Source organism: Vicia villosa, linkage group LG7, assembly GCF_029867415.1.
Source record: "Vicia villosa cultivar HV-30 ecotype Madison, WI linkage group LG7, Vvil1.0, whole genome shotgun sequence".
Lineage (NCBI taxonomy): Eukaryota > Viridiplantae > Streptophyta > Magnoliopsida > Fabales > Fabaceae > Vicia > Vicia villosa.
This window is the reverse complement of record NC_081186.1, coordinates 10,698,759-10,770,847: the sequence shown is the minus strand read 5'-3', so window position 1 is coordinate 10,770,847 and position 72,089 is coordinate 10,698,759. Positions and strand designations below refer to the sequence as shown.

General features: G+C 37.2%; 1 protein-coding gene and 1 pseudogene across 1 annotated transcript; both read left to right on the top strand.

Annotated features, from left to right (window-relative positions):
* Positions 1–31,867: 31,867 nt before the first annotated feature.
* Positions 31,868–66,598, top strand: LOC131620311 (guanine nucleotide exchange factor SPIKE 1). The gene is made up of 30 exons (XM_058891343.1): positions 31,868–32,208; positions 32,291–32,453; positions 32,668–32,789; positions 32,916–33,019; positions 33,131–33,186; positions 33,335–33,432; positions 33,552–33,689; positions 34,725–35,036; positions 35,542–35,829; positions 36,609–36,776; positions 36,854–37,051; positions 37,158–37,201; positions 37,890–37,959; positions 38,460–38,621; positions 41,801–41,908; positions 42,084–42,121; positions 42,908–43,052; positions 43,895–44,021; positions 44,200–44,393; positions 51,264–51,394; positions 52,068–52,143; positions 52,259–52,369; positions 53,122–53,304; positions 53,621–53,764; positions 53,898–54,071; positions 54,402–54,749; positions 54,852–55,184; positions 56,281–56,466; positions 64,852–65,826; positions 66,017–66,598. The coding sequence occupies exons 1-30, from the start codon at positions 32,149–32,151 to the stop codon at positions 66,269–66,271; spliced, it is 5,511 nt and encodes a 1,836-aa protein (XP_058747326.1). The 5' UTR covers positions 31,868–32,148; the 3' UTR covers positions 66,272–66,598.
* A 2,419-nt stretch (positions 66,599–69,017) lies between these two features.
* Positions 69,018–70,631, top strand: LOC131618657 (uncharacterized; annotated as a pseudogene).
* The last annotated feature ends 1,458 nt before the right edge of the window (positions 70,632–72,089 follow it).

The following is a 72,089-nucleotide window of genomic DNA, read 5'->3' as shown; positions in this document are numbered from 1 at the left end:
TCGGTAGAGACGATCATATAAGCTTCTGTCTTTAGAGAATTCATAGCTTCTGACTTCTGCTTCCATTGGACAGCTTCAGAACTAGAATTTCCTTAGATTCCTAGAACACTCACAGCTTCTGATTCCTGCTTCCATCTAGGACAGCTTCAGAACTTGAATTTCTTTGATCTTCTGAACATTCACAGCTTCTGACTTCTGCTTCCATCTAGGACAGCTTCAGAACTTGAATTTCTTTGATCTTCTGAACATTCACAGCTTCTGATTTCTGCTTCCATTTAGGACAGCTTCAGAACTTGAGTTTTCTGGATCTTTAGAACATTCACAGCTTCTGATTTCTGCTTCCCTCGGATAGCTTCAGAGCTTTGAATTTCTACCAACATCACATCATGCTAGATTTGTATCAGAACATTGTTGAATGTACCAGAGCATCATCTGAGCATCTCTACATCCTGAAATGTTACAGAACAAAAACTAAACGACAAAAATCAGCATGAGCGAGTCAGAACATAAAATGTATATTTGAACACATTATATGTATCAGAGCCATATAGGCTAAAATAATGTATCAGAGCAAATAGAATTTTGTCAGAACAAATAGACAAATATGGATCAAATTCTATTATCAGTGCTTCTGATTCCTGAAGCTTGACAGCACTCAGCTTGCTTCAATTTCCATGATGGTTTTGCTTCTAGTGTTTGCTTTGAAGATTATCTTCACTTCTTTATACCTGCAAAACACTTAAACCATATAGAACTTGCAGTTCTTGTTAGTAAATGTGTGGGAGCTTTACCCAGCAACTGATAGATTAATCAAATCATTTATCATTTATCTTTCTCCCCCTTTTTGTCATATCATCAAAAAGCAAAAAAGATTCAGAGATAAACAAACGAAACACACGGAGGAAGGAGATGATTTCATTGAAGTTTAAACAACAGGTATGGAAATACATGAAGACAAGAAAGATCAGATGCACAAAGACAGATGCAACAAAAAAGAAAGAAACAACACAGACTCAATCTAAGATGGCCCTAGTCTTGACAAGATCTTGGTCAGCATCTCTTGAACCATATTGTTGTGTCCTTCTTGCCTCACCATGAAAGCGCTATACTCAGCATTGAGTGAGCTTTGCTCATCCTGTCTTTTCTGAATTTCTTCCAGAGTCCTATGGTCGGCGTCCCTTCAACTGCACGCGCGCTTATCCATGAACAGTAACGACAGGTTTACCATCCCGAGATAAAACGTTACAGCTGTTTTGCTTTAACAGAGGTTCTGAATCAACTTAGACAATGAAACGTTAGTAATAACCGAATCATAATTTCTAAAAGATTTCAATCAAAACTTCTGATTAAAAAAATAGTCCATTTTCATTTCAAAAGATACTCATACATCAGAACTTCTCATCTTCTCATTCTGGGCATAAATCCATACTGATGTTCTTCAGAATGAACTTAAACCTATCTTCAGCCAGGGGTTTTGTAAAAATATCAGCCCATTGATGGTCTGTATCAACAAAGTTTAAAGATATAACACCCTTCTGAACATAGTCCCTTATGAAATGATGTTTAATCTCAATATGTTTAGCTTTTGAATGAAGAATAGGATTCTTAGATAAACATATAGCAGAAGTATTATCACAGAATATAGGAATGTTACTCTCAAATATCTGATAATCTTCTAACTGACTCTTCATCCAGAGCATCTGTGTACTACAACCAGCAGCAGCGACATATTCTGCTTCTGTTGTTGATAGAGCAATAGTTGCTTGCTTCTTGCTATACCAGGAGATCAAATGACTTCCAAGAAATTGACAACTTCCTGAAGTACTCTTTCTTTCAATTCTGTCTCCAGCATAGTCAGCATCACAGAATCCTACTAAGTTGTATTCTTTAGATTTTCTGTAAACTAAGCCAACATTAGTAGTACCTTTCAGATACCTTAGAATTCTCTTAACAGCAGTTAAATGAGATTCTCTAGGATCTGATTGGAATCTAGCACACAAACAAACACTGAACAGAATGTCAGGTCTAGAAGCAGTCAGATATAGAAGAGATCCAATCATACCTCTGTATAACTTCTGATCTACCTTCTTACTTACCTCATCCTTACCTAGGATGCATGTTGGATGCATAGGAGTTTTGGCTTCTTTGCAGTCTAGAAGATTAAACTTCTTCAGAAGTTCCTTCACATACTTGGTTTGGTGAACATACGTTCCTTCTGATGTTTGATTTATTTGTATTCCAAGGAAATACTTGAGTTCTCCCATCATGCTCATTTCAAACTCAGCCTGCATAGACTCAGCAAACTCCTTTCCAAGTGTAGCATTAGATGTTCCAAAAATAATATCATCTACATATATTTGACAAATTAAAATATCCCTTTTAAAGGTTTTACAAAAGAGAGTAGTGTCCACTTTTCCTCTAGTGAAACCATTATCCAGAAGGAAAGAACTTAAGCGTTCATACCAAGCTCTGGGAGCCTGTTTCAATCCATACAATGATTTCTTTAGTTTAAAAACATGATTAGGAGACATAGAGTCTTCAAAACCAGGAGGTTGATGGACATAAACTTCTTCATCTATATAACCATTTAAGAAGGCACTCTTAACATCCATCTGATAGAGAGTGATGTTATGTTGAGTGGCAAATGAAATTAATAGACGAATAGATTCTAACCTGGCCACTGGTGCAAAGGTTTCTGTATAGTCAATCCCTTCTTGCTGACTATAACCCTGAGCCACCAGTCTGGCTTTGTTCCTTACCACTTCACCTTTCTCACTGAGCTTGTTTCTGAAGACCCATTTTGTACTGATTATATTGAATCCATCTGGTCTAGGAACAAGATCCCAAACATCATTCCTTGTAAACTGATTCAGTTCTTCTTGCATAGCAATTATCCAGTCTGGATCTTCTAGAGCATGATCAACAGAAGTTGGCTCGATCAAAGATACAAGACCTAGTTGACAATCTGCATTGTTCTTAAGGAATGCTCTTGTTCTGATTGGATCATCCTTCTTTCCAAGAATGACATCTTCTGAATGACCAGAGATGAGTCTGGATGATCTTCTGACAGATGGTTCTTCAGATATGCTTAGATTCTCCAGAGAAGCTGATACTTGATCTTCCGATTCTTTGCTTCTGAGAAGCTCTGCTTCTGATGCGTTGCTTCTTGGCTCAACAACTTCTGATATATCAATATCACAATCTGCAAAATTATCAAACTGCTTTGGTTTTTCAGAACCAAGCTTATCATCAAACCTGATATTGATTGATTCTTCTACAATCAATGTTTCAGTATTGTATACTCTGTAGCCTTTTGAGCGTTCAGAATATCCAAGAAGGAAACACTTTTGTGCTTTGGAATCAAACTTACCAAGATGATCTTTAGTGTTCAGAATAAAGCATACACATCCAAAAGGATGGAAATATGAAATGTTGGGCTTTCTATTCTTCCACAATTCATAAGGAGTCTTATTAAGAATAGGTCTGATAGAGATTTTATTCTGAATATAGCATGCAGTGTTTATTGCTTCTGCCCAGAAATGCTTAGCCATATTGGTTTCATTGATCATGGTTCTGGCCATTTCTTGCAGAGTCCTATTCTTTCGTTCTACAACTCCATTTTGCTGTGGAGTTCTAGGACAAGAGAAATCATGGGCAATACCATTTTCTTTGAAGAATTCTTCAAAGGATCTGTTCTCAAATTCACCACCATGATCACTTCTGACCTTTATGATTTTACACTCTTTTTCAGATTGAATCTGAATGCAGAAATCAAAGAACACTGAATGAGTCTCATCCTTGTGTTTCAAGAATTTTACCCATGTCCAGCGGCTATAATCATCCACGATGACTAATCCATATTTCTTCCCTCTGACAGATGCTGTTTTGACTGGGCCAAACAGATCAATGTGCAAGAGTTCTAATGGCCTTGAGGTAGAAACAACATTCTTGGACTTGAATGCAGGTTTGGAGAACTTGCCCTTCTGACATGCTTCACAAAGAGCATCTGATTTGAATTTCAGATTAGGGAGTCCTCTGACAAGATTCAGTTTGTTAATCTGAGAAATCTTTCTCAAACTAGCATGACCTAATCTTCTGTGCCAGACCCACTGCTCTTCAGAAACAGACATAAGACAAGTCACCTTCTGACTCATAAGATCTTGCAGATCTGTCTTATAAATGTTGTTCTTCCTCTTGCCTGTAAATAGGATTGAGCCATCCTTCTGATTTACAGCCTTGCAAGACTCTTGATTAAAGATTATATCATAACCATTGTCGCTCAATTGACTGATAGATAAGAGGTTATGTGTTAATCCTTCTACAAGAAGTACATTAGAAATGGAAGGAGAGTTACCAGACTTTATAGTTCCAGAGCCAATTATCTTGCCCTTCTGATCTCCTCCAAACTTGACTTCTCCTCCAGACTTAAGCACCAGGTCTTGGAACATAGACCTTCTTCCTGTCATGTGTCGTGAGCATCCAGAGTCCAGGTACCATGACATGTTGTGCTTTGTCCTTTTTGCAGTCAAGGATATCTGCAATAGGAATAATCTTATCCTTAGGTACCCACATCTTTTTGGGTCCTTTCTTGTTAGTTCTCCTCAAGTTCTGATTGAACTTGGGTTTAACATTGTAAGCAATAGGAGGAACAGCATGATAATTTTTAATGTGAGTTTCATGATATTTCCTAGGTTGTGTCACATGCTTTTTGGTGTGTGTTATGTGAAAACTTTGAGCATGTGAAGTGTGCCTAATACCATGGGAGTGGCCATACTTGAACTGATCATACAATGGCTTGTATGTGAATTTCATTTCATCAACAGGTTCAAGTTTGTATGGGGTTTCACCCTTAAAACCAATGCCAACTCTTTTGTTTCCAGACACAGCATATATCATAGAAGCTAGCTGACTTCTGCCAATACTTCTAGATAAGAACTTCCTGAAACTTAAATCATATTCTTTCAGAATATGGTTTAGACTAGGAGTGGATTTTTCTGAATCAGAAGGAGATCCAACATTATTGGATAATTTTAAAAGTTTTTCTTTTAATTCAGAATTCTCCATCTCAAGCTTCTTTGTTTCAAATTCAAATAGCTTTTTCAGCTTTTTTGTATTTGAGACTGATTTGAGACTTGAGTTCCAGAAGTTCAGTTAGACCGGAAACTAACTCATCTCTAGTAAGTTCAGAAAATACCTCTTCAGAATCTGATTCTGATGTAGATTCTGATCCGTCATCTTCTGTCGCCATCAGCGCACAGTTAGCCTGCTCATCTTCAGAGTCTGAATCATCTTCTGACTCATCCCAGGTTGCCATAAGACCTTTCTTCTTATGAAACTTCTTCTTGGGATTTTCCTTCTGAAGATTTGGACATTCATTCTTGAAGTGTCCAGGCTCATTGCATTCATAGCACATGACCTTCTTCTTGTCAAATCTTCTGTCATCAGAAGATTCTCCACGTTCAAATTTCTTTGAACTTCTGAAGCCTCTGAACTTCCTTTGCTTGGTCTTCCAGAGTTGATTTAGCCTTCTGGAGATCAAGGACAGTTCATCTTCTTCTTCAGATTCTGATTCTTCAGGATCTTCTTCTCTAGCCTGAAAAGCGTTAGTGCATTTCTTGATATTGGATTTTAATGCAATAGACTTACCTTTCTTTTGAGGCTCATTTGCGTCCAGCTCTATTTCATGACTTCTCAAGGCACTGATAAGCTCTTCCAGAGAAACTTCATTCAGATTCTTTGCAATCTTGAATGCAGTCACCATAGGACCCCATCTTCTGGGTAAGCTTCTGATGATCTTCTTTACGTGATCAGCCTTGGTGTATCCCTTGTCAAGAACTCTCAATCCAGCAGTAAGAGTTTGAAATCTTGAAAACATCTTTTCAATGTCTTCATCATCCTCCATCTTGAAGGCTTCATACTTCTGGATTAAAGCTAGAGCTTTAGTCTCCTTGACTTGAGCATTTCCTTCATGAGTCATTTTCAAAGACTCATATATGTCATAGGCCGTTTCCCTGTTAGATATCTTCTCATACTCAGCATGAGAGATAGCATTCAGCAAAACAGTTCTGCATTTATGATGATTCCTGAAAAGCTTTTTCTGATCATCATTCATTTCTTGCCTTGTCAGCTTTACGCCTCTGGCATTTACTGGATGTTTGTAACCATCCATCAGAAGATCCCATAGATCACCATCTAGACCAAGAAAGTAACTTTCCAGTTTATCTTTCCAGTATTCAAAGTTTTCACCATCAAATACCGGCGGTCTAGTATAACCATTGTTACCGTTGTATTGCTCAGCAGAGCCAGATGTAGATGCAGGTGTAAATTTTTCACTTTCATCAACCATCTTTTACTGAAGCGTTTTTCTCTTCCTGAATCTTTTCTAAACACGGTTAAGTGCTTGCACCTTAGAACCGGTGCTCTGATACCAATTGAAGGATAGAAAAACACTTAGAAAGGGGGGGGGTTTGAATAAGTGTAGCTTTAAAAACTTGACAGATAAAAATAAATTGCACAGTTATTTTTATCCTGGTTCGTTGTTAACTAAACTACTCCAGTCCACCCCCGCAGAGATGATTAACCTCAACTGAGGATTTAATCCACTAATCGCACGGATTACAATGGTTTTCCACTTAGTCAGCAACTAAGTCTTCCAGAGTCTTCTGATCACACACTGATCACTCCAGGAACAACTGTTTAGATACCCTCTAAGACTTTTCTAGAGTCTACTGATCCACACGATCACTCTAGTTACAACCTGCTTAGATAACCTCTAAGACTTCCTAGAGTATTCTGATCCACACGATCACTCTAGTTCCTTACAACTTAATGTAATCAATTCTAAGAGTATTACAAATGCTTCTTAAAAGCGATAATCACAACTGTGATATTTCTCTTAACGTTTAAGCTTAATCTCACTAATATATTACAACAGCAATGTAGTGAGCTTTGATGAAGATGAAGATTCTGAGCTTTGATTTGAACAGCGTTTCAGCAAGTTGATATTCACAGAATAGATGTAGAATTCGTTAACCTTGCTTCTCATCAGAACTTCATATTTATAGGCGTTGGAGAAGATGACCGTTGAGTGCATTTAATGCTTTGCGTGTTCCGTACAGCATCGCATTTAATGTTATACGCTTTTGTCAACTACCTCGAGCCTTGTTCACGCTGTGTCTACTGACGTAGCCTTTAGTAGCTTTTAACGTTCCTTTTGTCAGTCAGCGTAGCTTGCCACTTGTACTTTCTTCTGATCTGATGTTTGTGAATACAACGTTTGAATATCATCAGAGTCAAACAGCTTGGTGCAAAGCATCTTCTGATCTTCTGACCTTGAAGTGCTTCTGAGCGTGATACCATCAGTACTTCAGTACTTCTGTTCTCTTGTTCTTCTGATGCTTCCATAGACCCATGTTCTGATTCTGCTTCGACCATCTTCTGATGTCTTGCCAGACCATGTTCTGATGTTGCATGCTGAACCCTTTGAGACAAAGCTTCTGAGCGCTGAATTATGCGTACTCTTTATATATTTCCTGAAAAGGAAATTGCATTGGATTAGAGTACCATATTATCTTAAGCAAAATTCATATTATTGTTATCATCAAAACTAAGATAATTGATCAGAACAAATCTTGTTCTAACACCAATATGTATCTTCGTATTTATGGAACACCCTTCACTAATCAGGTGATAACTTTTCGCTCGTAACTCCGATGGAGACGATTCTGGACTTTTCGGAAAGCTTGCGAAATTCCCTACACTTTTCATATAAACTTTGTCTGCTACATGTTTTCGACGAGGGAGAAAGATGTGTTTGAAGTTTTGGGTCTGATGCTGAATTTAGTACAGACTGGTATACGGGATTCCTTGACCAGCCATGTTATACAAGTGATAACTTTGTACTCGTAACTCGGATTTAAGCGATTCTTGAATTTCTGGAATCTACATGAAATTCCCTTCAGTTTAGTATATCATTTTGTATCAGGAAGGTCTGTATCGAGGGAGATATTTGTGTTGGCAGTTGAGCGCTTTTTGTTAGAATTTTAAAAGGCTGCGATGTTTCAGCGGTGCTGGTGAATTGCGAAGTTGTCAGTGGAATTTTATTGCTCGTGACGTCGACGTTTGGATGATGATGTAAAGATGAGTTGTTACAGGTTTTGTTGTTGGATCATATAAGTGGATTGCAGAGTCACTAGAAGAAAATTTTGGAAGTTTTATCGCTAACCGAATTATGAGATGACGATGTTGAGATCGTGATTAGAATACGATAAAATGCGAGATTGTGGAGATCAGTGAAGTTATAAGACTAAGGATTTATTGACATTGCTTAAGTTCTCTACTTGAATAAATTTTCGTGGAGCAAAGTGATTTGGATTATACTTGGTATAGTGACGTTGCTGTATTAGAAGATATTTAAGAATTGTGTTGTGCTGCGTGCGTCGAGGAAACTATGGAGTGAATTCTTGGACGTTATGCTCAGGTGACTTGAGCCAAGTGATAAAGTGCGCTATTATAGTTTAGTAATGATGGGTTATACTTCATCATGATTGTCGGCTAACTATTGACAAATTGAGGAACTGATCACCCTTAATCTCTTGTTAATAGTAGACGGAATTGTATTGGATGTTATGTACTTATCTTACTATCTTAATGGTGTGTAAAGTGATGGATGTGAATGAAACTTGGTCGAAGCTTGTGAATCATATAAGTTGGCAGGAACTTTAATGAGGACAGTTGTCGCTACCGCGAAAAATGGAATCAGAGTCGCCACTAATATATTCATCCCATCGCGGGAAAGGAATACCAGATAACCTAACTCGGAACAAGAACAAGGTCTTTCGACCAGAGAACAGGGCACGGGAGTCGGTTACGCAAGGGGAAGGTGCTAGCACCCCTCACGCCCATCGTACTCGATGGTATCCACCTATGTTTGTTTCTATTTAAAGGGTGTATCTATGTCTAAACCTAAATGCGAATGCATGCAAAAGAAAAAACGGGGAAAAGAAGGAATTATTTACAAGTGTGTTCGCTTAGGCCCCGCGACCCAATGCCTACGTATCCTTTTCAGGAATCAGAACGACCGTAGTTCGGCTCCATAGTTTCCATTTGTTTTGTGTTTTTTAGTTGAACAGCGGTTAAGGTCACAATCCACGATGCTCGACCTTTGGAGACTTATACGCCTATTTTTGGAAAGGACTTAACTTGTTCTTAAGCGCCTAACAAGGCAAAAGAAAATGAACTTGGGTTTGTGTTTTTTATGTAACTACATGATGAACAAAACCCAATACAAGGTTTCGCACCACTTCGTCACTTTGTTTTAATTTGAGCCTTTATTAAGTGTTTTAGATGTTTTTGGTTGGGTATTTTTTAAGGGAATTTACTTTGCGATTAGAATCACATAACAATGTATAATGATCGAGAAGCAGATTAGGGAATGAATCCCACTCACTTCTATCCCATTATATAATGTTCAAGAAACAGATTAGGGAATGAATCCCACTCATTTCTCTCCCATTAATTAATGTTCGAGAAACAGATTAGGGAATGAATCCCACTCATTTCTCTCCCATTAAGTAGTGACCGAGAAACAGATTAGGGAATAAATCCCACTCATTTCTATGCCACTAAGTGATTGAGAAACAGATTAGGGAATGAATCCCACTCATTTCTCTATCACTTTCTTAATGTGATTCGCCTCTTTATTTATTAGTGTTTTAAAGTTGAAAAGAAAAAAGAATGAACAAGGGGAACTAACCTATTTCTCTAGCCTAATTGTTATTCTAAGTCTAATTCTAAAGGGAGCATTAAAATGGTATTAACGAAGTAGGCCAAAAATATGGCCAAAAGCTAAGCAACAAAATCACATGACAATTACACAAAAATGACATGGAAATAGTACAAAAGCAATTCAAGCATTAGTGCGAAATTAAACTAAAAAAAATACTACTATTTTTATGGGTTTTTGTGAAGGAATTTAAATGTCAAAATTAACCTAAAAAATCTACTATTTTTATGAGCTTTTTATTGGAGAGTTCGAATTACAAATCAAGTAAAAGCCTAAAACAACTAGCCTAAAACTAATATTTTTAATGCACATTTTTTATGTCAACGGTTACCTAAAAATCTAACAAAATTTTAATGGTTTTTTATCTTTATTACTAAGAAAAACTATGTCAAAAACTAAATTCTAACAATAATAAAAAAAACAAGTGATCAGGGGGTTTAAAGTTGAAAATGATGGTGAAGTCAGTAGAAACAAAGGCGCACAGGCCCAGAGGAAATGGCCCAGCATGGTTTTTTATTGGTGATTCATATTTGTTACAAATTTTGTTAAGCCTTTTGGCCAAGAAACGGTGTAATGGGCCTCCTGGGGTGTAGGGAGCATTTCGTGATGGCCCATGGGATTAACCGTGACTAATTTCCAGATTCTTGCTCTATTTCTATTATCAGACTTAATTAACAAAATAAAATAAAATAAATTAAATTAGGAAAGAAGAAAGGGGATTTAGGGCTTTACTTACGTGACGATTGAACTCCTTCGGCGAATCTCACCCTTTCCTCCAACGCACGCGCTAGCGGCGGTGACGGCTTCTCCCTTTCTTCTCCGATTAGCTCGCTCCGTTCTGCTCTCCGACCACGTCTCTCATATCCTCTACTTATCACGTCTCTCCGTATCAAATTTGTTTCATTCTCGAATCGATCGGTGAACGCGCTCAAACTTTCTCCCTTTTTTTGATTTCCCGGTGAACTCTGCGTGTTGTTGTTGTCGTTGTTGATCGTGCGCAGAGATTGCTGAAGGATGATGAAGAATTGTTCAGTCGCAAATTGATGAGGTTGACTGAAGTTGACGATGATGAAGATGAAGACTCGTCTGGTTGTTGATTCTTGGAGATTCAAGATTGGCGAAGTGTTGATGATAAGGATGAAGAGGAATCAGTACCTCCTTGATTTCTGTTTCGAGGTGAGTTCCGATTCGGTTACATTGACTCCTCTTGCTGTTATCTGCTTTTTTCGCTCTCAATCAGTTGAGAATTCTCCATCTCCTTTATGATGTTGCTTCAATGTTTCTGATTCTTAACCGTTTGTTCTTCTATGTAGATTCAGAGTTGATGAAGATGATGATTTGTAGAGAAGATTCAGAGTAGAAGGAGCGAAAAATGGTGGATATTGAAGATGATATTGAAGGTTGGTGATGAAGATTGAATGGTGAAATATGGTGGAGGAATTTAGAGAGTGAGCTTGAATCTGAGAAGTGCAGATGAATATATAGAGAGAGTTGATTGAAGTGTTATGGAGATGATGAGAGTTGAGAGGTGAGAAAATGGTGAAAAAAAATGGAAGTGAAGAATGGTGGTTGAGGTTATATAGAGGTGAAGATTGTTATGAATGAATGGAGGAGTGAAGTGAAGATGAAGGAAAAAATGGAGAAATGGAGAAGATTGAAGGCGTGAAGGGTGAAGAGATGGTGGAGAAGATTGAAGCTGTGAAGAAGTGAATGAAGTTGAAGATGAATGAAGAATCTGAGAGAAGATTGAAGGTGGGAGAAGAATGAAGAGAGAATCCAGAAAAAATGCTGAATGGAGAGGGCGCTCTGTTATATAGAGGTTGAAGGAGGTTTGAGGTTAGTTCATCTCTGATTTTTCAGTTTGTTATTTCTGTTACATCTGTTTCTCCATTCTGTTATATTCTGTTAGTTTAGTAACTGAATCGGTTAGTTGCTGTTAGGTTTCTGTTACTTCTGTTTGGTAGTTATGGAGTTAGTTAGAAGACTTAGAAAGTTAGGCTGTTAGTTAAATCTGTTAAAAACTGTTAGGATTGAGGTTGTTTGTTGTAAATCAGTTAGGAATGTAAGGTTAGTTGGTTATAGGTAGTTAGAACAGGTTAGGGGTCTGAACTAATTAGTGTGAAACTAGGAGGTTATGGGGCTGATTCTGAGTTTTGGACTGCTATATCCTTGTACTGAAATGTTTATATGATTTTCTCTGACTTTATTTCTTGTTTTTCTGAACTGAATCGATGCGGGGCTGCTAGTATATCGGGACTGTTTATGGGCTGATATGTATAGGTGTAACTGTTTTGATTTTTTTGGATGAAGATGTATGTTCTAATTTGGTTTTCTTGATTTGTATGCAGAGCTTTGGTTTGGACTGGTTTAAATTATGCTGAGTGATGTTTAGTAGTGAATCTGAACTGTTTTTGTAGAATTGCTTTGTTAATTAGTTTGGAAGTTTTGGACTGTTCTACCTTCTGTCGGCTGAACCGTGTTTAACATGAAATGCCCTTGAAATGCCTTCCTTTGTATTGAACTGAATGGTTTTTTTCTCTTTGTATTTACTGTGTGCAGGCTGCAGGTATTGGTTTTGAATAGTGAATGTATGGATTTTGGTTTAGAACTAATGGTGAAATTTTGTAATGTATGCATGGCCTTGGAAGCTGGCTGATTTTTTTTTGTATGATTCAGAACTGGTTTTGCAAGTGGGGCTGACTTTGGTTTTGTTTATTGATGTAGGTCTTTGGCATGATTTTGAAGTCTGAAGACATACGGGAACACATGGTCTTCTTCAATTTCTTGCAGAAACATTAAACCAAAGCCATGTCGGAATTCTTTTATGGAATGTACTGGATTTTGGACTTGCAATCGATGGACTTTGTTGAATTGGAATGTAATAGCATGATTTTTTTCGCAATGACTTTTGTATTAATGACTTGTACTTTTGCAAAGAGACCTTGAATGTTGTGATGATATTGTATGAATACTTGAACATTTGATTTGATAAATGGTGAACTTGACTTGATGAATGAAATCGGTGAAAGACCTTGAATGACTTTGTATTCTCGTCTTAATTCTCAAATGAGTGTGAATTCAATTTCCAAACAATTCACCTTGTATTGCAATCAACAAATCAATGAGGGAAATGATAAAGCTTTGATCACAAGCAATCCACGACCTTATTTCTTGCATCATGAATCTAGTATCTTAGCTTGAATTAAATTCTCAATGAACAAAATTCCTTTAACAAAGTTTGAATAATAAGGCCAATTAAATCATCAAATTCATCCTCAAATCATCGCGACCTTAATTCAATCTCAATCCCTCAATTCAAACCAAACCAACAACCAATTACGCACAGCTGCGCCTTGAACACAATGGACCCATAAGTCTAATTCTCACACCATGATATGCATTATACTTCAATCTGACATAATAACAATTCTTTGAGGAATTCTTGAGGAAGATAAGAATTGGAGCACATAAGAACATCTCGACCCTTGATGAATCTTCATAGAGAAAAACCTCGTAGCTTTAGGAGAAAGAAGTCCATCTTGAATGACCATACAAAAACCCTAGCTTCCAAGATCCTTGATCCAATGAAAATTTATTTGATTAATGATGCATGATGTTATGTTGATGCCCTAATGGAGGGATGCATATGAAATGTGAAGCTTAAACCAATTAGGAATAAATAGGTGGGCAAATTTTGGGGTGCAACAGCTGCCCCTATTTAATCGTCTTAAACCTGAAGGTGAGATTGGCGTTAGCCTTTCGAACATTCAAGGTAGAAGAAGATTAAATATTAAAGTACCAGAAAATTTGCGCTCAGAGGTGACAGATGTTTGTATCATTTCTTTTTTTTCTTTTTGGATGCCTCCACTTAACAAGCTTCAGCAAGTAACTGTAATATTCCCGTAGGATTTCCTCGAAGGAAAGAAAAAGCCTTGTAATGCCTATAATAGGCAGGTGCAAAATATTAGTTTGCCAGAACACTTTTTGGGGAGTATACGACAAACGTCCACAACTCGAAGGTTAGGACACTCACGACTAAAAGTCGGAAACTCAGAACTCACAACTCAAAGATTGAAAGACTCACGACTCGAGGTCGGAAACCCCAAAACTCACAACTCAACGGTTGGAATCTCAGAACTCTCAAATCAACGGTTGGACAACAAAGGACTCACAACTCGACGGTTGGAATCTTCACGACAAAAAGTCGGAAACTCACGACTCGAGGTCGGAAAACAAAGGACTCACAACTCGATGGCTGGAATCTTCATGACGAAAAGTCAGAAACTCACGACTCTAGGTCGGAAAACAAGGGACTCACAACTCGATGGTTGGAATCTCATTAGATCTGAAGGGGTATGCCGATAACCACCGGACTTGAACGGGGAGGACTAAACAATATTAGACCTGACCGAAGGATGCCCATAACCACGGGACTTGAAAGGGATGCCAATAATCATTGGACTTGACTGCAAGAAGACTAGTAATGACCAAACTCTTATTGGAGATGTTATCAAACACTGTATTTGCAAGGAAACATTGACGCTTGCGAAGCATAAGAATTACATGGATCCCTCAGGCCAAAGGCGGGTGTAATTCTACAAAAGTGACAATCACTTGAATTGCCACACACAAAGTATGGTTTATCCAAATGATTGATCTCTGCAAATGGGAAATAACCAATGAAACAATGATCTTGATGAAGAAAGACTTTGTATTCAATCCACACTGGAGAGAGAAAATGAGACTTCTTCTGGGGATATATTATATTGTGCCCTTGGAGCGTACACAAACTGGCTTATGCATTGATGCATGTTTGAATTTTTCTTTAGCGTAATGCTCCATTTTCATGGAAATGCTACGCATTTTTGTAGATGCAATGTGAATGCAATGATTACTATATGCAAGGCGCCAGATAAAGGCAATAGTGTGATAGAGAAGCAAAATCATTGGGGTCCCTTCGGGGAGTATTCCATTGAATTTCATCTTTGACCTCGGGAGAGGTAAACACCAGGGAGAATCCCCTTAGTGTTAAGAATTCTGTGGGGGTGCCAATAAACATTGGACTTTGACTTGCGGGATACACTTCTGATTGTTGACTTGAAGAAAATTTTGATTTCTCACCATGTGCCATAGCTCGAAGAATTTTTAGCTTGAGGAGATTCCCTCAATTCACCATGTTGGGGATGAGAAATATTGATGAGGAACCCTTGTTGGGAGGATTGGGACAACTCGAGGAGAAATAAACTCCTATGCTTGAAAAATGGAACAAAATCTCAGGAGAAATCAACTCCTATGCTTGGGGAGGAACAAAGTCTCAGGAGAAATAAACTCCTATGCTTGGGGGAGAGTAACTTGCTGGGGAATCATTATGATACTTCTTCATTATGTGATGGTCACATTACAAGTGAATGATGATTCCCAAAAGATTGTGCCCCAGGTTGACTGGATTTTGAGAGAGATTCCTCGATTGGATTGCCCCAGATTAAGTGGATTGGAGAGATCACACTTCGACTTGATTGCCCCTGATTGGTTGAATTTGAGAGGTTAAACCTCGAATTAATTGCCCCAGATAGGCTGAACTCACGAGAGAGATTCCTCGTCGTGATTGCCCCTGATTATATTCATCTTATCAGACTCCTTAAGTTTACTTCCCTTAAGATCCCACAAATCATGGAAGTAACTTTACCATACTCAGAAGAGTATTCAAAACTTTTAGGGTAATCAAACAAATAGAGTATCCACTGCTCCTGCTCAACGGAGTATTCAACCAACTTGCTTTGATCTCTGAAGTGATAGCTTTTTACTTTACGGAATTCTCAAGTCTCTTTTACTTTGACATGATCAAACTCTTTATGGATTCTCATCATGGAAACTTCCTTGATGTTTAAGCAAATGTTTTGTATGCAAAAGAATGTTAATTCTAAGAATGACAATTCTAATACAAAGCCTATGATAGTCTTGAAGTTTAAAACTTTTTATGAAATGAGGTTACAACCTCTTGTGAATGGAATGCAAAGCGGGCATACAATACCAACATACATGTGTTACGCTTCATTGAGAGTCAGTAAACACTATCTCATTGGAGTGTGTTTTCGAAATAAACCCTACTTCAATTAGGACTTTTAAGGGTTGTAACTTGGCCGGGTTCATGGTTTTTTGAAACAAAGGATTTTTAGGCTCAAAATTATTTAGTGCCCACCCCCTTCGTGATGTTCTCCACTCCTAAGTTCAATTAACTCAACATGAGTGCTCATCCCTCACCAGGAATTTTTTTTGAAATGGTTGAGGAATCAATGAGATATTTCGGACATGGCAGTCGCTCACCTTTTATTCTTTAGATTTGTCGTCACACGATTTTGTTCTTGCTTTATTTTCACCATTATTTTTCTTTTTATGGCTATATCTTTCTTTCATCATTTTTCTTTTCATTCATTTTTTTTTTGCTTGCCTTTTTTTTTTGAACAAGTCGTGTGACCTCACATTGTCTTTGATTCATTGGAAGTGATTTCGACTGCCTCATTCCATGGTTGATGAAGGATTACCATTGTGGTATCGTCATCTTTTGTCATCTTGATAGATGAAGGATAACCATCACGATTTTTGATTTTCCTCAACCTTTGGAAGGACAACCATTGTTGTATCCTTGAATGTATATCATTTGGTGAGTTTTGAACACTCGATCAAGTTAAATGAACACTACCCTGCCCCAGGGTTAAAAATAAGGTTTTTTCTAATCAAAAAAGAAACTCCTACTTCAAGGCTCAAAGGGGTTGACGAGGGTCTATCTCCCTTATATCTCCGGTGTTTGGGGATTTGAAACAATGCCTGTACATCATCAGTAGGGTTTTATTCAAAAACACACAATTAGGGATTTTGCATTTTTTTCTTTCATCATTCTCCCTCCGCTCGTTGCCTAAGCAAGATATAAGTAAAGTTGGTATCGTAATGCCAAAACACCTTTTTTTTTGAGTGAAAACGAATGGATTACTTCAAGACGAACATGAACAATGTATTATGATTTTCATTCAAAAATTAACAAGTTTTTACATACTAGCAATGCTTAAACAAACAAAGAAAGATTACAAATGAAAATGCAATAGAGAACTAAATGAATGCCATTGTTGAGGAGACTTGACTCCGTATGGACTTATTGCTTCAGAAGATCCACTGAGTCAAAGGAGAACTTCAAATTTGGCCCTCAGGTGTGAAAGCGATAGCCTTGGAATCAATCAGGTCTTGAACCTTGTCTTTGAATGGCTGACAGTCTTCAATCGAATGACCAGGTGCCCCAGCATGGTAGTCGCAACTAACATTAGGGTCAAATCCCACATGATACGGGAAATGAACAGGCTTTGGTTGCTTGGGTTGCTTTGGTTCTACCAAGGAAAGATTGATCAAGTGAGAAAGCAGCTTATCACGAGTCATAGGAATGGGATCGTACACTCTTTTTGGCCTTCTATGCCTCTGTCTACCTTGTGGGTGACGATTGTGTTGATAATTCCGCCTTTGTGGCACATACTGACCTGATTGATCCTTTGGGATAAGCTTCTGTTGAACAAACTGAGTGGGAGGCTGATTGAGAGTTGCAACACAAATTTGTGGGTCATCCTGAACAAGAGTTACTGCTACTGCTTCATGACAAGAGATATGATCAGGAGAATAATCAGGAGATTCCTCTTCATAATCAGAAACTGCATTGGTCTCTTCATTCATTTGCTTATGGAATTCAGAAGGAGTACCAAAAACTTGGACATTACCATTCCTAATACCATGCTCCATTCGTTCTCCGACGAGAACTAATTCTGCAAAATCAGAGGCTTTACATGCAGCCAAACATTGGTAGTACGGACTTTCCATCACATCCTTGAACATATCCATGAGCTCTTTCTCTAAGAGTGGAGGTTGAACTTTAGCAGCTAATTCTCTCCATCTTCGGGCATATTCTCTGAACGATTCGTCAGTTTTCTGAGTCAAAGCTTGGAGTTGCATTCTGGTCGGAGCCATGTTACTGTTGTGCTTGTAACGCTTGACAAAGGCTTCTGCTAGTTCTTTCCAAGTTCGGATATCGGTTCTTTCGAGTTGGTTATACCACTCAAGAGATGTACCACTGAGGCTATCTTGAAAGAAATGCATTAACAACTTGTCATTCTCAGCATAAGGAGCCATTTTGTTGCAAAATGCCTTGACATGAGCTATCGGACACGTGATACCCTTGTACTTCTCGAAGTTGGGAGCTTTGAACTTAGCAGGAATCTTAATACCAGGCACTAGGCACAAACCAACAGCGTCTAAATCAATAGAGCCACGACCTTCCATGGCTTTCAACCTTTCATCCAAGAGGTGGAACCTTTTGTCAAACTCGTCAATCGGGAACCTGAAGGCTTCAAGTTCAGAATTATTCTCATGATGCGAAGTCTCCTTAGCAGGAATTGGAATCTCAACAGTATTTCTAACATTCTGATTTACAAGACCTTCTCCTGGGTTGAGATTAACATCTACATTCGGCCTCGGAAGAACCTGTCGCAACTCTTCATGTCTAAAAGCAAGGGCTTGAATGGCCTCCATACACTGATTCAGGTTAATCCTCATTTCTGTCCTCATCTGAGTTAAGTCCTCACGGAGTTGTTCCATCATTAATCTTCAAGCACGTAGCGGTGAGAAGTCAATTTGTTGTTGATGTCAAAATCTGAATACAAAGGGCCCCCATAAGCTTCTGATAGAACCATGAAATGCATGATAGTGTGAATGCATGTTTCATTTCTAAGGGATCCTAAAGTCTTTTCATCAACTTTTGTTTCTCTTTTATTCTCTTTTTTTTTGCATATAGTATCTTTTTCTTTTTTTCTTTTCCATCTTTTCTGTTTTTCTACTTTTTTTCATCTTTTTTTTTTTGGAAATAGACTTTAGAATCCCCCAGAAATGAAGTGGATAAAGTAATGATGTTATGCAATGCAAAAGCATGGGATCAAGGTCCATATAATCCGAGTAACCACTATACAATCCTCTGAATAACTGATGTAGGTTAGATGTCATGAGATCAAAGGTCCGACACCCTTTTGAATACCAGGAGAACCAATAGTCACCAACAGAATAGAATAGTCACCAACGGTACCTGTCATGTATATCCCTCCCCACTCACAGGTAAATCTAGGTCAAGGTAGGTCAAAAGGTCTCCAGCGTTAACAACTCTCCTGAAACACCATCATTGTTGCAAATACATGCCAACAACGGTATCCCATTCGAGTCTCAGCTGGTCGTGGGTCTCATGATCGCAATCAACAGAACCTGACATTCTGTTGGCGTCATGACTATCCACTCTATCCTAGGTATCCTATGTGTTAACTCTGGCCTGGGTATTGGGCCTTTTACCTCATAGAACAACCCACCCAACCTGCAAAACAGAACAGAAGACCCCAAGGAACACAGAATATAATCCATATGCATGATATGCAAGCAGAAAAGTAAACATGTAAACATATATACAAGGTATGGACATAAAAACAAATAAACACCCAGTAAATAAACAAACAAACGCAGGCTAGGATCGACTCACTAAGGATGGACCAGCAACAGGTCTATCAACATCCCCATCAGAGTCGCCAGCTGTCGCTACCGCGAAAAATGGAATCAGAGTCGCCACTAATATATTCATCCCATCACGGGAAAGGAATACCAGATAACCTAACTCGGAACAAGAACAAGGTCTTTCGACCAGAGAACAGGGCACGGGAGTCGGTTACGCAAGGGGAAGGTGCTAGCACCCCTCACGCCCATCGTACTCGATGGTATCCACCTATGTTTGTTTCTATTTAAAGGGTGTATCTATGTCTAAACCTAAATGCGAATGCATGCAAAAGAAAAAACGGGGAAAAGAAGGAATTATTTACAAGTGTGTTCGCTTAGGCCCCGCGACCCAATGCCTACGTATCCTTTTCAGGAATCAGAACGACCGTAGTTCGGCTCCATAGTTTCCATTTGTTTTGTGTTTTTTAGTTGAACAGCGGTTAAGGTCACAATCCACGATGCTCGACCTTTGGAGACTTATACGCCTATTTTTGGAAAGGACTTAACTTGTTCTTAAGCGCCTAACAAGGCAAAAGAAAATGAACTTGGGTTTGTGTTTTTTATGTAACTACATGATGAACAAAACCCAATACAAGGTTTCGCACCACTTCGTCACTTTGTTTTAATTTGAGCCTTTATTAAGTGTTTTAGATGTTTTTGGTTGGGTATTTTTTAAGGGAATTTACTTTGCGATTAGAATCACATAACAATGTATAATGATCGAGAAGCAGATTAGGGAATGAATCCCACTCACTTCTATCCCATTATATAATGTTCAAGAAACAGATTAGGGAATGAATCCCACTCATTTCTCTCCCATTAATTAATGTTCGAGAAACAGATTAGGGAATGAATCCCACTCATTTCTCTCCCATTAAGTAGTGACCGAGAAACATATTAGGGAATAAATCCCACTCATTTCTATGCCACTAAGTGATTGAGAAACAGATTAGGGAATGAATCCCACTCATTTCTCTATCACTTTCTTAATGTGATTCGCCTCTTTATTTATTAGTGTTTTAAAGTTGAAAAGAAAAAAGAATGAACAAGGGAAACTAACCTATTTCTCTAGCCTAATTGTTATTCTAAGTCTAATTCTAAAGGGAGCATTAAAATGGTATTAACGAAGTAGGCCAAAAATATGGCCAAAAGCTAAGCAACAAAATCACATGACAATTACACAAAAATGACATGGAAATAGTACAAAAGCAATTCAAGCATTAGTGCGAAATTAAACTAAAAAAAATACTACTATTTTTATGGGTTTTTGTGAAGGAATTTAAATGTCAAAATTAACCTAAAAAATCTACTATTTTTATGAGCTTTTTATTGGAGAGTTCGAATTACAAATCAAGTAAAAGCCTAAAACAACTAGCCTAAAACTAATATTTTTAATGCACATTTTTTATGTCAACGGTTACCTAAAAATCTAACAAAATTTTAATGGTTTTTTATCTTTATTACTAAGAAAAACTATGTCAAAAACTAAATTCTAACAATAATAAAAAAAACAAGTGATCAGGGGGTTTAAAGTTGAAAATGATGGTGAAGTCAGTAGAAACAAAGGCGCACAGGCCCAGAGGAAATGGCCCAGCATGGTTTTTTATTGGTGATTCATATTTGTTACAAATTTTGTTAAGCCTTTTGGCCAAGAAACGGTGTAATGGGCCTCCTGGGGTGTAGGGAGCATTTCGTGATGGCCCATGGGATTAACCGTGACTAATTTCCAGATTCTTGCTCTATTTCTATTATCAGACTTAATTAACAAAATAAAATAAAATAAATTAAATTAGGAAAGAAGAAAGGGGATTTAGGGCTTTACTTACGTGACGATTGAACTCCTTCGGCGAATCTCACCCTTTCCTCCAACGCACGCGCTAGCGGCGGTGACGGCTTCTCCCTTTCTTCTCCGATTAGCTCGCTCCGTTCTGCTCTCCGACCACGTCTCTCATATCCTCTACTTATCACGTCTCTCCGTATCAAATTTGTTTCATTCTCGAATCGATCGGTGAACGCGCTCAAACTTTCTCCCTTTTTTTGATTTCCCGGTGAACTCTGCGTGTTGTTGTTGTCGTTGTTGATCGTGCGCAGAGATTGCTGAAGGATGATGAAGAATTGTTCAGTCGCAAATTGATGAGGTTGACTGAAGTTGACGATGATGAAGATGAAGACTCGTCTGGTTGTTGATTCTTGGAGATTCAAGATTGGCGAAGTGTTGATGATAAGGATGAAGAGGAATCAGTACCTCCTTGATTTCTGTTTCGAGGTGAGTTCCGATTCGGTTACATTGACTCCTCTTGCTGTTATCTGCTTTTTTCGCTCTCAATCAGTTGAGAATTCTCCATCTCCTTTATGATGTTGCTTCAATGTTTCTGATTCTTAACCGTTTGTTCTTCTATGTAGATTCAGAGTTGATGAAGATGATGATTTGTAGAGAAGATTCAGAGTAGAAGGAGCGAAAAATGGTGGATATTGAAGATGATATTGAAGGTTGGTGATGAAGATTGAATGGTGAAATATGGTGGAGGAATTTAGAGAGTGAGCTTGAATCTGAGAAGTGCAGATGAATATATAGAGAGAGTTGATTGAAGTGTTATGGAGATGATGAGAGTTGAGAGGTGAGAAAATGGTGAAAAAAAATGGAAGTGAAGAATGGTGGTTGAGGTTATATAGAGGTGAAGATTGTTATGAATGAATGGAGGAGTGAAGTGAAGATGAAGGAAAAAATGGAGAAATGGAGAAGATTGAAGGCGTGAAGGGTGAAGAGATGGTGGAGAAGATTGAAGCTGTGAAGAAGTGAATGAAGTTGAAGATGAATGAAGAATCTGAGAGAAGATTGAAGGTGGGAGAAGAATGAAGAGAGAATCCAGAAAAAATGCTGAATGGAGAGGGCGCTCTGTTATATAGAGGTTGAAGGAGGTTTGAGGTTAGTTCATCTCTGATTTTTCAGTTTGTTATTTCTGTTACATCTGTTTCTCCATTCTGTTATATTCTGTTAGTTTAGTAACTGAATCGGTTAGTTGCTGTTAGGTTTCTGTTACTTCTGTTTGGTAGTTATGGAGTTAGTTAGAAGACTTAGAAAGTTAGGCTGTTAGTTAAATCTGTTAAAAACTGTTAGGATTGAGGTTGTTTGTTGTAAATCAGTTAGGAATGTAAGGTTAGTTGGTTATAGGTAGTTAGAACAGGTTAGGGGTCTGAACTAATTAGTGTGAAACTAGGAGGTTATGGGGCTGATTCTGAGTTTTGGACTGCTATATCCTTGTACTGAAATGTTTATATGATTTTCTCTGACTTTATTTCTTGTTTTTCTGAACTGAATCGATGCGGGGCTGCTAGTATATCGGGACTGTTTATGGGCTGATATGTATAGGTGTAACTGTTTTGATTTTTTTGGATGAAGATGTATGTTCTAATTTGGTTTTCTTGATTTGTATGCAGAGCTTTGGTTTGGACTGGTTTAAATTATGCTGAGTGATGTTTAGTAGTGAATCTGAACTGTTTTTGTAGAATTGCTTTGTTAATTAGTTTGGAAGTTTTGGACTGTTCTACCTTCTGTCGGCTGAACCGTGTTTAACATGAAATGCCCTTGAAATGCCTTCCTTTGTATTGAACTGAATGGTTTTTTTCTCTTTGTATTTACTGTGTGCAGGCTGCAGGTATTGGTTTTGAATAGTGAATGTATGGATTTTGGTTTAGAACTAATGGTGAAATTTTGTAATGTATGCATGGCCTTGGAAGCTGGCTGATTTTTTTTTTGTATGATTCAGAACTGGTTTTGCAAGTGGGGCTGACTTTGGTTTTGTTTATTGATGTAGGTCTTTGGCATGATTTTGAAGTCTGAAGACATACGGGAACACATGGTCTTCTTCAATTTCTTGCAGAAACATTAAACCAAAGCCATGTCGGAATTCTTTTATGGAATGTACTGGATTTTGGACTTGCAATCGATGGACTTTGTTGAATTGGAATGTAATAGCATGATTTTTTTCGCAATGACTTTTGTATTAATGACTTGTACTTTTGCAAAGAGACCTTGAATGTTGTGATGATATTGTATGAATACTTGAACATTTGATTTGATAAATGGTGAACTTGACTTGATGAATGAAATCGGTGAAAGACCTTGAATGACTTTGTATTCTCGTCTTAATTCTCAAATGAGTGTGAATTCAATTTCCAAACAATTCACCTTGTATTGCAATCAACAAATCAATGAGGGAAATGATAAAGCTTTGATCACAAGCAATCCACGACCTTATTTCTTGCATCATGAATCTAGTATCTTAGCTTGAATTAAATTCTCAATGAACAAAATTCCTTTAACAAAGTTTGAATAATAAGGCCAATTAAATCATCAAATTCATCCTCAAATCATCGCGACCTTAATTCAATCTCAATCCCTCAATTCAAACCAAACCAACAACCAATTACGCACAGCTGCGCCTTGAACACAATGGACCCATAAGTCTAATTCTCACACCATGATATGCATTATACTTCAATCTGACATAATAACAATTCTTTGAGGAATTCTTGAGGAAGATAAGAATTGGAGCACATAAGAACATCTCGACCCTTGATGAATCTTCATAGAGAAAAACCTCGTAGCTTTAGGAGAAAGAAGTCCATCATGAATGACCATACAAAAACCCTAGCTTCCAAGATCCTTGATCCAATGAAAATTTATTTGATTAATGATGCATGATGTTATGTTGATGCCCTAATGGAGGGATGCATATGAAATGTGAAGCTTAAACCAATTAGGAATAAATAGGTGGGCAAATTTTGGGGTGCAACAACAGTGAACTAAGGTTGGATGATCAGAGTTGCGCAGCTGAAGCGTGAGGTGTCATGATGATTGTGTCGGATAGATTTTCGAGGACGAAAATATTCTAAGTGGGGGAGAGCTGTAACGCCCCGAATTTAATTAATTAGTTAATTTAATTATGGAAGGAATTATTTATTGGATTTAGCTGAAATTGGATTGTTATGCTGATCGAAGATATTAAGCTTAAGTCGGATTTATTTAGTCGGTTTAATTGGAGGATAATAGTAAGAATAATATGATTTATTTATTGGACTAATTGATTAAAGTAAATTGGGTTGGATTAGTGTGTGGTAAATAGCAATGAGGAAGTGTGAATGATTGACCCAATAAGAGTTATAGGAGTTATTTGGATTATTTGGAAAATAAAGAAAAAGAAAAGAAATAGGTTTTTGTTGTACTGTACGAAGAAAATAAGGGTTTGGAGGAGAGGTGAAGAAGAGAGCAATGGCGGAAGAGAAAAGCCAGGGGAAGTCCAATTTTCGCAGCAAGTTTCTGTGGTGAGACACCTTAGCAAAACAAACGTTTCTCCCGATCCAACCGTTGGATTGTCGCGGTTCTTGGACACAGTGTTCCAGACTCGTAGAGGTAACTTCTGACCGGAGTGATTTACGTTTTGATGATTTTAAGTCCGTCTGACAAAACGATTTCCGAACAGGTTTTTGGTGCGTCTCTGCACGTTGTTAGAAAAGATTTTCGGAGAAAAGTTGGAAGCGGCGGCATAAGCTATGGCAACCGGGAGAGTAGAGGAATCTCCAATTCGAAGATAATGGTGAGGTTCTTACTCTATAACCGGGGTTATGACGAACACGTATGTGGGATGGGGTTTATGAATTTGCCTCAGTGTCGGTGTTTGATTATGTGGTTGATTCTGAGTCCTTGGTTGTTATTCATAATTGGTTGCTCCGTGTTGATTTGGGGATGATTTGTAGGTTGCTGTTGTATTGTGTTTTAGTGGTGGAAAATTGTTATGTTGCTGTTATAAATGTTATGTTCTTGAATTAAGTTGTCGAAATTCAATCAAATGAATTGGTAGTAATGCTTATTATTAGAAATAGTTGGCATGTGGTGTAAGTTGCAGAAAGTGGAAAATAACACGAAGGAGCAATGGCAGAAGTATAAAGTAGCAGGCTGAATCGGTAGCCTAATTATAATGCGATAAAAGTAACTGTAGCAATAATGATGGCTTATGTAGCGGTAATTCAAGTAACGGAGTTGTTGATAATTAACAAATAATAATTAAGTTGTTGGTGCCTTAGTGGTAGATGTTGATAACGAATATTAAGTTGATAGCTGCAGAGTTGTTACAACCTTGGTAGGAATAATTTGGTAGTAGTATAAGGACCGATGATGTAAGTTGGTGGACAATTAAGTAAAAGTTGTTGAGTAGAATGTAGTATATGTTGCTATTAAGTAGTATAAATAAGACTTATAGTAATAGTCGGTATGAGTAAGCGTTGTGTCGAGTTGTTGTTGTTATGTTGTTTCTAGGATGTTATTATTGAACATGATATAGTTGAATATGTTGTTAGTAAGTTGTTGGGAATATGTTGTCGTTGTTGAACAAGTTGTTATTACTATGTTGAAATGTTGTTGTTATACGTCGCTGTTGAATTGTCGTTGATTACGTTGATGATGTTGTAGGCCTATGGCCAATATTGAATAAGTTGAAAATTGATTATGTTGTTCAGCGTTGTTATTGTCCCGACTTGTGGGCATGTTTAAGTTGTAGGTCGTATGACCAATGTTGGATTAAGTTGATGCATCTGTTGCATGTTCAAGTTGTTGTTTACGTTGTTGTTGTCGTTGTTGTTGTCGTTTCATTGTTGTTGTTATGACGTTGTGGTTGTTGTCGCATGCATACATCTGCATTGTTTACGTTGGCCTAGATGGCACATGATTACGTTGGCCTTGATGGCACCCTGTTTACGTTGTTGAAATGCCTCGATAACCTGGCATATGTTTACGTTGGGAGTTTTACTCCAAATGGTACCACATGCATTTGCATAGTTGAGTCACATTCAATTTGTATGTCTGAGCTGTTGTTGATGTTTAAGTTGTTACCTTTGTTGTTGTTGTTGATGTTTAAGTTGTTACCATTGTTGTTGTTGTCGATGTTTAAGTTGTTATCGTGTTGTTGTTGTTGTTGCTATCTGATAAATTATCGTTTGATATAAGTTGATGTGGTTATAAGTTGCTTTTGTGATTAAGTTATTGTTGGTTATAAGTTATGATTGCCATTAAGTTGTTATTGCTGTTAAGTTGTCATTACTGTTAAGTTGTTGTTGTGATCAAGTCGTTGTTACTAAGTTGTTGTTATTAAGTTGTTGTTATTAAGTTGTTGTTACTAAGTTGTTGTTACTAAGTTGTTGTTATTAAGTTGTTGTTACTAAGTTGTTGTTATTAAGTTGTTGTTATTAAGTTGTTGTTACTAAGTTGTTGCTGCTAGTAAGTTGTATTGATTTATGTCGCTTACTCGTTGTTGTGTAATTGCTATCTAAAGTGGTAGAATTTGTATAATCCTAATCTAATATACTGTTTATCATACACTTGTTTATATTGTATGATATCTCACCCCTTCTGTAATAATGTTACCTATTATGGGTAATTGAGCAGGTACTCAAGAATAGCTGTGGAAGCGAAGTAACTTTATGAAGTCTTTAGTTGTTGTTAGTCGATTGGTGTCTTGCTCTGATACGTAGCACTCGGGATGGAATTATGATTGTTTATGTCGGTCATGTTGTTGTTATTATAAGACGATGAATAGTTGTTATTATTTGTTGTTGAAATTGTTTCTAATTGTTGTTATTACAATAATTCTTGAATAATTATAAATTGAAGTTTTGATTTTAGTTGGATAAAGTTGTATATGATTTATAAGTTGTGAACGCCGAATGCTATGTATCATAATAAAAGCAAATATAGGTTGGTTGTTTGTCGGAATAAGTTGAGAATGTAATGCCTCATGTTTAATGTTTGAAATTTCCGCATTCTGATTTAAATATAACGTTGGGTAGATTTGGGGTGTTACATTAGTGGTATTAGAGCAGGTCGGTCTGTCCGGCCAGTGTGTATAATGTTATTTATCCCTTGGTACGCGACAAGTGTGTACAACACTGTCGGTACTTGTTTGTTTTCTAGTCGTTTGTTTGTAGGAGTGGGATTGAAGCCAAGTGGGGGAGAAGCTAGCGCTTCTCTTGGATGTTTAAAGTGTGAACAGTTGGTTCGGTGTAATAGGAATTGCATAAGTGCGAGTATTGGCGAGATGGCATGATTTTTCCAATTTTGAAGGAAGCACGAATTTAAGATTTTAATGTCGCGGTAGAGTTGATGTATCCTTGAGATGGAATAACTGTGACTTGTCGTTGGACGAGAGGTTGGATTAATTAGAAGATACTCTTGGGAGTTAACCGTTCGAAGTCAAACCAAGCGAAGTTAGGAATTGTTTGGATGAGTCGATGCGGATTTTTATGCCGGTGAGGATGGTTGGGAATTTTTGGAAGCAGGGGAGAAAGGTAGAATCCATGTTTATCACTTCCAATCTGTATTTTCGTATTTATGGAACAGCCTTCACTAATCAGGTGATAACTTTTCGCTCGTAACTACGATGGAGACGATTCTGGACTTTTCGGAAAGCTTGCGAAATTCCCTACACTTTTCATATAAACTTTGTCTGCTACATGTTTTCGACGAGGGAGAAAGATGCGTTTGAAGTTTTGGGTCTGATGCTGAATTTAGTACATACTGGTATACGGGATTCCTTGACCAGCCATGTTATACAAGTGATAACTTTTTACTTTTAACTCGGATTTAAGCGATTCTTGAATTTCTGGAATCTACATGAAATTCCCTTCAGTTTAGTATATCATTTTGTATCAGGAAGGTCTGTATCGAGGGAGGTATTTGTGTTGGCAGTTGAGCGCTTTTTGTTAGAATTTTAAAAGGCTGCGATGTTTCAGCGGTGCTGGTGAGTTGCGAAGTTGTCAGTGGAATTTTATTGCTCGTGACGTCGACGTTTGGATGATGATGTAAAGATGAGTTGTTACAGGTTTTGTTGTTGGATCATATAAGTGGATTGCTGAGTCACTAGAAGAAAATTTTGGAAGTTTTATCGCTAACCGAATGATGAGATGACGATGTTGAGATCGTGATTAGAATACGATAAAATGCGAGATTGTGGAGATCAGTGAAGTTATAAGACTAAGGATTTATTGACATTGCTTAAGTTCTCTACTTGAATAAATTTTCGTGGAGCAAAGTGATTTGGATTATACTTGGTATAGTGACGTTGCTGTATTAGAAGATATTTAAGAATTGTGTTGTGCTGCGTGCGTCGAGGAAACTATGGAGTGAATTCTTGGACGTTATGCTCAGGTGACTTGAGCCAAGTGATAAAGTGCGCTATTATAGTTTAGTAATGATGGGTTATACTTCATCATGATTGTCGGCTAACTATTGACAAATTGAGGAACTGATCACCCTTAATCTCTTGTTAATAGTACACGAAATTGTATTGGATGTTATGTACTTATCTTACTATCTTAATGGTGTGTAAAGTGATGGATGTGAATGAAACTTGGTTGAAGCTTGTGAATCATATAAGTTGGCAGGAACTTTAATGAGGACAGTGAACTAAGGTTGGATGATCCATGATAGGGACAGTCTTATGGCGAACGATAACTCCGACGACCCTTAACATCCAATGAAAGGACTTCCTACTCTCTTATGGTATGGATAGCCTTTTTCAAACTGAAAAGCTAAAAGAACGATTTTTCAAACTTAGGGTAGGTAACTTTTAATTGCTTGCTCAATTCAAATTCAAAATCTTTTTTCCACTTATTTTCAAATTTATTCAAAACAAGGCTACGCTTATTTACAAGATAAAGTCCTTAACGAATCTTTTTCTATTCACACACGACACTTTTCGAACATTCTGAAAACAAAGCGAGCTAAGCAATCAAGAGCCCATGGATAACCATGGATATAAAGGGTGCTTTAAACCTTCCCTTTGTATAACTTACCCCCCGAACTCAAAGTCTTTTAAAAAGGTTTTTTTCTGTTCTTTTAGCCTTTCTATATATTGGATAAAATAAAAGTCGGTGGCGACTCTTGCTATCCGCACATTTCAAAAAGTCAGTTCTCCCACCGTATTACAGACTCTATGCTGAAACTTGCCGCGAAAATTGAGGCTTCCTCCATAATTTTTCTTCTCATCTCAAGGGCTCCTCCCTTCTTTCTCTTCTCTCTTCTTTATCCCCCAAAATGAGTTATGGGACTCCAACTCTAAAATCCCAACTTTCTACTCTTACTATCTCTCTTATGTCAATTGGACTTAACCTACCAATCCATCCATTATGTTTCTATCACTTAGGCCCAATTAGTTATATATCTCTAATAACTCAATTAAGTTAAACAACACAAACACTCACATAAATTTGTGGCTGTATCCCGGTGGTGTCTGGGTCAATGGAAGCTAATTCCCTTTGTGTGGAATTAGTGATTTGGCGGTGGCCGTATCCCGATGGTGTTTGGATAAGTGAAATGGGTTAATTCCATAAGTTGGTACCACATGCATAGTGTCTCATTGCATTAGTATGTGTGTACATTTTAACATGAGTGGATGAATTTAAGTGTTATGATGTGTTCAAGTGAATTGTGTTTAAATCGTATTTGTGAAATGTTGTTTGAATATTCTAAAATCTAGAATATGTTGCAATGGGGTGAACAATTATTTATGATGTTTTGTTGTTTATCAACACATAATATATGTTAATTGTGAATATGTCTCACCCTTACTGTTGACCATTTTCAGATTAAGGAGTAACAACTTTTGTGCTTGGTGAGGATAGCTAGTAAAGCTAATCCGTTTAGTTTCGGTTGAGTCGGGTTTCATGCTCTGGTCTTGTAACATTGGAGAACGTTTCTTTTATTTTAGGGTTATTTAATAAACTCTTATTTTATTTATTTGGATAATTTTTTTGGCTGAATTACGAGCCGATGATTTTTGGTTCTGATAACTGATGTTTTACATTATTCAAATTATGAAATTCTATTCCAATGTGTTACACATATTTTGTTGAATAATGTTGATTTATGTTCCTCGGAAAAACATGACAAATGGTTTTAAAATGGTTATTGAGGAGTTGTAGCATCCTTTTTACATGTTTTACTCTGAAATTATTTTGTATTTCGCGAGGGATTAGAATGGTGTTACAAAACACACGTTCTAATCAATTAAAGAGCAAACTTTTGTTTCTTAATTGATCAAGTGCACTTCTTAATCAATTTGATTTAAGCTCGAATTAATATTTAAGAACATTTAAAAAACAAATGAAGTTTATAAAATAACTTAAGTTTGCGTGCACATTATTTTTGCACTTTGAGAGCTATTCACACTTATTACAACTAATGATCCTAAAAAGATAAAAATAATTGAGGCACTTGATCACATGCGAGCTTTTAGAAACTCCAATTCCTTTGATATTGTTCTTAGTATTTGATTTTTTTTGCCCCAAATATCAGAACCTTCGTGTTTCTCTTTTTGATTTACTTAAATATTTTTCTTTCTTGATGATGTTTATGATTATTTTGATTTATTCTTTTATCAAAATCACAGTTACTCGCATAACACATAGAACCACACATTCTAACTGTTCTTCATTTGTTTGATGCAATTTTTTTGATCGGGAATCATTCATGTTTGACTTGCACCAATGTCATATAATTTTATAATTATTGGTTCCTTATTGATTGCCACATCTGGGATGTCGTTCTATGGTTGAGCCCTCAATCTGGGCGATGAAGTAGTTCTTGCCCAGTCAGGAGACGAGGGTGATTGTACTTATTGTTGTTTTCTTCCTAGGAGTCACTGAGGAAAGTGTTCAATTTTTCTAAGGGAAATGAAACTTAGACCCATATCTGGCGTGTCTCAATCCAAATTGATTGAATTGAACTTATAATAGATGACTCATGAAGATAGTGAATAAACTAACAATTCTATAATAAAGTAGTGCTTAATAACAACTTCAATGTTCAAGTCAACCGACAAAGAAGAAGTGAAATGTATTTAAGATGAAATGTTGTGTAACTTTCCTTTTGATTTTAAAGCTCTTATACATATGTTTCAACAAGACCGAAAGTATAAATTTCGTATTTGGTTTAGTGTTTTATTGTTCTCTTATATATTACTATATTTTAAATTAACTATTTCAAATAATAACATAATTTTTATTTCGAGAGTATAATTTTGTCTTATTTATAATTTTTTTTGTAAGATCTCTAGATAAATGGAAAAATATTGATTAGCATGTTATCCAATCCAAAATTATCACCTAGACTAGAAAAATATAAATGGAAGAAATATGAGTTATTAGTTACTAATAATTGCTGATTTTCATGAGACATTATCTATCATTACTTAAATATGTTTTTTTTTTTGGTAAAAGCGTCTGAGCTCGAGTGACAAACGAGTCTCTACAAAGAATGATATTTAGGGAATGTCGAGTTTGATTTCTAACCGAAAACGCCTGGCTTGGAAACAGTGGAAAAGAAAAAAAAAGTTTTTATTTTTTTGTCAATGATGCATTTATTTAGTTTAATTTCCAAACCCGAAAGCTTAAAATAACAGCAAGTTGGAAGAAAAACAATAGAAAGGGACATTGGGTCCGACGCCACTTTTCCCTTCTTTTTTTCTTCTTTTCTTTCTATTAACATTTTATATGAACCCTCTTTGGCGTTATCTTTCTATTTAGACCTTTTTTTGACTACTTTGATTCTTCTTTTTCACTTGTTGCATTCAGCTACCAACTACTCTTTCTCTCTCTTTCAAAATCCTCGCAATGCTTCTTCTCCTGCTTCCAGATCCACCAATGTTCTACCTAACGCACTCTCTACCTAGCGTATAAAGCTAAAACGACGTCGTCTTCGCTGTCTTTGAACTCATTTCCTCTCGTTGGAGAAAAACCCTAGATCTGTCATGCTTCATCTCCGTCACCGTCGAGATTCTACTCCGGCCACTACTAAGTGGCGTAACAAGGTGTGTATCCCTCTTTCTCACTTCCTCAAGCACTGTATTTGATGCAATTGTTGTGAATGTGGCGTTTTGTTATGTCTTGCAGTTTGACGAGAATCTGGAGCAATGGCCGCACCTCAATGAACTTGTTCATTGCTACACTACGGATTGGGTTAAGGATGAGAACAAATACGGCCATTATCAAAGTATTGGAACGCCAGCGTTTCATAACCAGATATACGAGGGCCCTGACACTGACATTGAGACCGGTATCTCCATTTTCATTTTTATTTTTTGCTTCTTCATCATACAAGCCTCTGCATTCTGCTTCTAATTTTAGAAAATAAGATATATACTTTGAATGAAAACACCTTTCTTAGATTTTAGAATGTGGATGTGCTTACTTACTTGAGTCACCCTAGTTTAAAGTCTGTAGATTCTGTGTTATGTTTATTTTGAGTGAAATTTTTTATTGGTATACAGAAATGCGGCTTGCTAGCGCAAGACGAACCAAGGGCGAAGATATTAGTGAAGATGACATCCCTAGTACTTCGGGAAGGCAATTTATGGAAATTGCAGATGGCGAACATTCGGATGTTCCAAAGGTTGATGGGATTTAGTTATGTTTCTTTTGCAATTGGTGTTTGTGGGTTATGTATATTTTTTGAAACCACAACAATGCTGATAATTGGTTTTGGTTATTTTTTCTTTTCTTTATGTTTAATTTACAGCATTTTGGTCAGTCTCCCCTTCCTGCTTATGAGCCGGCATTTGATTGGGAAAATGAGAGGTCATTGATATTTGGACAAAGGATACCCGAAACTCCTATATCACAGTATGGAAGTTCTGAGATGTTTCTAGTAGAGTTTTCTTTTGTCTGTCTTTCTTATTTGTTTTTGCCCAACTGATTTTTTTTTTGTCATCCCTTTTCTGTTGGGCATCTCAGTGGAATGAAGATTTCTGTAAAGGTTCAGTCTTTACAATTTCAGGCAGGATTGTCTGGTGAGTGTTATGCTGTAGTTATTGACAGGGTAGTTTAGATGGATGGCTTCCTCTCATTAAGCTTACACTGCCAATGCCGCTTTCATTGCCATTTAATTTTTAGGCTGAGAGCCGATTCATGTGCCTGACTCAGAGCTCTGTTTTGTAGAGCCTTTTTACGGTACAATTTGCTTATACAATAGGGAGAGAAGAGAGAAATTATCGGAAGACTATTACTTTCATGTTTTACCAACTGAAATGCAGGATGTAAGCTATACAAGACCAATTTTAAAGAATTTTCTTGGATATGATTTTTTTAGTACATAAAATCAACTGATGATTTCATACTGACAAACCAATGGTTATTCCCATTTATAAAATTCCAGGCCAAAATTACCTGTGAACCTCGCTCAATCTTTTACTTAGATGCGCCATCTGCTTCGGTTTGTTTGTTAATCCAGTTGGAGAAGCATGCTACTGAAGAAGGCGGAGTTACTCCTTCTGTTTATTCTCGTAAAGATACAGTACGTATTGATGTTTTTTTTTCTTCATTGATGCGGGTGCTGTTTTCTTTATGCTTTAGCCATGGATTATAGGCTGCTGTTCCTATTTTATGCCACCATTATGTAAGAGCACCTCCAGGGTGTTGGTTTTTAATTACTCTAGGATATAAACAAGATAATTCTAGCATAACTTCAAAGATGGGTGTGAACTCAAATCAAATCTCAAAGAGTAACCTGCTGTTGCCTGCTTTAAAAGAAAGTTTTAACTTAAACTACTCAAGCTTTACACCTAAAAATAGTATTAAGCATTAAAGCCTATTTTTGTATGGACCAATTGTTAGGTAAACTAACAGTGGTTGATGATCACCAACAGCTAGGGAAATAGGATTATTCACCCATAGATTTTAATAATTTAAAGAAATTGGATCCACTGAGGAGCTATTCTCCCCTACACTAGATCAGTCTCTAGTTCAAAAAATCACTAAAATATTTCCTACCTTCCACTGGGCAGAGTTAGTCCTATTTATAAGAGATAGGACTAACAGATTACAAAATTAAGTAGAACAGAAAATAGTCTACTAACAAACAAACAAACTTAAAGATAAGAACACTAACATAACTAATAGCTAACATTTTACAACCTTACCCTTTTTCCTATGGTAAATCTGCATAACTCTGTTCTCTGTTGTGGGCTCTATACAATTTAGTTTGGCATATTTTTCTACTTTTTCAACATAAAAGATAAAAAGATAACCTTGTAAAATACTTTTCACAAGATGTTAGTTTGTCTTTTGTTTCTCTGAAAACCGATCTGTACTCTTTTATTCCTCACTGCATTTTTTAAAATTGTTAATTCACCTACGAGAAGCAGGGTGTAGATATGCATTCTCCAATTGAATTTTCTTGTACAAATATAGATCTGATCTGACTATTGGTTTGCTGACTGTGGATGCTTGACTATTTTTAATATATCCTTTGCAGGGTGATTGGTATTTGTGCATGAAATGATACATTGTCTGAAAAACTTTTTACTTGATATTCTCTTCACTTTGACAGGTACATTTGACTGAGAGAGAGAAGCAAAAATTGCAGGTGTGGTCTCAAATCATGCCTTACAAAGAGTCCTTCGCATGGGCCATTGTGTCATTATTTGATGGCAGTATTGGTGCAGCTTCGGTGGGGCCTGCTTCCCCAAGCAGCCCTCTTGCTCCAAGTGTATCTGGTTCAAGCTCACATGAAGGTGTTTTTGAGATTGGTACAAAAGTATCGTTAGATGGAAAACCAAGTTACTCAAATGGAAATTCTATTATGGTTGAGGTTTCAAACTCAAATAAAGTCAAAGAAAGCTATACTGAGGAATCACTTCAGGTATGTTAATCAGGTTCCTTTGACGGGGACTCTGCTCTCAAGTACAGAAATGAATGCATAAGATTTCAGGCTAAAGTTTGCTGCTACTTATAGCACTTCAAAGTATTATGAATGACTTAAACTGTTTATATTAGACAACTTATATTGCAATTGTTTAGTATGCATTGAATACATATTTATTGCATTTTTATTATCATATTGGTTTCAGTTTTCTTTTAACAGCTAAATGCTAAATTGTGATTGCATTATTCTTGGAACATTTATCATGTTTATTTATTCAACATGAATTCAAACTTTTTTGAAGTTCTTAATTTCTGGGTTTCAAAAAAATTAACCATAGTCTTCCCAAATTCCTCGATAGACACTATTTTGTCCATTTGTCATACTTTTAAGACCATGTTTTTAATAACTGCATTCCTCTATTCTTGAGACAAAATTTCATGTCTGCTATGATTTCAACAAGTATTTTGACTTGATACTCCTTGGTTGTGAACAAAATGACAAGGATCCCAAACGGAAAGTGCATAAACCTGTCAAAGGGATTTTGAGACTGGAAATTGAAAAGCACCAGATCTCTCAAGCTGATTTGGAAAACATGTCAGAATGTGGTAGTGCAACCAACGATTCTGTTGATCCCGGGGATCGCATTGCTGATTCCATGTCTGGAAAGTATCATAGTAACGGTTGTGATGATCCTCAGGGTAGTATCTCCAGGTGGAACGTCAATGATGCAAAAGATGTTCTGGGCAATGGAGCAAATCAACATGGAAACTCGGATTTTAACGCTGATGGTGTAAGTATTATACCTTATGACTGAGTTGATAGCTATATTTACCAATTGGGGTTACTTTCTTAGAGCATAAGTTAACGTTTAAAGGATTTGTTGTAAATTTTTTTGAAACAGATTTATTGTAACATATTTTTTTCCACTAAACTTGCATTTTTATATCTGAGTTCTTATTGATAGGTTCTTTATGGTATCTGGAAAGAAGACATGGATATTTTAGTATATGATAAACAGAATAGCTCTATGGTTTACCTAGGTGTTAAATTTGTCACAACTGAGTAGCTTAAGAAGGTGGAGTTACTAGCTGTTAGAATTAAGGAACTTTTCCAATTTTATACAGAAAGGCATAGATAAAGCTGTGGGGTGTCCATAGTAGAACTATGTGAAATCGTACATATCCAATTGTAGATGTTTGTTTTAAATTGTTTTGTTTCTATAACATGTAAAGTTGAACATATCCAAACCTAGAGCCTCATTTTTTAGAAGGTATATTTCTTAGTTATTGGAAGTAAAAGAGAAACTTATCACTCCTCTTCAAGGATAGTGAAATAGTCTTCATTTCAACTTTTAGGGATTCTTAAATGTAACTTCTCGTGATGAATAGTGACCACTCTGAAGGCGTCTTTAAATCTTACTGGTCTATGTTGTGTTTGGTTAAGATATTGAAGTCCAATAATGTTTAATTTTACTGAGGTGATGAGAATATTTGGTAATGTAAATATAAGTTAATTTTATGTCTATATACCATGTTATTGCTGACATGCTCTAAATTGATTAACATATAGTTCCATGCCTTTGACTTCCGCACAACAACAAGAAACGAGCCTTTTTTGCAACTTTTTCACTGTCTGTATGTGTATCCGTTGACTGTAAGTTTGGGTAGGAAAAGGAATTTGTTTATACGGGTTGAACTCAGAGAAGACGATGGTGATATTCGTAGACAGCCATTGGAGGTATAGACCTTCTCTTTTATGTTCTTATGACAACTCTTGGCTTGTGCTATACTGTCTTAATTGTCTTTTTTGTCCAGGCAATCTATCCTAGAGATCCAGGGCTAGAGGTATCATTTCAGAAATGGGGTCACACCCAAGTTGCTATTGGGGCTAGGGTTGCTTGCTATCACGATGAAATAAAACTGTCCCTTCCTGCCATGTGGACACCAATGCACCACCTTCTATTTACTTTATTTCATGTTGATATGCAAACGAAATTGGAAGCACCAAAGCCAGTAAGTTTGTTGATCTGTTCCACTTAATTTCTTGTTTTTTATGGCTGGGTGTCTGGGGGCTTCTTTTTTAATCTTTTGAATTAACTCCCTGTTAATTTTTTCCCAGGTGGTAATTGGATATGCAGCACTTCCTTTATCGTCACATGCTCAGTATGTTCTCTGGGTTTGATATCTTTATCTTTGATTATAAACCAATAACTGTTTATTTTATTAACGACAGTTGGTGCTTTAATGCTCTTGGTCAGTCAAACATATATAGACTGCACATAATAGAAATCTCAATTACAAACCTAGGTCATAATGGCGAGGGCAATTGGTCTTAATTTTCGGATGCTGAATTTCCAAACTGAAAAAATGAAAATCAGATTAGAAAAAGATACAGACACAGAGTTGTTTAGCCTTCAAAATTTGTCCACATGCCATGGGTGGATCATAGGTTGACTAATTAGCAGCAATTTAATTGCAATACAGTGAAAAGCTATATCTTAAAATCATAACCCAATTAAATCAGTCCCCATGCTGCATTCTAAATCATTAATCTTAATGCCTCTGCTATGGGTTTGATTTCACTCTAGATGATAATTGATGTTTTCTTTATGTCAGTCTTCCTTTGTTTTTTTTCTTCTGTTGTTCCCTATTCTCCTTTTATACTGAAAGAATAAATTTATGGCTTAAATATTTAATGCATGTTTGTATGCACATATTGTAAGGTTAGTGTATTTAGCAATGTCCTCAAAGAGTATCTGAAAAAAAGCATCCGTCTACCAAAAAAACTGTTACAGTTCATTTATTGACTCTGCTTGATTTGTGTTAATTTTTTGATCTTGTGGTTATACAGGCTGCGGTCGGAAATCAATCTCCCAATTTTGAGAGAGTTGGTCCCACATTATCTCCAGGATGCAGGACGGGTGCGTGTTTATAATATTCGTGCTCGCCTGTATATCTAAGCTGATGTTACTTGCCCCCCTTTTCTCTTTTGGAAATTTGCACCCATGGGTATGTTCGGTTGGAAAGAGGGGATTCAATAAAATCAGTTGTCTTGTTTAGGAGTTTTATAGAATGAGAATCGTTAAGTGATCATCTAAGACCCTCCCTTATATGCCAAAGGATTTTAAATACTGAAGGACAGCGAATTCCCTGCATGCCATTAGCCCTTTATTAAAAAAATCCAAGGACAGTGAATAGAATTATTGATTAATCCTTTATTCTTTTTCAGTTTTTTTTTTTTGATTACAGAAAGGGCCGAAGCCCAAGTATTCTCTTTCATTTTTGTTTTGGTGGTTATTTGTCTTTTTAAGTGTAATATGAGTTCTATTTAATTTACTTGAGTTTATTTATTTTTGGATTGTTTTTCATAACGCTTTTGAACTTGAGTCATTTTATGTTTTGTTTTCTTGCTTTTTGATAGGAGAGATTGGATTATTTGGAAGATGGGAAAAATGTCTTCAGACTGCGTTTGCGGTTATGTTCTTCTTTATACCCTATCAATGAACGCATTAGAGATTTTTTTCTTGAATACGATCGGCACACTCTTCGAACAAGTCCACCTTGGGGTTCTGAACTGCTAGAGGTATCTTTATTTTTCAGCTTTATTTTTAGTATGATTTTGGGCCCTCTTTGTTATCTTGATTGTATCTTCTGGACTTTTATAGGTATTGTTGCATTTTATTTTGAACTCATTGTTGTTGGTTTCCTTTTATTTCCCTTGATCTTGATGGGTATCTTAGATCTTTTTACCATGTATATTTTTCTGTGAATCTTAGGGTGAGGTACCATGGTAGGTTTCTCAGTGGTAAAGCTGCTGAAGCACAATTGCAAACTTTCAGATATATTATTTGAAAATTAGACCGCTGTGATTTTGGGAATAGAACTAGTCATAAATGGTGCATCACAATCCGCATATATATCGTGTGTGCAGTATTTTCTCAATCGAATCACAATTCTAAGCTTCCACCAGAAGTTTCCAGAATAAGTAGTTCAGGTGGGAGATTCTGACAGTGTTATTCTTGATCTGTCAAAGCAGTAATATATTCACCATGATTGTTTGTACTTTGTGGCAACCCTAAGAAGCCACTCTCTATCTTGAGCATACCCCTCCACCATTGTTGGTGTGTGAGGTGATATTCTTGTGAATTTTAAGTTAGTAGGGAAGAAGTAGGAGATTGCAGATCTGTTAGTAGGGAAGAAGTGTAAAGGGGAAAACATAAGGGAGAATAGGGTGCTCTTCCTAATTTGCACCTGAATGCAATTTGCAAATGATGGGTATTGTGGTGAGACAAAGGCAAAGAGTGTGACAGATACTGTTAGGTACTTGGTTTGGGCCTAAGCCCAACAAATGTGTCAAATAGAGGAATGAGTTCTATTTGCTGACGTGGCTAGTTGGTTAGAGGGGAATGATAGTTATATAAAGGATAGGGATAGCAAGGGACAAATAGAGAATTATTCACTTAGGAACCGTAATGGTTTGGGCAGAGAGAGAATTGTCTTTTCTCTGAGGAGCTTTGCTCTGGGATTGCAGGGGTCTATCTTCTGTAATAGTTTTCTATCAAATTGGTCCGACCTGCCGGATTTCGAGACGGAGCCGGTGAATTGCTAAACCGGATAACGGCTGGAAATTATCGGAAACTACTAGATAATTGTTGGAAACTGTCAAAAACTCCTGGAAACTGTCGGATAACTGCTGGAACCTGCCATATAACTGCCCGAAACTGCCGTATAACTTCCCAAAACTGTCGGAAATTGCCGGAAACTTCCGTATAACTGCTGGAAACTGTCAAAAACTGCCGGATAACTACACGGAAAACCCGCGATGGAGGACGTTTGGACTATGAAGAGGGAATTACCAGATTTTATGGGGACAGATCTTATTGGTTGGATCTCTGCGGTTGAAAAGTTCTTTGAGAAGAACAAAATTCATTCTGATTATAAGTTTCAGTGGGCATTCATGAGCATGGAAGATGAAGGAGCAATGCTATGGTTTTATTATTGGTGTGAAGGGAATCCAGATGCTGACTGGAATTCATTTTCTATGGCTATGATCAGAGAATTTGGAGCACAAATGGTGCAAAATCAAGAATCAAAGCAGAAACTGTGGAAGATGACAGAAACACACGATGAATCAATGCTAGAAGAGATGAACTTCAGTGTTGAACGAGAAGCAAAAGATTATACAAAAGTTGAATCTGATTCCAAAGAGATTGCTGATACAATGAGAGAACCGGATTACCAAAAACAAGGCACAAAGGCAATGTTTAACGGAAGAATGAATGAGATGCAAAGAAGAAAGGGGCAGGCGTTTGTTATTGGGCCACCTCCGTTGCCGGAACCACCAGACGCCGACCTTCATGTGGTGACTAACGAGATTCAAATTATCCAAGCGGTTGTCGTCAAACTCCGACCCCCACCGGAACCGCCAAACATGGATTCGCATTCACGGATCCCTTCAAGTTCTGATATGCAAGGAAGGAAAGAGGTGCTTCATGGGTTGCTAAACTTTGTATTTGACAGACGCAAGTTTTTGTGTCGAGGAAAGATTTGGCAGCAAGAGATGCAATATCTCAGCCTTGAGGTCAAGGCTGTTTTCAAGTGGTGGGGTATTGTTAGGTACTTGGTTTGGGCCTAAGCCCAACAAATGTGTCAAATAGAGGAATGAGTTCTATTTGCTGACGTGGCTAGTTGGTTAGAGGGTTAGAGGGGAATGATAGTTATATAAAGGATAGGGATAGCAAGAAACAAGGGATAGAGAGTTATTCACTTAGGAACCGTAATTGTTTGGGCAGAGAGAGAATTGTCTTTTCTTTGAAGAGCTTTGCTCTGGGATTGCAGGGGTCTATCTTCTGTAATAGTTTTCTATCAGATACTTCTTTCCTCCCGTTTCCCTTGCAGTCATTGTGTGACAATCCAACCACATGTCAAGCCCAGTAGCACTCTCCACTACTCTCTCATCGTCCTATCACTATTTCTGTTCTTTTTTCCTTTTACAATTAAACATCCAAAGTGAGAATCAAATTATCACTTAAGCTGCTGAATATGTTTCTTCATGTGAGTATCAAATAGTTGGCGCCGTTCAATGAAGTTCTCAGTATAGAGAAGTTTGTGAGTGAGCAAGTTGGCTTTTGTTTCATTGCGATTGACTTTGCCGACTAGAGAGAATGGAGTGTGCTATTCAGCGAGTTATAGGATGATTCAGTGAGGCTTGATCCAAGAGAACAAATGTGGCAATTTCAACTAGTGTTTGGAGTCTGTTGCTTGAGAGTTGTGACTTATGACCGGGAAGGAATTGGTAGAGGATTAGCCGTGGTTTCGTTTTGGCAAGGGACCCATGAGTGATGCAGCATAGCCATGAGCTTCATAATTGTTGTTTAAGAGATTGTTTTTCAAAGTCATATTATTTCATCTGGTGGTATGGAATAAGTGGACGTAATGGACCATTTTATTGCCTCATGAACTCGAGTGAGGCACCTTCCGTGGTGTCCTGCCCTACATGTTACCACATGAGGGTCATGATTATGTCTAATTGTCTAAGCTGTAGTTACGTTTAGTTATTATTACAAGCTCATATAGGTTAATTTGTAAATTACTTTCATTTAATTTTAGTTTTGGTATTAGTAAAAGGTTTGTTGATTGGCTGGCTTCTGATTGTGCAATCCTTACCTGTTGTTTTCTTTTGGGTTTCACTTTGTATGTTTGTAACCCTATGATATCATTAGTTGGAGTACTAAATTAAAATTCACTTATTCTTGAATGTAGGCCATTAATAGTTTGAAGAATGTTGATTCCACTGCTTTACTTCAGTTTCTTCACCCAATTCTTAACATGCTACTTCATCTTATCGGCAATGGTGGAGAAACACTCCAGGTTTGCTCAATAATTGATCCTTTTTTTGTCAAGTGTTTCAAAAGAATCCAGGTGCTGCATATACTGTTATTTTTTCACTAAATTATTTTTTGTTGGTTCAATACTCCTCCTAAATTCATTGCATGCATGGGTTTGCTTCTTTCACATTAATTCACCTTTCCTCAACTGCTTTAAGGTTGCGGCTTTCCGGGCTATGGTTAATATTGTAACTAGGTATGCCTTTTATCTATATTTGATTCAATTTTTAGTGTGTTAAAATTGTACTATTTGATAAGGAAGGAAAATATTATTTTTTTCATTTGGAAAGCTTGTTTGTTTTGAAATCATTGTTTTTTTATTCAGTATGCTGTATGGTATAGTAATTTCTTCCTTTAGTGGCTATGTTTAAAGATACTGTTTACATTTGTGTTGGAATAGCACGTGTCTGAAATCCTTAACTGGGATACTCCTCTGCAAACAGAGGTATTAAGCATATAAAAATGGCGCCCTTTAAACTTTGCCTTTTTATGACTTTTAATTGATAAAGCTTCATTGAGAGACACTCTAAAGGGAAATTTGTGGCCCTAAGAAGTATGTATTCTTATGCTACTCTTTGTTGTTATAACCTGGTACAAAATTGGAAAGTAAGAAGAGGCAAACATGTTGGATTGAGATATAATGCGGTTGGATCATGTCCGGCGAGATATGCTTTTGGGTCAGAAAAATATCTTGTCATTCTTTTTCCCTGATTAGCTACAAGCCACTTCATAACGCTCTTGTGAGCTGGTAGACACTCTTGTATTATATTTTTTTCAGTCAGTCTTCATTCCCTTGTTCGTTTGTGTTTGTGGCGGGGTGGTGAAGGGAGGGTGCTCAACTTAAAATGTAATTGGGGATGTATAGCTGTTAGCCTCTTATGTGGTTGTGTATGTCCGACATGTGGGAAATTTGTTCTTTGAATTTGTAACTACCCTTTGAGTTATTGTTGTGACATGCGCAACATGCAAATTTAATTTGTAGGGTACAGCAAGAGTCAGTTGATGATGCTGAAAGAAATCATTTTCTAGTCAACTATGTTGATTGTGCTTTCGATGATTTTGGGGGCCGTCAGCCACCAGTCTACCCTGGCTTGTCTACTGTCTGGGGAAGTCTGGCACGAAGTAAGGTATTGAGATGTTTATTATCATCTGTCTATTGCTATACCCCTTCTTTGTTATAATGTTGTAACCATAATAATCATTCATCTCTCTGATCTTTCACTATGCATTAAAAATTGACTACTTCTCATGAGCATGCATATGCTGGTTTGATGTTTTAAGGAGAAATAGGAAGTTCCCACGGTGGGATGTCTGACAATGTTCTCACATTTTCAGATCTGTTTCAAGTGTTAAGCACATAATATTATTTGGTTAAAGAAGTAACTTGTGTCTTTATGTGAAACTAGTTTACCGGTGGCATAATCATACATGAATATCTCTTATTCTTCACTTTCTTCCTATCTCATTTTTGCATTAAATCAAAGACTTTCCTTTTCTAACCATTTATTTACAATTTTAGTGGAAAACCAGTTTAAATTGATTTCTCTGAAGGCTTGGACTGTGCCCATATTCAGATGAGGAAAAATAATTTAAAGTATTAAGATTGTTGACATAGAATTCAGAAACTTCTTCCCTGTAAGTTGAATTTTCTGTCAATAATCAACAGTTCAAGAGGAAGAGAGTCACCTTCCCTTGAAAGATGTGGTATAAATAAAGAGATAGATTTTAGTTTCTGATATAATCATCCATAGTTTTCTGTTTAAGCAATTTAACTTTGCATTCATACACTTTTTCCTTACTGTTTTATTTGAGCGGTGATATCTTATTTTGACTTTCTTATTTACTATGTTGAATTGATTTCATGCTGTTATGCAATAATTGCAAGCAAATCCAATTCTTTAGCATGGATATTCAATTTTCTGCTTCTTTCACCCTTATAGTTAGTGAATAAAGTGGGTTCATGTTACAGGCCAAAGGGTATCGTGTTGGGCCAGTGTACGATGACGTTTTGGCAATGGCATGGTTTTTTCTGGAGTTAATTGTTAAATCAATGGCATTGGAGAAGACTCGCCTCTTCTATCATAGCCTTCCAATAGGTACCTATAAAAACTTATAATCTGATTGTCCAAACATTCTGTGGAGAAGGTTTTTTCTTCTTTAAAAATGTGTATTGTATTCAAAGTTAAAACAATGATATCAAATCCGTACAATTTGAGTTGGCTTGTACTCTGATGTTGATTTGGATCTCAAATTTTCTCTAATTTTTTACTAAAGGTGAAGATATCCCACCGATGCAGTTAAAGGATGGTGTATTCCGATGCATAATGCAGTTGTATGATTGCCTTCTTACCGAGGTGCATGAGCGCTGCAAGAAGGGGTTAAGCTTGGCAAAGCGCCTGAACAGTAGTTTGGCCTTTTTTTGTTATGATCTTCTATCAATTATTGAGCCACGGCAAGTTTTTGAGTTGGTATGTTGTTTTGTATGAAGCTTTTATTTTTCGGGTTGGGGTTCGATATATTTGGATGTTATTTTTCTTAAACTTGGAGGGGTTTTGCATATTAATTATAAAATGGAGTACTTTTTGCTACCGTGCTACGGAGGACTCTTTCTGTTGAAGGGAAAATAGTGATAAGAATATAAATTCATTGTTCAAATGGAGGGTGCTCCGGGTATTCTTTTTCTGATAGAAATGTACTACCCAAGCTTAAGGGATAATCAGGAGCTAGATATTGGTATGGGGTTGCTGATGGGTTCTTATATGAATATATGGATGAATAGCGAATATATGAATAGAATAGGAAAAGAATTTTGTAATTGTATTATTATGGATGATCAATTACAGTGAAATAGCGGCAATGAAGATAACAAACTGATAGTTAATAACTATCAGCCCCTAAGCACGCAGTGCTTCCCTCACCAAGGCGGTGATACGAAATCCTAATAGAATACCTATATACCCTCTTCCCTCTATTCCTTCCCTATTTTATAGACACAAACTTAGCTGATCATTTTCTCTCTCTCTCTCTCTCTCTCTCTCTCTCTCTCTCTCTCTCTCTCTCTCTCTCTCTCTCTCTCTCTCTCTCTCTCTCTCTCTCTCTCTCTCTCTCTCTCTCTCTCTCTCTCTCTCTCTCTCTCTCTCTCTCTCTCTCTCTCTCTCCCTAATTTATCGTAACAATATAATTGTAATAACAAACTCCTATAATTATAATAATAGACTCCCATAATTATAGTAACTAACTCCTATAATTATTCCCTCTATTCCTTTATTCCTTTGCCACGTCAAGCCCAACTTCTTCATCTAAGTCTCTATCAGTTGCATATTGGGCACTAATAGCTAACAAGAATATAAACTCAGTGTTGCAGAATGATAAGTGTCCATGCACTCTGGGAACCCTCCATTGAACATCTCATACCACTCGATGTGGGACTTGGGTGCCCCATAATATACAAGTTCCTATCATAGCACTGCCCCTCAGAGATGACACGCTGGTAATTGCATTCACCAACGCTTTACTTGGCCTTTTCAGCCCCTCTGTAGTCTGTAGGTAGCCCTTTCCCTGCCTTCATTGCAGCACTAATATCCCTTTTTTTTTTTCTTTCCCTGCTGCCTTCATTGCAGTGTTATTTTTTCTCTTTCTCCTTTCCAGAAATTATCATATTCACCTCTCTACGCTACTCCACCCACCTCACCACCCACACCATCAGACCCACCACAACATTCCGATCCATCCTTAAAAATCTCACCACCGTCCACTGCCTCACTCGCCGCCACGCGCCGCCACCCTTCTCTTTCTCTCCCGGCGCATGTGGCCCACGCTCCTCCCTACGGCCTTTTTTTTTTGCCACCCTCCTTTGTTACTAATTGTTGATCGGCCTTCGCTCGATCTGTTTTGGGGTTCCATTCTCTGATTTCAGAATCTTTATTTTTTTGAGTCCTTTTTGGCTTGTTTGTGCGATACTGTTGCTGTTTTTTTTCCAACTTACAGCGATCTGACTTACTGAGATGGAGGTAGAGAATGATAATGGTGGTGTCCAAAATCCTCCACCACCCCCACCACCTCTTGTTGAAGCATCAAACCTCATGACGGCTAACTCGCTACCAACTCTGCATCAAAGTCAATGACTCATTTCTTCAGTTGGGCCCAGTTCATGCGTGCACATTTGAAAGGTCGGGGAAAATTGAACCACATTGAAGGTGACCCTCTCCCTGCCACTGATCCCGGCTTCACTCTTTGGGATAATGAAGACTCACTCATCATGTCATGGATGTGGAATAGTATGATTCCAGAAATTCGTAGTCAGTATATGTTTCTTCCTACTGCACGAGATATTTGGGAGAATCTGATGCAAACATACTCTAAGAAACATGATCTCTCTGCCCGCTTTGATCTAAAGAACAAGATCTTCATTACTAAACAAGGAACTATGACTGTCTCTGAGTATTTTGCCACTATGAAAGGTTATTGGATTGAATTGGATCAATACCAAACTCTCAAGATGGAAACCGCCAATGACACGATCGCTTTGGATACTTGTAATGAAACCGATCGAATCTTTGAGTTCTTGGCTGAATTGAACTCTGATTATGACCCCATTAGAGTGAAAATTTTAGGCAAGGATCGCCTTCCTCCACTTGCTGAAGTTTTCTCCATTGTGCGGGGAGAAGAAAGTCTTCGTGATATCATGCTTGGTAACAAACCTTCTGAAGGTACTGCCCTTGTTGCCAACATAGCAGGAAAGCAACCAGCCACTAAGTCAGGCAGAGATGATCGTTATTGTGACCATTGCAAAAGGACAGGTCACACAAAGGACCGGTGCTTCAAGTTACATGGGGAAAAACAAGTTCTCAACCGCTCTGAAGGCTTCAAAGGTATACGTCAAAGCTAAGCCTATGCTGCCACAGTGTCTCCAGACACAGGAAACTCCAAAACAATGGAAACTGACTCTCTTATCAGTACGAATGATTTGAATCGGTTGAAGACCTTACTCGACTCTCTCAATAAGCCCTCTAGATCTTGTTCTCTAGTAATGACAGGTACGAGTTTATGCTCTCGTTCTTTTAGCATCTATGGTACTATTCCCAAAGATGCTTGGTTTCTTGATTCTGGTGCCACTGGCCATATGACATCCGACTCCACACTATTCTCTTCTTATACTCCCTTTACAAGCAATAGATGTATTACAGTTGCTAATGGTTCATATGCTCGCATTGAGGGTTCTGGCAATGTTCAATTGCAGCCATTTCTTGAATTGAAAAATGTGCTGCATGTTCCCAAACTCTCACAATCTTATATATGCTCATAAACTTGCCTGTGATCATAATTGTAAAGTAACTCTTTTTTCCTCTTATGGTGTCTTTTAGGATCTTCCAACGGATCGGGTGATTGGGGCATGTGAGGAAAAGGAAGGGTTGTACTTCATCTCTGGAAAAACTGATGGTCTGTAGGTGTTGTCCTCTTGCTTAAAGTCCGAGTCTTCCCAATCTGCCGCACAAATTTGGCTTCTCCACAAGCGTCTTGGACACCCCCTATTTTCGTTAATTAAGTCTATGTTTCCAACTTTATTTTTATATCATGCAGTCGAATCATTTAACTATGATATATGTCAGTTTGCTAAACATCATCGAGTTTCTTTCCTTTGTAGTTGCAATAAAAGTACTGAACCTTTTAATCTTATTCACTCTGACGTTTGGGGACCCGCACCCATTTCTAATGTTTTTGGTGCAAAATTGTTTATTACGTTTATTGATGATTGTACTAGAGTCACTTGGATTTTTTTGATGAAGGACAAATTCGAAGTCCCACAACTGTTTATTAAATTTTATCATATGGCGCACACCTAGTTTGGACGAAGCATTAAGAGAATTCGCTCTGATAATGACACCGAATATAGAAATCATGTCTTGTCAAATTTTTCCAGTGAACATGGAATGCTCCAAGAATTTACATATGTTGACACACCTAAACAAAATGGTGTCGCAAAAAGAAAAAATCGTCACTTACTTGAAGTTACTCGAGCTCCTCTTTCAAATGTCTGTTCCCAAATCCTATTGGGGGGAAGCAGTATTGACTGCTGCCTACTTGATTAATCGAGTCCCATCTCACCTGTTAGGTAATATCTGTCCTATTCAGTTTCTGTCTGATCAGTTTCCCCCGGTTCATATTTCAAAACTTGAGCCTCGAGTGTGTGGTTGTCTAACCTTTGTCCATATTCACAAACAAAATCGAAGCAACTTTGACCCTCGTGCAGTCAGATGTGTCTTTGTTGGTTATGCTCCCGACAAACAAGGATACAAATGCTACCATCCTCCTAGTCGGAGGCACTTTGTCTCCAAAGATGTCACGTTTCATGAAAATGTGTCTTACTTCACTTACCCTCAGCTTCAGGGGGAGAATTCTAATGATTTGGAATCTGAGTCTGAGTCCGTGTTTCTAGACTTACAAGAGTCTCCCACTCCAAGTCCTAATTTTATACCCTTATCAGAGTCAGAGCCCTTGGCTCCTACCTTAGAGTCACCCACTTGTGGTTCGGATCCTCCTTCTTTGGAAGAATCATCACCTTCAACCCTTCCAAGAAAAACTAAGGTTGGCGAACCAACCTTGGTGTACCTGAGAAGAAGTAAACTCGACCCACTCCAGAAAAACCTCAATCACCTGAAACAGAGGTAAGTACTGAAATTAACCCACCTGTTACTAAGTTTAAAAGTTCTGAAAATTGTAGCACTGATAAAGATTAGTTGCCTATTGATTTAAGAAAAGAGAAAAGATCTTGTGCCAAGTATCCTATTTCCCAGTTTGTGTCCACAAAAAACCTTTCTTTGCAGTATTAGAGTTTTATTTCTGCAGTTGTCTCTGTGGTTATTCCATCATTTGTTCAAGAGGCATTGAAAGATCAAAATTGGGTCCAAGCTATGAATGAGGAGATGAAGGCCCTTGAAAGAAATGGAACTTGGGAGATTGTTGAGAGACAGAAAGACAAGAAACCAGTTGGCTGCAAGTGGATCTATACAGTAAAACACAAGTCAGATGGATCACTTGATCGATAAAAGCTAGACTAGTGGCCAAAGGATACACACACACTTATGGCATGGATTATGAAGAAACCTTCACTCCAGTTGCAAAAATGAACACTGTTCGGATTTTATTATCTCTTGCTGCTCACTTTGGATGGGAATTACATCAATTTGATGTAAAAAATGCATTCTTGCATGGAGACTTAGAAGAAGAAGTATACATGGAAATTCCACCTGGATTTGGCCCTACATGTGGATCCAATAAGGTGTGTCAATTAAGGAAAGCCCTATATGGACTTAAACAGTCTCCTAAGGCATGGTTTGGACGTTTCACAAAAGCAATGGTATACTTAGGTTACAAGCACTCACAAAAAGGAAAATTAACTATCCTCCTTATCTATGGTGATGATATTATTATTACAGGAGATGACTTCATAGAGAGACAACTCAAATACTTCTTGGGAATTGAGGTTGCCTACTCAAATCAAGGCATTTTCATATCTCAAGGGAAGTATATACTCGATCTCTTGCAGGAAACGGGGAAATTGGGATGCAAACCTTCAAGTGTTCCTATAGAGCAAAGTTGACAAAATCCAATATCAGAGGTTGGTTGGAAAGTTGATTTACCTGGCACACACTAGACCTGACTTGGCGTATGCAGTCAGTGTGGTGACCCAATTTATGCATGACCCGAGGATGTGACACTTACAAGCGGTAGATCACATTTTACAATACCTCAAGACTACTCCGGGAAGAGGACTATTGTTCAAAAGAGGCGAAAACTTAACTATAGATACACCGATGTTGACTATGCAGGATCGATAAGTGATAGAAGATCGACTTCGGGATTTTGTACCCTCTTGTGTGGAAATCTTGTCACATGGAGAAGTAAGAAACAAAATGTAGTGGTTTAATAGCAAGATAGGATGATAAAATGGGTTGGGCACCACCATATAATACCCGATTCATTACATTCTATCTTGGCTTGGGCACCACCACATAATACCCAATTCCCTATCACTATCACATAAATATGAATGTTAAAATGAATGGGTGAACACACAAGATAGGATGATAGAAACCAATTGATATAGAATAATAGAATAGGAAATAGGGAAAATCCCTTTGTGTTATTGGAGTAAATTGCAGAGCTTTGAGGGTCTGCACCTCACCTAATGCCACCAAAATGGCCCCTTTCATTCAAATTCTGTGATACTAAACTCTCCCGTATCTTCCCCTATTTATTCTAAACATAACCCACATAATTAACAAGACATAACTACTCTTAATAATATAATAACTGCCACTAAACTACTCTTAATAATATAATTGTTAAGAAGTGTGGTTGGGCCTAACTCATCCCTACAAAACCGGCTTGCAGGGTGAGGATTGTCCCCACTTTATAAGGACATGTTAAGGCCATATATTGTCCGATGTGGGACTCTTAACACACCCCCTCACGCCCAGGACTAGACAACTGGAGCGTGGAAATAAACGGGGGGTGGCCCGATAGCGGAAACCATAGAAGGTGGCCCACCGGATCTTAAACCAAGGCTCTTGATACCATGTTAAGAAGTGTGGTTGAGCCTAACTCATCCCTACAAAACCGGCTTGCAGGGTGAGGATTGCCCCCACTTTATAAGGACATGTTCAGGCCATATATTGTCCGATGTGGGACTCTTAACAATAATAAAATTTACAAAGCTGAACAGTCAGTTTTCCTCAAATCCTGTATGAGAGTCTAACATAGGATTATCAATAAATGCATTTAAGAAAAGGTTGCGCAACATCCTTTTTTGAATAATATGGATTCTCACCTTAGTTTGTTTGGGCACATGTGGAAATGCATGGATTGTTACCCTGTGTTTGTCTCCATAGAAAGTGGGTTCCCCTCTGTTTGTCTCGGTAGTTAATGAGAGAAGGGAAGTTAGAAGGAGCAAAAATGAGAGAAATGTACCATATTTTCTAATTTGATTGTGGAGAGAAAACAGCGAGGGATTTACATCATTGATGTTAGATGGTTTATCCCCCTAATTAAAGTGCTGAACTCATGTTATGAACTTCATGAGATTGTGACTGATTTTTTGAATTGTATCTTATCTCATGGTCTTGGATTTTTAATTTTATGTGATTTAGAGGTTATTTTCCTTATCTATATTATTATTCATTCTATGAATATGCATGTGTAGTTATAGTTCGACATTTTAGACAGGATCTTATGATCCATGTTACAACTCACAATCTTTTGCCATTTCCCAATCTTAGGTCGAATCTTGATTTTGACATGGTTTCTATGACTTCATGCCAAGTTTATTGTCTATGCAGGTATCATTATATCTTGATAAGTTCTCTGGTGTATGTCAATCAGTTCTCCACGAGTGTAAACTTACCTTTCTACAGATAATCTGTGACCATGATCTTTTTGTTGAAATGCCTGGGAGAGACCCTTCGGATAGGTACTGTTTTGATAGTGTTTATTTGATTACTTATGTATACCATGCTGTTCCGGGCCACAAATATTGACTTAGAAAGTATCATAATTTATGCAGTGAGATTTTTAGCTTGGCTTTTTTAAGCTACGTTGCACTATTTATACTCCGGTCAATATTGTTAGCTGGTGATAACTGTCTTAATTAGCCTTTGACTTATCTTTGGATGTTGTTTGTTTTCTTTGGATGACATTAAATAACTAATGGTTCATCTGTCTGATTAGGTTTTGTTTTATTTCATTGACATGAAACCATGCCATACTTTGAGGTGATTTAAACTTGATTGGATGAGGGATTGTTTAGGATGAGGATTTTGGAGGGATATTTTAATGTATATTTGAGATTTTAAAAAAAATTGAAAGAATACCATGATATATGAATATGATTATATAACAATTTAATCCAACTTCATTCATTTTTAACAACATTTTGTGCTATTGTTTACTTTAAAAAAGAAAACCAAGCTCTCCCCTCCCCTCCGAAATATCCCTACCAAACAGATCTTAACTGGAACTTATAGAATAGTCCTACCTCATATGACTCATGATATCAAATTAAAGATTAATGTGAGCCAGGAAATATTCCTAGATTTCATGTATAAACAATAACCCGCATATTTGAATGTATACACTTGTTACAGAAACTACCTTTCGTCTGTATTGATACAAGAACTCTTTGTTACTTGGGATCATGAAGATTTGTCTCTGCGGGCAAAGGTGAGTTTAGTTGGAATAAAGTATCTTGATTTTCTTCTGCTTCCTTAAAGTTGTATTATTTCTGATTCATAATATTTTGAATTAGATATTATCCTCCTTGTGTGTCCATCTGTAGGCAGCAAGAATCTTGGTAGTGCTCTTGTGCAAGCACGGGTTTGATGTGAGATACCAAAAGCCTGAAGATAAATTGTATATTGCTCAGCTATATTTACCGGTTATTGGACAGGTGCATATATTTATTTTAGTGATCTTTCTTGATATGTTCATTGAAACTTTTTATATGGGTGTTTTGCCCGTCCCATTTAGGCCCTCCCCGCAAATGCCCGCAAAAAAACGCGGCGGGGCGGACATAATCAAAGGTGTGGGCCTAAAACCTTGCTCCGCCCTGCAAAAAAGTGAGGGTGGGGCGGGCTAAGCCCGCAGGCACTACACCTTTTAAGCCTATAAATGCCAAATTTTATGTTAATTTACGTGCCCGCAAAAGCCTGCATAAAAAACAGGGCGGGGCGATTGCAGTGAAGGGTGAGGGCCTAAAACCTTGGCCCACCCCGCACTAAAGTGCAGAAAAAAGGGCATGGCCAACGGGCTGGGCCCGTTTTGCCACCCCTACTTTTCAATATGCACTCACTTTTGTGTTTTTGGCTGATAATATTCTTGGGCAATGTGGCAGCTTTATTTTAAGTTAATGGATCAGAATCAAGGATTTTATGCAAATGCTCAAAAGAAATTCTTTTACAATTAAATTTGAATATATTCAAATTATTATTGAGTAAAGAAATATTTTAATGTGTATATTAGTTATATTTAAGTATAGTTGACATATGTAAATTGCTGTAAATTTGAACTTTAGTTTAATAACATTTTTTAAAAAAAGATGTATAAAAATGAAGTTTTCTATATTAAATCTTGCTATCATTTTTTTGGAATTATTATTTCTGGACTACATATTTCTCTAATGAATTCTGTTTGTCTTTTCAGATATTAGATGAGATGCCTGTTTTCTACAACCTGAATTCTGTTGAAAAGCGTGAAGTTTCCATTGTAATTTTGGAAATAGTTCGAAATCTTGATGATGCATCACTGGTCAAGGCATGGCAGCAAAACGTTGCCCGGACTAGATTGTTTTTCAAGCTCATGGAAGAATGCTTACTTCTATTTGAGGTTACTCTTTGTACAGTAGTCTGTCATGAATCTGAATCTCGTGTTTGATTGGCTTTTGTGATTTATAAATTTTGAAGTTGCCAATCATTTATTTATTTTTAATAGGGGAGGGTTAATATTATTGTTTATTAGGGTAGCGTGGAGGCTCTAGGCCATATATTCCCTATAGGCCTTCAAACTATCTCTTTGGGTTACAAAGCTAGGGAATCATATTTCCTGAATATTTATTGTCATTTGGATAACTTAGTTTTCTTCACTTGTAATCTTCTTTTTGTTAAATTCATAACTGTTCTATTAACACTAACATGTTTTACAGCATAAAAAACCTGCTGATGGCATGTTACTTGGCTCTAGTTCTCGCAACCCTGTAGGGGAGATACCTGCTTCTCCCAAGTACTCCGAGAGACTTTCTCCTGCAATCAACAACTATTTATCTGAGGCCTCAAGGCAGGAAGTCAGGGTGAGCCAACTTCTGCATTGCTATTACTAGTATAGTATTTTGTTACAGTTTGATTTGCTTCCTCATATTAGGCTTGAATGCTCGATGTAGGTGAATCATTTTTTTGCATCTTACGGCTTTAATTGTGTGACAGCCTCAGGGAACACCTGATAATGGATATTTATGGCAGAGAGTAAATTCCCAGTTAAGCTCTCCTAGCCAGCCATATTCATTAAGAGAAGCTCTTGCCCAAGCACAGTCTTCTAGGATTGGAGCTTCTGCTCAAGCACTTCGAGAATCTTTGCACCCACTATTGAGGCAAAAATTGGTATTTTATCTTATTTAAATAAATCTTATTTTTTTTATAATAATTCTAAAACAGTTGTCAGTACATAACCTTTTTTTTTTGCCAATTATTATTAATCTCTGCTGTAAACGCATTTCTGCTTGCATAAATTGTTACATTAATTCTTGTATTAATCATTGTATGCTTTAGGCACAATTCCCCCAAATTAATCTTGAACATAGATATATGCACCATTCTTTTGAAATATCTACTCGTTTGTTTATTTTTGTATGTGCGTGTGTGTTTATTTACATTTGGCAACTGACATTTGTGTCAACTTCTATTTTTGGTTTGGGTGTCTGGATATTGTAGGAATTATGGGAAGAAAATTTGAGCGCTTCTGTCAGTCTTCAGGTCTTGGAAGTGACTGAAAAGTTTTCAATGATGGCAGCATCGCATAGCATTGCTACTGATGTTGGCAAACTTGATTGCATCACAGCTGTATTCATGAGCTTTCTATCTAGAAATCAGCCATTGTCTTTTTGGAAAGCATTTTTTCCTGTATTTAACAGTGTGTTTGATTTACATGGGGCAACATTAATGGCAAGAGAAAATGATCGTTTTCTGAAGCAAGTCACTTTCCATCTTCTTCGGCTTGCAGTTTTCAGAAATGACAACATCAGGAAAAGAGCAGTTGTTGGGCTTCAAATACTTGTGAGGGTATGTTATATCTACTTAAACTTTTATTAAAAGTTTTGATATTGAATTTGGTTTCTTATCATATTGATCTAAACCTTTGTTTTGGTTTATCCAATTGTGCAGTGTTCATTTCATTACTTTACGCAGACAGCAAGATTAAGAGTCATGTTGATCATCACTTTATCAGAGTTAATGTCTGATGTTCAAGTTACTCAAATGAGATCTGATGGTAGCCTAGAAGAGAGTGGTGAAGCCCGAAGACTTAGAAAGTCATTGGAGGAAATGAAAGATGAAACTAAAAGTTCTTTCCTGTTGGAGGAGTGTGGATTACTTGAGAGTGTTCTTGTAGCCATACCAGAAAAAAAGGTAGAGAATAGCTGGTCCTGGTCAGAGGTGAAATATCTCTCTGACAGTCTTCTTTTGGCCCTTGATGGTAGTTTGGAACATGCACTATTGGTAAGTTTTAACTATATATGTATCAAATAAAATCATTTTTTTTACAAATATTGTGATAAAATGATTATTTTTTTCATTTTGTGGATGGGGAATTGCTTCTCATAATGCCAAACATCACTTTATTGTTCAAACTGGCTTACCTTCTTTTTAAATGGATTTAATACAAGGATTCCTTGTTTAGTTTCCTGATAGTAATATAATACATATGTCGAGCTGATTGTCGCTCTGCTTTCCTTTCTCTTGAATGCCTATCCCTTTTCCTGGTCTTGGATGTGGTCACTAATCATATCCAAGAGCTGATGCCATGATATATGCTTTTTGTTCGGCCTTTATTTGGAGAGTTGACATAAATGGGAAGTTGCGGAGACATGTTTTTGAGACACTTGGCTTTCCCTTTCCATTTAAGTACAAGTAAAACAGAATATAAGGAGTATAAGTTAAACAAGAGCCACAGTAGTATCTAGCTTAGGCATGAAAATTGGAACATACCATATCACCCAAATTCTTGTTAATTTGAGAGACGTAAATTCATTTAGGGTGAATCAAATGAAGAAATGCTTCAGAATGTAATTTGTTATAAAAATATTTATATATAATTTCATGTATAAATGTATATTTAATTGCATACTTATAATACCTGTAATTTGTGTCAAAGAATGTTGGTTGTAAAGACCAATTAAAAGCAAGCTCAATGTTACATATAGTGACTGATACAATGGGTGCGAGGTTACCAAATACAGAATAGGACCAGAAATGCAAGCATTGGAGAGAATGTTGAGGTTACACCTAATTTAGGAAAATCGAGTTAAGTCCTGTAGAAACACCAATGAGAGTAGATCAGATGAAGGATGATGCAATAGTTAGAAACAAGCCATTGAAGAGGATATACATGATTTACATAAGAACATTATGACATGGCATGATCTATGTAGACAACTTTACATAATGGGTAAAGGCTTTAGTAATTTTTTTATAACTTGATGATATGTAGGTGGAATGACCTGCTCATTTTGGATATTTATCTGTTTGTAGCTTGGTTCCTGATCTTGACAACTTAGTAGGCTTCAGTTGGTTACTAACTGTAATCTTGTTTCAGGCCCCAGTAATGACTATGGACAGATATGCTGCAGCTGAAGGCTTCTATAAACTGGCAATGGCATTTGCCCCAGTTCCTGATCTTCATATAATGTGGTTACTTCATTTATGTGATGCACATCAGGAAATGCAGTCATGGGCTGAAGCTGCTCAATGCGCTGTTGCCGTTGCTGGTGTTGTAATGCAGGTAAAGGCATGATTTATTTATGTATAAACAGTGCAACATAGGATTTTTAGTTACTCAGTTTGCATTTATGATTCTCAAAACATGGTTATTTCTTGGATATTCTTTAATTGATAGGCTGAACTGTGAAGAGACCAATTATGCATCAAAATAGATACAGGGTTAATATTACAAAATAAACTAGAAATACAAATTAATTACTAGTTTCTTTGAATCCACGCTAACTTGATATATAGATGAAATGGAATATTTCTTTCCTTTTATTCTAGAGTTCAATATGTTTTTCCGTCCCTACCAAATAGAGACCTTCCAAGTTTAGTTCTTAATTTTTTATTTTTTTAAGTCTCTGCTGTTAAAGCAACATGCACTTTTGAATGATTTTTTTGCAAGCATGTTTATAAAAAGTTTCCCCACAAAAAATTAGCTCAAAATTTGATTTATTGTTCCTGTTACTTTTTACCTTGAAGTTTTGGCGTTTAAAAAAATTATTTAATCTGAGTTTGTGTCTTAGTTCTAAGAACTTAGTTGAAGCTAGGGGTTTGGTAAGCACATCAGCTATTTGATCAGTGCAAGGAATGTGCACAACTGATATTTTCTTGGCCAAGACTTTCTTTGTGACAAAGAATAAGTCAATCTCCATAAGTTTGGTCTTAGAATACATTATAGGATTATGTGCAAGCAGTACAGCAGAGAGATTATCACAGAGCACAACAAGAGGCTTGGTGGCAATGTGAGGTTCTTGTAACAATGTCTGGATCCAAAGCAAGTCAGCAGTTGCAAGAGCAAGAGATCTATATTCAGATTCTGTACTGGAACTAGCCACAACCAACTGTTTCTTGGACCACCAGATAATAAGATTGTCACTAAAGTAGATTGTTGCTCCTGAAGTGCTTCTTCTGTCGTCTGGGTCAGAGGCCCAATCAGCATCACAGAAGATTTTTCAGAGGAAGAGCAGAGGGAGATAAAGGAGAGAGACACAAACCATGATTGATTGTGCCCTTCAGGTACCTTAAGATGCGCTTAACAGCCACCCAGTGTGCCTCCAAAGGATGAGACATAAACTGACAAACCTTGTTGACTGCATAGGCCAGTTCAGGTCTTGTAATAGTGGCATATTGAAGTGCACACCCACAACTGACCTGTAGAAAAAAGGATCAGATAAGGCAGCAGAGCCAGTCTTACTGAGTTTGCAAGTGGATTGCATGGGTGTATTCACAGCTGAGGCTTCTAACATGTTAGTTCTTTGGAGCAGATCTCTGATATATTTGAACTGAGGAGAAGAGAGCCATTGGCTGCAGGTTTTACTTCAATACCAAGAAAATAATCCAAGTCACCCAGAAATTTGAGAGAGAATGCCTCATTGAGCTTAGACACAATAGAAGTAATGAGAGATTCTGAACTGTCAGTAATGATTATGTCATCCACATATACCTAGAAGATAGATAGTATGCCCATTGGCGAAGTAAATAAACAAAGATGGATCACACTTACTAGGCTGAAATCTGAGAGCAATGAGGGTTGGTTGAAGCTTCTCAAACCATTGCCTAGGGGCCTGTTTGAGCCCATAGATGACTTTGTTCAATTTGCACACAAGGGTAGAGTCCTTATCCACAAACCCTTGAGGCTGCTGCATGTAAACTTCTTCGTCTAACCCTCCATTGAGGAATGCATTATTTACATCCAGCTGCTTGATAGGCCAATGATGAGTGATAGCAATGGTGAGGATAAGTCTTACTGTGACTGGCTTGACCACATAGGAGAAAGTCTATGTGAAATCAAACCCCTGCTGCTGATGAAAGCCTTTGGCCACCAATCTGGCTTTGAATTTATTTACACTCCCATCAAGATTTTCTTTAACCCTGAAAACCCACTTACACCCTATAACTTTCCTATTAGGGGACAGTGGAACACGAGACCAAGTCTTGTTAGCTAGAAGAGCATCAAACTCTGCCTGCATAGCAGAATGCCAATGAGGAGTGGACAAGGCTTGGTTGATTGTCTTAGGTTCAGTATGTGTCAGAAGGAGTTTAGGTTGCAGTCTAGGTTGAATGAAGCCAAACTTGGCCCTAATTGTCATATTATGCTGATTGACAGGAATAATAGGTGCAGGAACAACTAGAGGAGGAATAGACACAGGACTGACAGGAGATTTAGGGGAGTCCTGAGTGGAAGGACTGCCACTGACTGAAGAGCCAGCAGGACTGGTTGAAGATTGACCCTCAGATGAAGAATCACATGCAGACTGACCTATATAACTAGCCCTAACAGACTCAGAAGAGGATGCTATAGCTGAGTTGCCAGAAAAGGAGGAATCTAGGGCTGAGGTAGAGTGATGAAAAGGAAGATCAGAGAGGGTAACTCTTGTAGGAGAAACAACCTTAGGTACAGATTTAGGGAACAACTCATGGAAAGGAAACTTGGACCCATTGAAGATAACATCCTTGGAGATGTATAGTCTGCCAGTGGAAGATAATCACCTGTACCCTTTATGAGAAAGAGAATAGCCAAGGAACACACACTCTTGAGACCTAAAATCTAATTTGTGTGTTATAGGGCCTGAGCAAGGGAAAACATGAACAACCAAACACCTTAAGAAACTTATAGTCAGGATAGGCATGAAATAGAAGCTGAAAAGGAACCTGAAAATTGATAGAGGCAGAGGGCAGTCTGTTTATTAGATAAACAGATGTGGAAAAGGCATAATCCCAATAGGAAAGGGGAGTGGAAGCTTGACTTAGAAGAGTAAGGCCAAGGTCCACTATATGCCTATGTTTTCTTTCCATAACCCCATTTTGATGGTGAGTATGTGGACAAATTAGTCTATGCACAATGCCCAATTCAGCTAGGTAATTAGTAAAAGGTCTAAATTCACCCTCCCAATCAGATTGAAGAACAGTTTTGATGGGATGACCCAGTTGCAATTCAACCATAGCTTTGAATTGTTTGAAAATAGGCAAGGCTTCAGATATAGTTTTGAGCAAGTAAATCCAGGTGAATTTGGAATAAGCATAAACAAAAGACATATAATAACTATAGCCAAGTGTAGAAGGACCAGGGGAAGGCCCCCCATAGGTTTCCCCCCATAGGTCACTGTAAACAAGTTCTAGAGGTGTTGTGTAGGTGGTGTGTGAGGCAGAAGAGTGTAAACAATGTGCTTTACCCATACAACAAGCAGTACAAAACAAAGATTGGTCTTTATTAGAAAAAGGAATATTACAACTTTGGAGAACAGGCTTCAAAGTTTGAAGATTAGGATGACCTAACCTAAGGTGCCACACATTGGGCAAATTAGACTCTATGCTAGTGGAATTAGCACTAGGTACATCAGTTTTATTTGCTGAAAAACAGGGAAAAAGACTAGCTGACTTGGCAGAGCTGGACAATTGAACATTTGGAAATTCATATAGACCATCACTTCCAACAGACCCTTGAAGGAGGATATCACCCGAAACCTGAGATTTAACATAGCAGGTGTCAGCATTGAACAAAAAATACACATTATTATTTCTACAGAACTTGCTAACACTCATGAGATTTTTGGTGATTGAGGGAACAAGCAGAAGGTTCTTGAGTGTAAGGTGTGTGTGTGGCTGATAAGGTGAAGGAAATACTGGAGCCAGCTGACTGAATAGGCAAACCTTGTCCATTCCCTATGAAGATCTGCTCATGACCTTCAAAGGGGGTTAACTGCTGCAGATTTTTGGCATCACTGGTAACATGGTAAGAGGCTCCTGAATCTGGAAACCAACCTGAGGAATTGGATAAGGCAGCATTGGCAACAAATGTGCTAGGAGCTAACATAATAGGAGCAGCCATTCTAGTAGGACCAAGAACTCTAGTCCACACATGTGGAGCCTGAGATGGCCAAGCAATAGGTGCTGCAAGAGTGTAATAAGTACCAGGCATAGGAGCATGCTGGGAATGCTAAGCTTGAGGATTTCCACCATAATTCATAGGTTGAAACTGCTGGTTGTACCTGTGCCAACAATACAAAGCAGTGTGACCAATTTTGAAGCATACCTGACACTGTACATTAGAGTTGCGTCGACCTCTTCCTCTACCATTTCTCCCACCTCCTCTACCAAATCTACCTCCTCTGAAACTATTGTAGTCTGGTTCTGCAAAGGTAAGAGGCTGAGATTGAGGAGCCTCAACACTAACCACATCATTAGATTCAGTCGAGGCAGGGCTTCAGGTGGCACTTGAGTTAAGTTGAGTGTAGCAACATCTGATACCTTCTAGAATTTGGTCAACCGGAGTTCATGAGCAACAAGAAGAATTTCAACTTCATCAAAGTCCATGACTCCAAACTTACTTTCAATGACAGAAACAACCGGTGCAAATTCAGATGGAAGACCTTCAAGTATGACATCTATGTGATGCGAAACGGGAAGAGAGTCACCAATAGACGCAAGAGCATCAACAATCATTTGAATCTTGAGAAGATAATCTTGAACAGAGAGTGATTCAAGCTTCATCGCACGAAGTTCAACAGGCAACTGTCTTGCACGCGCACACGTTTGTTTTTGAAAATACTGAAAAAGATGATCCTAAGGTTCATGTGCGTGAGTGATACCTAGCACTCGGGAGAGGATCTCACTCGATAATGTGGTCATTCTGAAGACAGCATTTGATCATTCTGAAGCCACGCAGAGTACGCAGGATTCTCAGATCCAGACTTGCGAGCTTCATCGTCAACAAATCGAGACGGAATTCGCGTACATACGACGAACTTAGTGAGTCTGTGAGCATTGATGAACGGTTCTACCTGTTGCCTCCATAGATGAAAATTCTTCTCATCAAGTTTCGATAAATGTTTGAGAGTGAAGTTGTAGCGACGAAGATCATCGGAAACAACCGGAGTACTCTTCTCCGGTGGTGGATATTCGCGATCGGAAGTAGAACTAGCGCTGGAAGACGGTGACGCCATGGCCGAGGAACGGAACTAGCTACTGCTTAATCTACTGATACCATGATAGAAAGAGAGAACGAGATCTTCATTGAGTCTCAACAATTTTCTATTGATTGAAACATTAGTACAAATGCTAACTATTAGAGTTATCTCTTAGGATATGAAGAATCAGCACTATAGAATAATTAAGGCCAGCCTTAATTTAATAGAATAAGAAAAGTCATCCTTAAATGTAGAGCTTGAATGATTCAACTCTTGAATGTTCAACTCCTCTTGTATAAATAGAGCATAATGCTCCTTTCCAATTCAACAATAATAGAATATGTTTCTCTCTTTTCTCTTTTAGCTTTCTCTCTCTTCTCTCTCATATCTCACTCTAATATGGTATCATAGAGCTTCGGTTCTATCCATGGCAGCGACTCCGGTAACTACAGCTCCGACCACCCCAACATCCATGTCCTTCCAACTCAAAATCACAAAAAAACTTGATGAGAAGAATTTTCTACTTTGGCGCCAACAAGTAGATCCTTTCGTTAACGCGAACAATCTTCAAAACTACCTTTACCTTCGTGACATACCGAATCGATACCTAACTGATGAAGATCGTGCAGCTGCTCGTGAGAACCCTGCGTATCGCACCTGGATTACGCAAGATCAGTGGCTTATGACGTGGCTTCAATCCACGCTTTCACCTTCAATTCTTTCACGTGTTCTTGGATGCGTTCATTCCTACGAGCTCTGGGAACGTATTCTTGCGCATTTTCAAAAGCTTACACGTGCGAAAGCAAGACAACTACGAGCGGAACTCAGATCTACAACACTTGAAGACAAATCTGTTGGTGATTATCTGGTTCACATCAAAGCTCTTGTTGATGCACTTGTTTCAATAGGAGATCCAGTTCCAGATCAGCAATACATTGATGTGATTCTTGAAGGTCTTCCTCAAGACTTTGCCTCTGTTATTTCAGTTATTGAAAGCAAGTTTGATTTAGTAGAACTTGAAGAAGTTGAAGCTCTTCTTCTTGCTCATGAGATGAGATTCAACAAGTATAAGAAACACTCACAAATGGAGGTGGCTGCCTCAGTGAATCTCACTCAAGCCAATTCTCAACCTGAAACTGATAACTCCAATAACAAGAACAATGAACAAGCTGTGAATTCAACCTTTAATCCAACCTATTCAAGAGGAGGTCGTGCAGCTGGCCGTGGTGGTGGACGCGGCCGTGGGAGAGGTAGGTTCAGCAACATTCAATGTCAAGTTTGCTTCAAATATGGTCACCTGGCTGCTAACTGCTATCACAGGTTCAATCAACAGTTTCAACCTAACATACCTGCTGATTTTCAAACAATGAACCTACAAAATTTCTATCCGTATCAACCAATTGGTGGACCTCAGTTTGCTCAGCCCATGGTTAACACTCGGTCACGCCCAAGCTATCAACCAAGACTTGCCCCTCTCCCTGTTCCTCAGTCACATATCATTCCCAATGCTATGATTGCTAACTCAACTTCAGTTCCAAGTAGTGCCTGGTTCCCAGACTCAGGAGCTTCTTATCATGTTACCAATGCCTCTCAAAACATACAGCAGACCACACCTTTTGAAGGTCCTGATCAGATCTTCATTGGTAACGGTCAAGGTTTGCACATTCACTCTTCAGGTTCTTCTTATTTTTCTTCTCATTCTAAACCTAACACTCCATTAGCTCTTCATAATTTACTGCTTGTTCCTTCTATTACAAAGAACATGTCAGCAAATTCTGTCTTGATAATAGAGTTTTCTTTGAGTTTCATGCTATTATGTGCTATGTCAAATCTCAGGCTACCAATGAAATTCTGCTCCAAGGTCGTGTGGGAAGTGATGGCCTGTACCAATTTTCCCATCTTCAGCTTCTTAAGTCTACTTCAACAAGTCAAGTCTCATGTCTCACCTTAGACTCTAATGCTCCTGTTTCAAGATCTGATTCCAGCAATAGTGATAGGCTTTCAGTTTCTAATCAAAATGTATTAGCTAATAACTCATATAATTCTCAACATACTTGGCATTTACGCCTTGGTCATCCAAATTCTAATACTATGAGACTTGTTTTAGCTCAATGTAATATTCCTTATTCTAATAAAGCTGAATCTGTCTTTTGTTCTGCCTGCTGTATGGGAAAGGCACATAGGCTGCACTCCCCTCAGTCACAAACTCAATATCACTCTCCTCTTGAATTAATTTTCAGTGACCTATGGGGTCCTGCCCCAGTCAAATCCTCCCAAAACTTTACCTACTACATCACCTTTGTTGATGCATACACTAGATTTACTTGGATCTATTTGCTCAAAAATAAATCTGAAGCCTTAACTATCTTTAAACAATTCAAAGTCATGGCTGAATTACAATTTGGATTTCCTATTAAATTTGTCCAAACTGATTGGGGTGGTGAATTTCGCCCATTTACAAAGTTTCTTTCTGATCTTGGCATTATTCATCGCCTAGTTTGCCCTCACACTCATCACCAAAATGGTGTAGTGGAGAGGAAGCATAAACACATTGTTGATCTTGGTTAAACCCTCTTGATTGAGTCATGCCTATTTACCTCTCAAATTTTGGGATCATGCCTTTTTAATCGCTGTCTACCTAATAAATAGGTTACCAACCATGTCTTAAGATACTGACCCTTGACGGGTGTCAGTCATATTTACAAGGCTCAATGACTGAATTGTAATTCTCAATTAGTCACCTTTAATTATCAATATCCTAAATATGAATAAGCAATTTTTCCCTTTTGATATCTGACTATTGGCTCCTAAAATCAACATTTCGTTCAAGCTTTAGCTATAAGATGAGAATAAATTGTTTCTTTCCCCTCTTAAATGGACCTAATGTCTTCTCTTGTCAGTAAACTTTTCAACTTGAACAAACAAAACCAAGTTCAAACGCACTTCTATACGCCAATATTAAGTTTGCTGATAAGAACTGAGGGTGAAAATATTTAAGGTTAAGCTATAACTTAAGTCTCTATTGCTTCCCTACATTTTGAGTTAGTGCCTATGTTCTTTTTCTTGCTATTTCTCTCAGTTCTTGCCTTCCTACCATCGACCCTCCACCCTCAATATCTATACATGATTTTTTTTATCAACCCTGTCTCATCAAATGCCACATATCTCATTATGTTATAACTCCTATCCAAACTGCTTCTACCATGATGCTTATCAATGGACGTGTTAGTTCCTGATGTGTTAGAAACCAAAAATACAGTCAATTTTGAATATTTTTTGAATATTAATGAGTAAACGGCAGGCATTTTGATTCTGAACAATTGGTCAATATTTGTTATTTTTATAATAAGATTCGTCGTTTTAGGCGACATTCTCATGCCATATCATTATTTATCTCCCTCTCCCTCTAGGTGGAGGGGGAGGTGAGAGATGGAACTTGCTCTAATTAATATAGCAACTAATTTGTGCTTATACTATTCTTAAACTTGATGCAGGCCCTTGTTGCCAGAAATGATGGTGTTTGGAACAAAGATCATGTTGCTTCTTTACGGAAGATTTGTCCTATGGTTAGCAGTGAGATCACATGTGAAGCATCTGCTGCAGAGGTAGAGGGATATGGTGCTTCAAAACTGACAGTTGACTCTGCTGTGAAATACCTGCAGCTTGCCAATAAGCTTTTTTCCCAAGCTGAGCTATTTCATTTCTGTGCAAGCATTCTGGAACTTGTTATCCCAGTTTACAAGAGCAGACGGGCTTATGGACAGCTGGCTAAATGTCACACTTTACTTACTAATATCTACGAATCAATACTTGAACAGGAATCTAGTCCGATTCCTTTCACTGATGCAACATATTATAGGGTTGGATTTTATGGTAATAGATTTGGAAAACTTGACAAAAAGGAGTATATTTATCGTGAACCTCGTGATGTACGTCTAGGGGACATAATGGAAAAACTTAGTCACATATACGAGTCCAGAATGGATGGTAATCACACTTTGCATATTATTCCAGATTCTAGACAAGTGAAGGCTGAAGAGTTACAACCTGGTGTCTGCTACCTTCAAATCACTGCTGTTGATGCAGTCATGGAAGATGAGGACTTAGGAAGCAGAAGAGAGAGAATTTTTTCTCTTTCTACTGGAAGTGTCCGTGCCCGTGTGTTTGACCGGTTTTTGTTTGATACCCCATTTACAAAAAATGGCAAGAATCAAGGGGGACTGGAAGATCAATGGAAGAGACGCACCGTTCTTCAGACTGAGGGCTCATTTCCAGCTTTAGTAAATAGGCTATTGGTAATCAAGTCTGAGTCCCTTGAATTTTCGCCTGTAGAAAATGCCATTGGAATGATTGAAACACGAACAGCTGCATTAAGAAATGAGCTTGAAGAGCCCCGGAGTTCTGAAGGGGATCAACTTCCACGACTCCAGAGTCTACAAAGAATCCTTCAAGGCAGTGTTGCAGTGCAAGTATGTTGAATATTGATTCTTTTTACGCTATCATATCCCAGACTCATTTTCTCTTCTTTACAGTCGTTTTGATTTGGTTACAAGAATTTAAAGTCTGCATTTCTGAGCTCTATTTTTGGCCCCTGTTATTAATAGCACACATTTTACATTTCTGTTTCTTGATTCTTACATAACAGTTATTTTTGTGCAGGTAAATAGTGGTGTTTTGAGTGTTTGCACAGCCTTCTTGTCTGGCGAGCCTGCTACAAGATTGCGGTCACAGGAACTGCAGCAACTTATAGCTGCCCTTCTTGAGTTCATGGCTGTTTGCAAACGTGCCATCCGCGTACATTTCAGACTGATAGGTGAGGAAGATCAAGATTTTCATACACAACTTGTAAATGGATTTCAGTCTCTAACTGCAGAGTTATCGCATTATATTCCTGCCATCCTCTCAGAGCTATAACTACTGCCACGAGTATATGTTTTGTAATATTGCTTCTACGTGTTCATATATACACTATTTTTGTTTTTTCCCTCTTCCACTCACCTCCCTCTTTCTTTGGTTGTAATGATCTGCAATTGCATTTGTATCATGGTTCACATATTTAGATAGAATTACGCAGACCCGCTGATTCCAGGAAAATACGAATCATCCTATTTGTGTATCATGTCTCTATTTCCCCCCAATTTTCCCTTTTGTTGTTTGTGGTACGGGGAATGTCAATTCTGTATAATACAAGCTGTTGTGTACAATGTAGTGTAAATGTAAGAAACCGAGCATTAACATTAAGGAATGGAAATGACAAACAAATGCCTTGACAAGCAATTAGTAATTGAAAAAGCGAATGATTATACGTTTAAATATGAACTAATACTCAATAGGGACTACGATTGCATGACTAAATCAATTTTCCACGTTTACAAACAGAGTATGATTGATCTAGATAGCAGAGGCGAATGGGGGGGTTTGGCTATTAGAGTATAAGGTACAAACACGAAGGGCTTCCCTTGTACTAAGGCATTGTGCCTTGGCTCAATCCTTACCACCCCTCCCCTTGTGCTTTCTCTTTCTCTTCTTCTACTTCATTCTCTATGGGCCCGTTTGACGCATTGGATAAGGAGATACGATATGATAGACTATGTATCCTAATATAATGTTTTGTTTGGTGCACCAATAAAAAAGGATAATTTAAACCTATTACCCCTTATTTTAAGCTGGGTTAGCAAAATGATAAGATAATTAAAACAAAAATACATGTTTTCTGATATTCTTTTCCTCATGTTTCTTTTCTCACTCTCACTTTCTCTTTCATCTCTACAGTTTCATCATCTCCGCGTCACTAAGTCAGTCGTGTTTTTTGCTACGGTAATGTTTTTTCGTTCCGATTTCTCTATAATAACGGTTTCTTCTTTATCAATATTGATTTTTCTCAAAACTCTAATTTTTTTCTTATTCTTTTTTTTTTTTACTGTTTTCTTCTTCTTTTGCGTTCCTTTGTTGTTTTTATTTATGTTTCTACTATTTTGATACCCATTGTGTTAAAAGTTTGTTTTTTCCTTGATACCCATTGTTTTTTTCTACTATTCACTGTTTCTTCTACTCTTCATTGTTTTTCTGTGTTTCCCCTATTTTAACTTTATTATATGGTTATTATATAGTTATATTAGTGTCCTCATACTACTTGTTCATGTTATAGGTTAATATGGATTCAAAGAATCAAGATATGATGCTATATCTAATTTTATAACAATCTTTTTTAGAGATGATTGAACTTTGTTTTTCAATTTTAATGATAGTTAGTCATTCTTCACTATGGTTTTATGAAAATAATTTCATTAGACAATAACCTGTGGATAGAGAAGGATTAAGGAGGGAATTTTTTGAGCCTTTGATCAAGAGAGACGATGTTTTATGTGTTGATCAACTTTGTATGGATATTAGATCATTTCGATTATTATGTTGTCTCCTCAGAAATGAAGGTCAATTGAAAGAAGATGGACTAGTATGTTGTGAAGAACAAGTGGCTATGTTCTTACACATATTGACACATCATTCAAAAAATTATGTAATTAAATTCCTATTTAAACGATCCGGAGAAACAATTAGTAGGTATTTTAATTTAGTCTCGAATGAGGTTTTAAGATTGCATGAGATACTTCTTAAAGCTCTATAATCTGTCCCTGAAGATTGTGTGGATGAAAGATGGAAATTGTTTAAGGTACTTTTTGTCTTAATTTCATATAATTTTTATTTGTGTTATGTTCTTTTCGATTAAACATTCAATTTGTAATTACAGAAATGTCTTGGGGCACAAGATGGAACATATATCCAAGTCAATGTACCGACGCTTGATAAGCCTCGATATTGTAATAAAAAAGGGGATATATCTACCAATGTTTTGGGTGCATGTTCTAGGGATATGAAATTTATTTATGTGTTGTCCGGATGAAAAGGACCAGCATCAGATTCTAGGGTATTGCAGGATGCCATTTCTAGGAGGAATGGTTTAATTGTTCCAACAGGTTAGAGTAATCACGTGGAATAAATTTTCTTACAGTAAGATAAGTAAAATATTTTTATTTGATAAATATACTTGATTATTATAGGTTACTATTATCTTGTGGATGTTGGATATACAAATTGTGAAGGATTTCTCGCTCCATATAGAAGTCATCGGAGTGAATGGAGGCGTGGATACACCTTCGAATAAAGATCTTTTTAACACGAGACCATTTATGGCAAGAAATGTGATGTAACAAACTTTTGGATTGCTAAAAATGCATTGGGAAATACTTAGGAGTCGCTCTTTCTATCCAATAAAAATTCAAATTCGCATTATAAATGCTTGTTGTTTGTTACACAACTTTATTCGAAGAGAAATGTCTAATGACCTAATGGAAGAATAATTAGGCTTATATATGGAAGCACAAATGCATAATGAAGATATAAAATGGTCATCCTATTACTACCATTGAAGGAAGTGATGCATGGTCTACTTGGAGGGAAAATCTAGCAACTGAAATATAGAATGAATGGCTTTCTAATAGACACATTTATTAATTGTTTTAGTATTAGTTGTCTGCTTTTGACAATTAATTTTTATTTTGTAATTCATATTGGTTTGAGACTTAATTGTCTGATTTTTAGTTTGAGTAATGCATATTGTTTTTTTTTGTTTATGCTTGATTGTCTGATTTTTAGTTGGATTTATGCATACTGATTTGTTTGTCTATTTTTTGTTTTGCTTGGCATGTTTGTAACCTTGTATTTGTGATTAATAATTTGGTTATACAACAGGAATGGAACAAACTTGCTCACGAAAGAGAGAGCGCAGACAATGGTCTGAAATGGAGGATGAAAACTTTCTTGATATATTGATTGAAGCTGTGAACAAAGCTAAAATATGTGACAGCGGATAATTTAAAGCACACACCTTAAAAATGGCTGAGACAAAATTGGAGGAAAAATTTTCTGGATGTTGAATTAAAGTAAAACCACATATTGAATTTGCTATGAAGGGACTAAGAACAATTTATGGAATAATTAATGATATGCTAAATCAAAGTGGATTTGGTTGGGATGAAAAGAAAAAAAATGATTAGTGTTGATAGTGATGAAGTGTGAACTGAGTATGTAAAGGTTAGTATTAATACTTATTCTTTATTGATTTTTTACTTATAATTATTCTCTATGATTACTTGAACAAATATGTTTGTTATTCTTGTGTATAGTCATCCAAATGCAAAAGATTATTGATATGCTCCAATCCCACTTTTTGACAAACGTCCATGCTTTTAGAAAAGATCATGCTACTGGTAAAGGCGCTGCCCCCTGCTGATAATGTTGAGGAGATAGATAAAGAAATAGAAGAGCTATTTAACAACGAGGAGAATGATGTAGAAATGACTCCTTCGTCATCTAATAATAAATCTAAAAGGCAGCTTGACAGCAAATATATACATTTCAACAAAAGAAACAAAGGAACACGTCTAATTTCTCAAAGTATATATGAGTTAGGAAAGAATGTGTGGGCGATGATTGGAAAAATCTCAGAAAGATTGGTTGAAGCTGAAAATCGTCTAGGAGTTGTTAAAGATGTGTTTGATGATTCAAGAAAAATCATGAATGAGTTGAAGAAAATGGAGCTAACAGAATAAGAACGTTTTGTTGCCGCTGACATCGTTTACACATATTTTGGGGTTGTGTTGATGTTGATGACCATCTCGTATCTGTTAAGTCATTGATCTAGTGATTTCAATACTTTATAATGGTCTTGCTTGACTTTATATTGTTACTTATTAACTCATTGTTTTGCTGCTACTTTTGCATATGACAATTTAAATTTGATACAATTTAAATTTTTATTATGTTTTTATTTATAATTATTTACTTGTTTTAGTGCTATGAAAATTTTAATTTAATTTTAGTTTTAGTATTGTTTTTTTAGTGATCTTTTTAATATAATTATATGAAGATCGAGAACGCAATTCGCGGTGGCGGATTTTGTTGGTTCTCGTGGTTGCCAGTACTGCTGCGGTTCGTGTGATGGCCGAAGCCCGGAGTCTCGTAGTGACATAGGTGGTACGGTTGGGCTCCCCTTTGAATCAGTTTCGAGATATTTAGTTTTCTCCTTCAATCTGAATCTGATTCCTTTTTTTTTTGTACATGAAAATCTAAAGGTTGTTACTATAAACTGGATAAGGATATGCATATTGAGGTACATGTTGATTGTAATAATCATAGGAGCTTGAAAATTGTAATGGTTCATAGTTCCAGACTATTGAGATTCCGCCTTCCTGTAAATGTTGATGATGATGGATAAGATTTTGGCAATCCAAGATTACAATTAGTTCTTCTTCCATCAATCACAAGATTAGGATTCTGGCAAGCTATTATAGCAGAATTTGGATCTTTAAAAATAACAAAGCCATATCCTTTTGATTTTCCGGTGGTTCGGTCAATGATGACAACAACTTTAAGAATCTCACCGAACTGATCAAAATAGCTTTTTAGTGTGTCTATTTGGGTTTTCCAAGCCAATCCTCCCACAAAAATCTTACTATGTTTTAGAACAACAACGTTTGGACTCGTCCTCGTACTGTTGTTGTTTTGTGAATACAATTTTCAGAAAAAAGCCCTTATTGATTATATATCAAAATTCTGGGAGGAACAATGTTGGAGGAAGAATATGGTGGGAGAACTGACTTTTTTGTTTTGTTATTCGTAAAACATGATGCAGTTAGCAAAAGTTGCCATCGACTTTTATTTTATTCAATTTATTAGAAAAAGGCATAAAAGAACAGGAAAAACCATTGAAAGGTTTTGAGTTCGGGGGTAGGTTATACAAAGGAAAGGTGTTAGCACCTTTTGTATCCATGGTTATCCATGAGATCTTAATTGCTTAGCTCACTTCGTTTGCTTTGTTTGACAAGTGATGTGAGTTTAGAAAAAATATTTTGTAAAAGAGTTAACCATGTAATGATTCTCGTATGAATGTATACAAAGTGTTTATCTTGAAAATAATTTGAAAATGATGTTTGAAGGAAAAATTGACTTTGTAATGATTCTTGTACGAATGTATACAAAGTGTTTTTATGAAAATATTTGTTTGAAAGCGTGAGGTGTAAATATGAATTTGAGTATCGGCAAGCAATTAGGAATACCTACCCACTAAGTTGTAAGGTCTTTCTTGTATTTATAGCTTTTTTTGAGATATAGTACCATCCATACTATTAGTGGGAAGGTAGTCCTATCTGTTGGATGTGAAGGGACAAATGTAGGGTCATCATATGGTCATAGAAGGCAACATGTAAGGATACCTTAGCAATTCGAAGGGACTGTCATCATTTTATCGTAGCGTCATCGAGAGACAAGATCATCTTTTCCGTAGGCAATTCGAAGGGTCATTGAGGGACTATGATCTTTATATCAAAGAGACTATGATGATATTCATAGGAAACTTTGATAAGATATCCCTACGTTCGAGGGACATGAACATGTTAATCGAATGGCAACAAGAGAGGTTATCATAAAGGTGTAAGTGTGAGAAGTGTTTTGATTTCAGTTAATTTGTCTTGTGTCATGGTTACCTAATGATTGATTTCATTAGTCTTGCCATACAATCCTATTATCACGCATCTAACAATTAAATAGTAGTTTAAAGGTGCGGAAAGTAAAGTGAGGAAAATAAAAAATCAAATATATACAAAAATTAACGAGTTATAGTTGTCCGTAAGACATAGTCCCATTGCCAAAATAGTACCTCGCAATAAAAAAAAAA

Excerpts from the sequence above, each read along its gene's own strand:
- LOC131620311 (XM_058891343.1), top strand. The coding sequence starts at position 32,149 with ATGCTTCATCTCCGTCACCGTCGAGATTCTACTCCGGCCACTACTAAG. Across the intron at positions 32,454-32,667 it reads TGACACTGACATTGAGACCG|AAATGCGGCTTGCTAGCGCA; the intron begins GTATCTCCATTT and ends ATTGGTATACAG. Across the intron at positions 52,144-52,258 it reads ATTTGTCTCTGCGGGCAAAG|GCAGCAAGAATCTTGGTAGT; the intron begins GTGAGTTTAGTT and ends GTCCATCTGTAG.